The sequence below is a fragment of the Marmota marmota genome, unplaced genomic scaffold (assembly GCF_001458135.2).
Source record: "Marmota marmota marmota unplaced genomic scaffold, marMar, whole genome shotgun sequence".
Taxonomy (NCBI): domain Eukaryota; kingdom Metazoa; phylum Chordata; class Mammalia; order Rodentia; family Sciuridae; genus Marmota; species Marmota marmota.
The window spans coordinates 26,629,405-26,701,493 of NW_026000174.1; the positions used below are offsets into that span (position 1 = coordinate 26,629,405).

The 72,089-nt window shown below is 41.2% G+C and overlaps 1 long non-coding RNA gene across 1 annotated transcript; it reads left to right on the plus strand.

Annotated features, from left to right (window-relative positions):
• The first annotated feature begins 2,722 nt into the window (after positions 1-2,722).
• On the plus strand, positions 2,723-43,409 carry LOC125612067. Its single transcript, XR_007342332.1, has 4 exons — positions 2,723-3,464; positions 37,140-37,245; positions 40,017-40,124; positions 41,747-43,409. It is a non-coding gene; the product is annotated as an uncharacterized LOC125612067 (long non-coding RNA).
• The last annotated feature ends 28,680 nt before the right edge of the window (positions 43,410-72,089 follow it).

Here is a 72,089-nt window from a genome sequence, read left to right on the forward strand (position 1 = left end):
AGCTCTCATGACCTTGGCCAGGCCATGTCTCTCCTGCCACTTCTTGCTCACCTTGAACATTCCAATGTGAAAGAAATGTAAAAGCTGTCAGAATCAAAATGGAATAGTTTGTGTCATCCTTAACAACACAATGCAAATGAAGTCAGGAAGTTATGAAGGAAGGGTTCTTAATGCACATTGTCTGATAGTAGCTATAACAAAAGAGTGTCAGAACTAGAAGCTTGCACAGAGGCCACCAAAGCCTAATACAGAAAGTTCTTTCACAAGGACATCTTCCAGCAATGGTTCAACCTCAGACTGATGCCACTCTTATTAATCACTGTGACTGAGGATTATTGTTTCAAAACATCTGTTGTAGTCCTCCTCATCTTTGTCTTTAAAAAACTTTCCCTTGGGGCAGGGGTTGTGGCTCAATGATAGAGTGCTTACCTATCACATGTGAGGCAGTGGGTTCGACACCATAAAAATACATGAATTAAATAAAGGCATTTTTTTTGTGTGTCTAGCTACAATTAAAAATATTAAAAAAGAAAAACTTTTCCCTTGCTCCAGCCTCTTTGAATAACCCATAGTTTACTATGGCACATGTATTCCCATTGCAGTGCTATTCCCAAATAAATATTGGTGTTTTTTTTGGAGACACTTTCTGAAACATTGTAAAAATTTAGATTAACACTAGCTACACAAAACTCTCTTTTGTTTTCTCCAATGCACAGTTTGAGGAAATGCCTCTTCTTATTTAAAAACTCAACTTGGACTGCATCTCTTCTAGGAAATTTTCCCCTAAAACACCCTAAAAAAGATTAGTTGTTGTCTTTCTGAAGCCAAGAGAACTTGATTATAAAGTCAGTGTCTTAGACCATTTGTGGCTTATAAACAAGACCCAGTTCTGGAGGCTGGGAAGTCCAAGGTCAAGGTGCTGGCAGACCGTCTGGTGAGGGCCCTCTCTGGTTCATTAATGGCACCATCTCACCTCTCACATGGAGGACGGCAGGCAGCCCTCCGGAACCTGTTGCATAAGGCTGCAAATCCCATTTGTGGAAGCTCCACCCTTATGACCTAATCATCAGGAAGGCCCCACCTCCTAATATTATCACACTGGGAATTAAGTTTCAACATATGAATTTTGGAGATCGGGCACACACATTCAGTTACCCTCTATAGGAATTGTCTCAGTTTTTGACACTCCTGTACCATGTGGGGCTCATGTAGAACAGGGGCTCAGCACATGCTTGCTGAACAAATGAGTGCTTTTGGCATATTCCACCCTCAGGTGGGCCCCTTCACCCTCCTTATCCCTTAGTGATCAAGAGAACTAGCCTGTTTCTATGGGGCCCTCCAACCTTGGTTCTTCAAATCTACAGGGTGGTGGATAATCTCAATCAGTAAATCCACCCTCATGGATTTTCTGCACTAATAGCATATATCACCAGGAAAACCAGATTTCTCTGTGGACTTGGTGTTCCAACTTCATCTCCTCCTGTATTTGGAATAACTTCTATGCCTTATGTGGTATCCCAAACCCACATAGCTTTTGGAACTCTAGGAGTGTTTAAGGCTCAAAGGAAGTCAGTCCTCCATAACTTTGGCCAGCCAAAGCCCCTGGAAGGTCAAATACCAAGTGCTGGTAAAATCCTTTGGGTCAGAGGCCAGGATTAACTCAACTATCAGCAGCCAACCATCTCTTGACAAGTTGATTAACCAACCATAATGGCTTTTTTTTTTTAATCACCGACCAGCTGTTTAATTCAGTGGTCTATCACTTCTTTCCCTACTTGAGATACACTGAATCTTTCATACATGCTTACTCTATCTGGCTCAGATTCTCCCCTTAATTCTTTTTTCTTCCTCCTTCTCCTGGACTGAGGCCACCTTCAGAGCTGATCCTATGGGAGAGAGAACCTTAAAACTGTTTATTATACAATAGAGCATCCAAGTCTGTAACAATATTGTCTCACCTATAGTCAAACATACAAGCAATAATGATCATTTTTGGATCAAGGGGTCCAGTACACCCTATACCACAGGTGGTGAGGGTGTCTTCTCTGTTCTGCTCACCTTGCCCTGACCTCTTTGATTGGTGTGGTATCTTGGTACAAGGCTCTCAGGGCTGCCTATGCACATCCCTGTGGTAGAAGAAAGTAGCATTATTGAACCTTCTTTCTTGTATCCTCTTCCTTCATCTCCTTTACATTTTACGTCCTTTTAGTTTTTTGCATTATCTTTACAATTGCTATAATTTGTTTCATCAAATGATTATGACTGCACTTTTGGTCTTTTGTTTATAATTATATGATGTCATTTTTTCTTCACTCCTATATACAACATTTGCTGAATATCTTCAGTAATAGGTTTTAAGAAATTCTTTTGGCTTACTTTCTCTAGGATTAATTTTCAGTCACAGAGTGGCTAGGTTGACGGACCTGAATTCCTCTTCACCCTCTCTCTCGCCCTTGCCTCCTCCGGTGTCTGCACAGGTAGCCTCACCCTAGATCGTGCATCAGCTCTGCCCACGTGAGTTAACTCTAACTCTGCATTTCTTTCCCTAGAAACATGTTTTGACTCTTTGTTCCAAATGCTCAGGATTACGGTTCTATTCCAACTATGCTGTCAGAGCCCAAAATAGTTTGAAAATTTTTGCCTTGGAAATTGCTTTCAAAGTCATTGGCATGTTCTTTTGAATATCCTTATTGGTGAAAAAAGAATAACTTGGTATTTATAAGGTAGATTTTATTTTCTGGAAAGAAATTAGTTTCTTTGACACACTTTCTGTATTAGATGGGGTCTTGATAGGAGGATTATCCTGACGGGGTGATAGAAACTAGGTCCTTATTTGAGCAGAGAGAGTTTAGCATAAAGAAAACTGAAGAGCGTCATGGGGATACTGGGGCATTACAGAGGTAGTGGCTGCCGGAAATAGCTGCTTCCCCTAGAGATGGTGGAGGGAGGTAAGACATCTGGACTACTAAAATTTGGAAATTTGGAGAAGGGGCCTGGGGAGCTGGGGCTCAGCCCTCTAGGGAGGAGGATTGCTCAAATGGCACTGGTGCTCGGAGCTCGGTGCCTGTAGATGGGAACTGCGACTTTGACTTCAGAGCAGGAGCTGGTGGCTGTTGCTGTATTTCTGAGAGGGCACAAGGAAGCTGGCTCTAACCGTGTGGACTGGCTGCTAACTAGGACCATCTGTGCCGCTGGAGCCAATTGCTGTTGCCAGGGTGAGGCAGTGTCACTGGGGCACTGCTGATACAACAGGAAAGAGCAGAGACACCATCTCCCTCCGACCCTCCAACCTTCAAGTCCCCATGGCACTCCTGACAGGCAGAGCCTGAAAGGAAGCCAGTTGTCAAAGGGAAATGTTGTTTGCAGAGGGGAGTCCCAACTTCAGAAAGCGGAGTGTGGCTGAGGGAAAACGGAGCGGACACACAATAGCTCAGAAACCAGCAACGCCTTGCACCAGCCACTAGGTGAGTGTTTTCAAAACTCCATTGATTCTCATGCCATCCTGTGGTGAAGGACTCTGGCTCCATTTTATGGATGAGGAAATGGAGACTCAGGGAGAATAACTAATAGCCATGGCACTTGCATGAGAACGAACATCTGGCTTGATGTTTGCTGCTTGTACCCTGTATCTGCTGTAGCTGGGCTTTCTTCTGGGTAAGAAGGGAGAAGTGTTCTTGTTCTTGGGGATGGGGGGCTGTTGTAGGGGAAATGAGAGGGAGGGAAAGAAATTCAGGGAGATGGTTTCAGGCTGTGCCATATGCAAATGATCCCACTTTGTCATCCATTCTCCAAATTTTTGGAAAATTTTACCCAACTCGCAAAAAATTTGGAGGAGGCAGATTATTTATGGAAACTGTTAGTGGGTTCAAACTTTGCACAAGGAGAGATGTGGGGAAGAACAGAGCAGTGTCGGTAGGAGTTGGGGCAAGCCCTGTGGTTGCAGAAATGGCAGGATGCTTTATGACTTCTCTGATGTAACTGGTCTAGATCTTAAGACTTCAGGAACTGGCATTTAAGTTGTATCCATTTTACACACCAAGCTCAGAAAGATTAGGTAAGAGGACCAAGATCACACAGCTATTATGTTGTAAAACTTGGATTTGAACTCAGTTCTGACTTATTTCTAATAAACTTCCTCTCCAAAATGGGAGGGACAAGAGAAGTAACAAGAATACTGTTACTTACCACTTATTGAAAATGAATCACACACCTGGAGTTGTACTAAGTGCTTGTCTAATTCTCATAAATCCATATTATTTAACCTGTCTTAGCTGAGGCTAAGACAGGTTAAATAATATGCCCTATTCACAGTTAGCAGTAAGTGATGTTGGGATCCCCACCTGAGCCTGTTGGATTCCATCCAAAGTTTGTGCTCCCAGTTAGTACTTCTCAAACTTTACTGTGCCTAAGAATTCCCTAAGGATCTTGTTAAATGCAGATTACTATTCAACAGATCTGGGAGAGAATGGGAGAGATGCCACATTTCTAATGAGCTTCTAGTAATACTGATGCTGCTGGTCCCTGAAGTCCACTTTTGAGTAGCAAGGCTCCCAACAAGGACACCACATTGCTTCCACAATCTGCCAAACCCTACTCATGGTTTTCACAGGGGCTCACCATTGATACCCCAAGAAGCCCCTTGGTCAAGCTCAGTTGTGATGTGCCACCCAAAGCTTGTCTTTCTTTCTCTTTCCTTCCTCTGAAATTTTTCAGAGTGAAGTTAAGTAATCAAACAAATCCATCGTCTGGCAGGTCATTAAGAAAAACATGTTTTTTGCCCCCATGTGACTACGTTCAATTAATGAAGTTGTCATTAAAGCGTACGAAGGTGTCAAGAAAATTAGTTTCAGGTGTTGGATTATTTCAGTTCTAGAATAATTCCTATACTTTTAATAATGAGTACTTGAAATACTCTCACCCTTCCCCTCCACCAGGGGCTTCAGCTCAGGATCCCCAAGAAGCTTGACATGCTGGGGTCCCAGGGATGTCTGTGGGAAGCACTTAACATCTGCTCATTGTTGTCTCTTTCCATTAGCAGGAGATTGCTTATTGAAAATGTGTTCAGAGCCCTGGCATTTCTTTGGGGGAAAGAGAGGTAAATGCAGCTTGAGAAAAGTGCTGACAACTTCAGAAAGGGACCCAGCGAGTGCTAGCCAGGGATGCACACTTATGGTGACTGTCCATAAAAGGAAAGCCCTAAGGAAGATTTATTTTCCCTCCTTAACAAAGAACAGATAGTTTTGTTTTTTTTTAAACTTCTGGCTAAAAGAAACATTTTCTTCCAAGAAGTAAATGAGGTGGGTTAATATTTTAAAATAATAACTGACATTTTCCCTGTGCAATCTCCTCCCGTTTTTTTCCCCCCCGAATCTCTCTCATATTAGACCTCAGCATTCTCAGCCCTTATTGTGAGGTTGTTATAGCAGCAATGCAAAGAACATCAAAATAAGTAATATTGCAGGGCTTTGGGAACTTAAAACGAATCTGGGCTTCAACAATAATTTTGTAAGAATGCAGAGTATGTTGCTTCTCAAATCCCATATGAGCAAGCTTCAAGTGTCTGGGCTGAGTGTTGATGAAGTGACCCAGCAGGGAAAGAAATTTAACTGCTGGTGGGGTGTCTGAACCTCCCTCTGAGGGTTTACACCCTAAAATAGGAGGTGGAAGTAGTAGAAACTGAGGGAATGGCCTTGTATGGCATTCATGTGCTCCCTCTTATGAAAAAGTGTTGAGGACTTCTTAAAAATCTATTTTTTAAAAACTATTACCTTTTATTCTCCATGTTGTGTGTGTCAATAGTTTGTTCATTTTTATTGTTCAGTAGCATGCCATTGTACGAATATGCTGTAGTCTGTTTTCACATTCACTTCCTGATGGGCATTTGGGTTATTTCCATTCTCATCACTTGTTTTGGTACATAGAGTCAATAAGTGGGAGTGTGCTAGTTTCAAGCCCAGGCACAAGAGGCCTTACTACACTCGGTCCCTCTCTACCCTCGGGTTCTGCAACCTTGGATTCAACCAACTGGGAATTGAAAGTATGCAGATAAAAACCAACCGCATCTGTATTGAATAGGTACTACTGTATTTTCTTTTCATTGTTCTACAAACAAAAGAGTTGTAACAAATATTTACATAGCATTTCACTGTATTAGGTATCATAAATAATCTAGAGGTAATTTGTACATGGGAGGATGGGTGTGGGTTGGATGAAAATACTCTGTCACTTTGAATAGGGATTTATGCATTTGCAGGTTTTGGTATCTGTGGAGGATCCTGGAAAAGTATCCCCTGTGGATACTGAGGGACAACTGTATTTCTCATTCTTTCCTGAAGGTTTTGACATCCCTGTAGAAAAAAAAAACATATCAAATTTCTGTTAGCTCAGGAGAGTGACAGACACAGGAGTAGAACTTAGTTTTAATCAGCTAAAGCTTAAATAACCTCCAAATTAATGGTCAAAAATAAATAATTGTTATTTTAACTAAGATTTTTGGGATGGTTTGTTATACAAGAGCTAAATGATACAGCCTCTCTCCGTCATAGTAGATTGAATGAATGCCCCAGGGCTAGCTAGCTGGTCTGTACCTACTCCAGTAGACTTCTTGGTTCTTTTGGGCTGAAGCACTACATGGGCTATGCCCCTCCCTTTCAGCTGCTGCCATTATTTTTCTTTGCTTGGAAAAATGACAACTGATATCAATTAGGGTGTCAGCTTGGTGAGTGTGCTCATGGGATTTCCTTGTGTTGCCTATTAGTCATATGGTAAGTAAGCCTTCATTTTTTAAAATCCTTTTTGATTAATATGTATTAATTGTATATATTAGTGGGGTTCAGTGTGATATTTCCAAATATGCATATAATGTGCACTGATCAAATCCAACTTTCCTTTATTCCCCAGACCCAGTCCCTTACTCAGCTCTAGTGGTCACTATTCTACTTCCAGGTTGACTGTTTTTAGTTTCCACCTATGAGAGAATATGCAGTCTTTCTGTGTCTGGTATATTTCACCTAACATAATGCCCTCCAGTTCCATCCATTTTGCTGCAAGTGACAGGATTTGATACTTTATGGCTGGAAAATTCCATTATGTATATATCTACCACCTAAGCTGGTTCCACATCTTTGCTATTTTGAATAGTGCAACAATAAACATGGGCATGCCGATATCTCTTTGGTATGCTGATTTCATTTCTTTTGGTTATACACCCAGAATCGGGGTAGCTGGATCATGTGGTAGGTCTTTAAGTAAATGGTGATTACCACATTCAGGGGAGATAAAATACAATGTCTAGATTTTTCACAGAGAACTGAAAGCAATTTTTAGAAAGAACTACATGAATATCTTATATATCAAGATTAAAATTAAGGTTTTTAATGAGTGGCTTTAACATCTATAGTAATTAATATTATTAATTCTCTCATTAGTTGTTAATAATGAGAATTATTAATAATGTTAGAAGATTGAAAGAAAATAGTCAGCTGAAACCGAGAAAAACAGAAGTAGGAAAAATAAAAGAGTAGAAGAGAATATTAGAGTTGGAGTTCTCCCAAGAAACATAAACAGTAGGGTATATCTAGATATACAGAAAGAGACTTACTGTGAGGAATTGGCTTACAGGATTTTGGAGATCAAGGAGTCTCCTGGTCTGCCATGTACAAGATGGAGGTTCAGGAAGCCAGTGGTGCATTTCCAGTCAAATTTAAAGGTTGGAGAACCAAAAATGCCAGTATCCACAGGCAGGAGAAAGCAGATATCCTAACTCAAGAAGAGAGCAAATTTGCCCTTCCTCTGCCTTTCTGTTCTAACAGGGTCCTTAGCAGATTAGATTATGTTCACATTACATTGGTGAGGGGGAATGGAATCTTTATTCAGTGTACAGTTTCAAGTATTAATCACTTCTGGAATTACCCTTACCAACACATCCAGAAAAAATGTTTACCAGCTATTTAGGCATCCCCTGGCCCAGTAAGTTGACAAATGAAATTAACTATCACATTCTAGTAGGTAGAGGAGAGACAGGAAGAAAATGAGAAAGAAGTCATTTTTTGAGAGACAGTGGTTGATAGAATGTATTATGGATATTTGCTTCACAGTAGATGCTCATCAATAAGTACTCATTCCAGCTGGTTGAGGTGACTTGCATTTTAATCCCAGTAATTTGAGTGGCTGAGACAGAAGGATTGCATGTTGGATGCCAACCTTAGCAAATCAGAACTTAGTGAGTTACTGTCTCAAAATAAAAAGGGCTGAGGACATAGCTCATTAGCTCAATGGTAAAGCATCCCTGGGTTCAATCCCCAGTATCAAAAAAAAAACCAAAAAAAAAAACAAGGATATTTCAAAATCGATGAAAGAAATGAATCCAGTGTTTTAAGATTCCCTACAAACCTCTTATGGGATAAGTAAAAAGAATTCCACATCTAGGCATATTGTGGTAAGGATGATGTTGAAAACCAAAAATAAGGATATAATCTTAAAAGCAGCCACAGAACAAAGACATATTACTATCAAAGGCACAATAATAAGACCAACCACTGACACATTAAAAGAAAAATGGAAACCAAATGTAGTGGAAGAACACCAAAGAATGAAAGAAAATAACTGTGACTCTTAGAATTTTGTACCCTTTAAAAATTTATAACCTGTAGATCTGAACTACAGGAAATAGTAAAAGGCAGAAGGAAATGATACCAGAGGATAATGTGCATATATATAATATTTACTATTTAAGACTAAGATAAATTTGGAAATAAATTATATAATGACAAAGAGCATGTGTATCAGAAGGAGGTAGAGTTGAAATGTTGTAAGGCCTTTACATTGTACAAAAAGAAGATTAAAATACCACTTAATATTGGATTTTATAAGTTGATAAGCCATGACACAATTTTTGGAGTAAAAATGAAGTATAAAGTAGTATTTGGCTTCTAGCTTGCAGGATTAAAAAAATTGAACAATTAAATATTTTCAAGAGAAAGAAGAAAAAGAAGGAAGATAGATGATGTGGGACCAAAAGAAAGCAAGAAGTAAAATAATAAATTAAAACCCAAATATATGGGGTAACTATAATTAAAAACATAATAGTGTTCTGATTAAAACCCAAAGATTATTTGGCACTATTTGAAAACCTAATTTATGTATTACATGAGCCATAAAACATTAAAATATAGAACACATTACATAAAACATTAAATACATAAAACATTGAAATACAGAAAAAAGAAAAAAATTAAACAAAGATATGTCATGCAAATGTTTACTTCATAAAAATGGTGTAGTCATATTATCAATTAAAGAAGACTTTAAGACATTACAAAAGAGAAAGAGGGACACTTTATAATGATTAAAAATTTAATTCGCTGAAATATCCTAAGTATTTATAGATTGAAATGAATATGTTAATAAAGAAAAAAGACTAAAAACCAATGATCTAGGAATACAACTTAATAAATAGGTAAAAGAACATCATATTAAATCCAAAGTAAAATAGGAGGAAGGAGGGGGAAATAAAGAATAGAGATTAATGAAATAAAATATAAACTAAATTGGAGAAGATCAACACAGCCAAAAGTTGGAGTTCTTTGAAAAGTTTAATATGATTTTATAAAACTTCAGTGAGACTGATAGAAAAAGAAAACAAAGAAAGCACAAGTAATATAAATGAAAAAGAGGTAAACACTAAATATACAGACATTAAAAAGACTATAGAAGTTATTAAAAATAATGCCATTAGGGCTGGAGATGTGGCTTAAGCGGTAATGTGCTCACCTGGCATGCATGGGGCGCTGGGTTCGATCCTCAGCACCACATAAAAATAAAATAAAGATGTTGTCTCCACCGAAACTAAAAAATAAATATTAAAACATTCTCTCTCTCTCTAAAAAATAATGCCATTAATCTCAAAGCAAATAAAATGCTTAAATTATTAGAAATTATATAAGTATTATAGAAGAAAATAGGATATCAAAGTACTTTTATAACTATAAATAAACAATGAATACTTTAAAATATTACATGGGCAAAACTATAGCTCCAGATGGTTTCACAGACAAATTCTACCAAATGTTAAAGGAAAAAATAACATCAATCTTAATCAAACTCTTCTAGAGGATATAACAAGAAAATACCCCATTCCAAACCCATCTTATAAAGTAACTGCAATTTTGATATTTGAATCTGGAAAGGATGTCACAGGAAAGGAAATTAAGGTCAATTTCATTCATGAACATAGATGCAAAAATCTTAAAGAAAAATGTTACCAGATTGAATACAGTGATAAATTAAAAGGCGATAAAACATCACTACCAAAGAGGGTTTAACATAATGTTCAAACAGTGTTACTTTAACATTTAAAATAATCAATGAATATAATTCACCACATGCTATGGTCTGAATGTTTGTGTCCTCCCCCAATTCATGTTGAAACCTAAGTGTCCCATGAATGTAGTTAGCGCCCACATAAAAGAAGCCTCAGCCCTAAGGGGATGCTCTTCTTGCACAGCTGCCTCCCTAGCAATCTGTGCTTTCTGCCATGTGTCCCTTGTCACATCCATAAGAATTAGAATTTTCTGTGTCCTTCCAGGGCTATATGCACCACATTCCTCCTTTTCCAAGTGTCAAATTCCAGTTCATTAAAAATAAAATAAAATTAAAAAAAATCTCAGGTTTCTCAAAATGAATGAATGAATGAATGAATGAGTAAAATAAAACAAAATAAAATAGGCCTCAGAGGGCTCCTGCCCTCACCATGTGAGGTTCAGTGAGCAAAGGCTGTCTACCGGGGAGTGGGCACTCAATAGACATTGAATTTGCCCACACCTTAATCTTGGACTTCCCAGCCTCCGGCACTGTAAAAAAAAATACATTTCTGTTGTTTATAAGCCACCCAGACTATGATATTTTGTTGTAATAGCCTGAAAGAACAAGACATGTTAACAGATTAAAAAAGAAACGAAACCCATGAGATCATGATTTCTGTGGCAGAGCAGACTCATAAAATTCAACTTCCATTTATGATTAAAACTCTAAACAAAATGGGATGAGGAGAAAAATTATTAATCAAATAAGCCCCTAGAAAATGCAACAAACATTCTGGACATGTAATATTGAAAATTTGCCCTGTGAAATCAAGGATATGGAAATCAACTATCATCACTTCTATTTGATATTGAACTAAAAAATCTAGTCAATGAATTAGGGCAAGACAAAAATTAAAATTAAGAGCATAAGAATTGCAAAGGTAGAATTAAAACTGCCATTATTTAGATAATAAAATTATATAACTAGAAAACTGAAAGAAATCTAAACAAAATTATTGAAGTGAGTACTTGAAATTAATGTTATCCTTAGGCCAATATAAATTATCGATTGTAATACACAAATAAAACATTTCTGAATTTTAAGACAATGTTGAAAATTATCTGCTAATTTTAGTTTCAATACAATCCTAATAAAAATCTCAATACATTTTTTAAATATTTTCTTTTAGTTGTAGGTGGACATAATACCTTTATTTTATTTATATGTGGTGCTGAGGATTGAACCCAGGGCCTCACACGTGCTAGGCAAGTGCTCTACTGCTGAGCCACAACCATAGCCCTTAATACATTTTTTATGGGCCTTAACAAACTGATTCTGAAAATTTTATGGAAATCCAAAAGGCCAAGGATAGTCAATAGAGTCTGGAGCAGAAAAAGGTGGGAGGATCTGCTTTACTGGGTATTGAAATTTATGAAGCTACAGCAATTGAGACAGTAAGGTGTTTGACATAAGGATAATTAAATAGGTTACTGGAACACAATACCCAAAACAGATCTATGTACATAGAGGCAATTTATAGTGGCTTTGCATAACGAGGGAAAGACACTCTTTTCAATAAGTGATGTTGTGTCAACTGGTTGTCCCTATGGAAAAATAAATCTCAACTCCTACCTCATACATGGTTCACAAAAAATGAATTCCTAGTGAATTGTAAACATAGATGAGAAAGGCAAAACACAATAGTTTCTTCAAGAAAATATAGAAAAATCTCCATAACTTTGAAGTAGGAAAGATCTTTTCAACAGCATACATAAAGCAAAACTATAAAGGGAAAGATTGATAGGTAGATAAGTTGCATGCATTAAAATTAAGAGTTTCTGTTTATCAAAGGACACTATAAAAAGACTAGAGAATATATTTAGAATGCATACAGTGAGTGAAGTGTTCATATTCTATATACAAATACATATGAATTATAATAAACAAATTATATCTAAACTCAACTTGTATCTCACAATCCTATTACACTAAAAAAAAAAAAAAACCCAAACCTAGACACAGAATACACACTGCATGAATTCATTCATTAAAAGTTCTGAAAGTAAAGGTTTAACTATACTTTGCTATTCAAGAAAAGGATGATCATAAAAGTTAGGACCATGGTTTCTTGGGAGGAAGGGAAGGGGCTGCAGTTGGGAAGAAGGGTGAGAAGGGGTCTGGGAGTGTTGTCAGTGTTCTGTATCTTGACCCAGATGCTGGCTTCGAAGTGTTGACTTTGTGATAACTCATTGAACTGTATATATCTGTTTGCTTTTCTGTATGTGTGTTTTAGTTCTCACCTATGTATACCAAGAAGGGAAGGAGGGAGGAGGGAGGTAAGGAAGGAGGAGACAGGGAGGAGACAGGGAGGAGGGAAGAAGAACAGAGGGAGGGAGGAGTAACTTCAGGCAGTTTGTGGAGTTCGGGCCATCTAGGTTATATTTACAATCAAATGAACTGAACCAAAGCAAGTATGATTGAATTTCTTAGAAAGAGCATATTGTTCTCAATTCTATTTACTAACCTGGATGGGTGTGGCTCTGCCTGTAGTATTTCCTAAATACAATTTTGAAAATGCTGATTTACTCAAAGCTATGACTTGAATATGGTTCGTCCATTCTGAAATTGATGTTGACATTTAGTCCCCATTGAGATACTAAGAGGTGGAAACTTAAATGTGACTATGGTGTGCAGAGGTAGCCCTTAGGAGGTGGTTAGAACTAGATAAGGTCAACATGGTGGAGCTCCTATGACTGAGTATTGATGGTTTTATAAGAAAAGGGAAGAGAGACCAGAGGACGTACACGCGTGTGACTATCTCTTGGGAATTGATGCTCTGTGTCACCTTGGCATCTGCCAGCAAGAAGGTCATCACCAGATACAGCTTTTTATCCTTATGAAATTCAGTGAAGTATTGGTTCTTTGTCTTGGTGGATCAGAAGAATGAGATCCATGGCCAATTGGAGGGTGAGAGCAAAGTAACAGAGTTTATTTTTGAAACAGAAAGGAAGCAGAGCTTGCACAGGGAGGGGTCTTGAGAGAGGGTTGTCACTGAGGTGGTACTATCTAGGGGCTTATATGGTGTTGCTGGAGGTGACTTTTAAAGCTTGGCTAAAGACTTCAAGGAAGCAGAGTTTCTAAATGCAGAGTGAGACACTGGGTGATCATGTGTCCTCTGTCCAATCAGGATGTCCATCACTCACTGATCATGTGCTTGATCACATGCTATCTGGCTCTTCAGATACTTTGTATGTGAAGTTGGGTATGCCAGGATAAGAACCCAGAACTGTGGCTATCAAGGTCCCTGTCCTATCTGTTTATCATATTTCTGGCTCCTGCTCTCACTTGCATCCCCAGAACCATGAGCCCAAATAAACCTCTTTTCTTTATAATGATCCAGTCTGTGGTGGTGTGTTATTAGTAACAGAAGTTGGACTATCACATTCAGTGATAAGTTTTTGAGAACCCACAATGTGCTGCACCCTGGGATGTGTTTTTCCTCTGAGTTCTGTGTGAGGGAATGCTGAGGAAATGTAGACAATTTTGGTTTGAACAACTCTCAAACTTCTGCATGGTGAGAATCTCCTCCCTCACACCACCCCCACCTTTGCCCACACTCTCGTGGGAATGATTAAAACTTGTGAAATACTATGTATTAAAACAGCCAGGATGCACATACTCAAAAAATATCACGGCCATCTGAGAGCAGGGTGAGAAAGGCTGTTGGAAAATCTGTGGCAGCCTGAGCTAGGGAATTGAGGTGTGTGTTGTCTGAACATTTAAGTCTAGATAAAGAGCCTAAATCTTAAGACTTGAAAGCTACTGCAGAGCCCAGCATATCAGTTCCTTTGGATTCCCCCCTTCTCTACGAATACAGATGTCACCAAATTTCAAGAGTTACAGTTCTTAACAGAACATGAGACTGAGAAGAAACTTAAAGAGACACCTACTTTTTTTTAAACTTTTCTCTCTCATGCTGAGCTTGAAATTCATTGCATATGATGTTGCTGTCTTCTTTAATTGTGTGTTTGAGACTAATTCATCTGTAGAACATGTTAAAAGTAAATTCTCAGGAGTCAGGCTTTGCCCAGTCTTAAGTAAATCCATGTTCAAGAAGCAATGTGCCAAGCGAGCTGTCTCCAATTAACTTGTCTTCATAGCATGAGCTTCAGGAGGGCTGGGACCATGTTTCTTCCTTTCATGTGTATGTGCCCAGTACCTATCATGCAGCGTCAAGCATGTAATAAAGATCCAAACTCGTTGATTTGTTAAATGAGGACCAGAATGAGCAAATACTTGACAAAACACACATTTCCCTACCACGAGCAACAATACTCTAGAATGATTCCATCTAGAGTTGTATTTAAATAAACAAAAGGTCTCTGACTTTTAGACTTTCACTCAAGCAACTAATTTTTATTGAGTGCTTATAAGAACCGTAGGGATATTTAATAGACACAGTAGTTTTGATGACGGGAACTAAGGGGACTTGAGGAACAGATTAGGAAATTTTGGGAGAAAAGTTTTCAATAAAGTTATCAAGAAAGTCCAGAAAGATGATGTTTCAGCAGAAGCAAAGGAGGTGAGGGAATCATGAGTTTATCTGACAGAATAGCATTTGAAGCAAAGAAAATAATGTGTAATTGCCCTGTGGCCAGGAGTCCCAGAAAGAGTAAGGCACCTATGTAGCTGGACCAAAGTGAAGAGGAGAAATCAGTAGGGTCCTCGGTGAGGTCAGTCAGGTAACTGGTACAGATTATGTGGGGCCTTACATATGTTTTCTTTGTTTTTTAAGATGAGAGAGATTATAACATGTTTGTTTTCTAATGGAAGGGACACAGTAGAGAGAGAGAGAAAGCACTAGTGTGTGTGTATGAGAGAAATGGCCAGAGAGAGAAAGAGATAGAGAGATAGAGATGAGACAGAGAGAGAGAGAGAGAGAGAGAGAGAGAGAGAGAGAGAATATGAATTGAGGTGGATTTCCAGAGGGATGTCCTTGAGTAGGGGAAAGGAGAGAGGGAACCTGGGGCACAGGTGCAGGTGACGGCCTTCACCACAGCCCAGACAGCTCATCAGTAGTAATGGGGAAAGGCAAAATATACAGGCACAGATGCAGGCGGGTTATGGGAGCTTGTGGAAGTTCTTTTTTATTGCTTCTATTTTCTCTCTGAAATAACCATTTAGGAAACAGGTAGTAGAGATAGCGTATAATTGATGGGCAGCATTAAAAGTCCACTTGAGGTGAGAGACTGGTCAGCAAGGGCAAACATATCACAGAGCTAATGCAACTTAAGCTCAGGGACCCACACTTGCCTGCCTGGAGCCTTTCAAAGAAGAGTCTGACTAGGTAGATCCTAGCAATTTTATCTTTGCAATTTTGTATTATTATTTTTTAAAGAGGGTCCTCAAAATCATAAGCTTTAAGCCTACAAACTTGATTTCTCCTTGCCAGTCAATAAGGTTGTATGATTTTTCTAGCTGTAGGTGGCTGTGAGGGTGCTGGTGTGATGTTGGTGAGGTGTTAGATTTAACCTGAGTTATGGTTTTGTCATATTGTTATTGTCATATTGTCATATTCTTATTTGAAAAAATAAGAATCGAGTAAAGGGCCAAGGAGTTGAGGGAATATATAAAAGAATGATTGTAACTACTGATGATAGACTTTCAACTGGATAAAAAGAGGAATGAGAGAGCATATGGATGGGGAGTGGTAGTTTTTACTAGTAAAAGGTGATAGAATAAATGGATTGTAGGTCTTGGACTGGATTATTGGAGTGTCAGAAAGAATGAGCTTGAGGAATAGGAAGATGGGAAAGGAATGCCTGAATCTGAGTTATAATTCTTGATAATTGAATGGTTCAGGATCAGGACCATGGAGGCTGAGACTGAATATGCAAATGAACCATAAATTACAATAGAATTATGACCCCCAGCTTCTGAATCAATCAGCCAGTAAAGTCAACCACAATCCCTGGAACCATATACCCACATTGGCCGAACTTGGTCAATGGTTGCCAGCTTCCCTATTTCTTATTCCACCTCCAACTCAGGACCAACTAGAGGAAACCAAATATGCCTTCCAAACCAATCACATAAAATGCCCCACATCTGGTTATCCTGCCTTTAGCTTTTCAGGCCAATAACCTCCAAGCAGAACTTACCTGAAGCCTTTCCCTTTTTTTCTCTACAAAGGTGCCTGCCTTTAAGTCTTGGCAGAGGCTCATTGACCCAGTTGCTGACTTCCTTGCTACTGTGGACCAAGAATTGCCGCAGGCTGGCTGGGCACAAAATCACGAGCCACTGAAGCAGGAACAAACTTTATTTCTGAAACTCCCGCCAATGCCACGCAAGCTCCTGGGAAATATGCCAAACCACACACACGGTGCTCTCCTGGGACACACTACCCCAACAGGAAATCCCTCCTCTGGAATTCCCTCCTACCGCACTTCCCCACCAATGGGAACTCTCCGGGAGTCCCGCTAGAGCTCCAAAGTAGCAGACCGAGGCGGACAGCAGGGGTCTAATATCCATTTGAATGCAGATCTTAACATAATCATATCATCTCAATGGCTTGCTGGCGACATCTTTCAACCAAAAATGCCATGCATCATTCCTACTTGGATATGGCTCTCAGCATCTCCCCCCTTCTGTTTAATTAAACAACAAGCAATGTGGCTTAGGGACCGTGCCTGTTAGGTTGTCCAATACAACATATGGTTCTTACCCATCATCAGATGAGCTGACCTCTAGGCACCAGCCTCCTGTCTTAGGTTGGTACCACTGCAATTGGATCATACCCATCACTGACTACCGGTCCAGCATACAGCCATACTTGTGGATAGGCCTATGTACCAGTGAGGGGGTGAGGTTCTTTGCCTCACCTCTGTTGGCCCCCAAATTTGGCCTTGGTGCCAGTGGGGGGGTGAGGTTCTTTGCCTCACCTCTGTTGGCCCCCAAATTTTAGACCATCACTAGTAGAAGGGAGGAGGATACAGAGATGCCACGACACCAAGCCAATTGACGGCTCCTTTGGAAAAATTGTATCACTGGTGACACCATCAGCAAAGATACGCCAGCATTACCACAATTTGCTGCACCAACAGATAGTTCACAATGCATACAAGTGATACATAGTCCAGGCAAGTTCTGCAAGCAGTTCAAAGCAGAGGAATCTATCAATGTGTCCATTTCCTCCCAAAATAAATCGACTCCTTGATTGAGCATTACTTGTTGAGTTATTATTCATTGATGCATCAGTTTATACAGTTTACTGTGATAGCTATCAAAGAAGCTGTAGTTTGGTTTTATCTTTGTCTTCACCGGCACTAGGATGAAGGTAGGAATTCTGACAATGATGGCTAAAAAAAAATTATGTAACATTCCAACAGGCACTAAGAAAACNTAACATGCAAATATTTTAATTTTCCAAATTCTGGCAAGTGTGTGATGTCCAATGGCTTGCTGGCATCACCTTTTTACCACAAGTTTATCTTGGAGTCAATCCTAGAGGATTGATACCTAACCATATTTGGCAGATGGACGTCACCTTTCAACCAAAAATGCCATGCATCATTCCTACTTGGCTATGGCTCTCAGCAAAGAATAAAATCAGTATAGTCAAAAACAGAGAAGCTTCATTAATTTGGAGCTAATTAGGATTTCAGGGTTTACAAAATGGTGGCTGCATTTACAGCTTTAAACTGCAATGGGGGATTAGTCAGGAATTATGATTGATGTTGGTAAATAATCTGTCTTATAAGAAAGGAATTAGGTGCTGTCTCAGTCTCTAGATAGTTTGGATAAGGTGGCCATTATACAGAAGTTCAGCAGAGGCTAACAAACAATGTTTCAGGAAACTGCATTTTGGTCCAGTCCAAAGGTCAGCTCACATCAGTGTAGCCAGCCCAGTTCAAAGATTCAGCTTCAGATAGGTGTGAGATCTGATTAACCATGGCCTCCCAATTCCATTTTAAGTATCCAAATCAATACCATTGCATTTCTATTGTTTTGAACCTACGTAGCAAGCTCTTTACTTATTTCCACAAAGTAAAGATAATTAGAGGGTAGGAGGTCAGGAAACTACAGGTCAGGATTTTAGAATGATTACATATATAGATCTTAAAGTAACCTAAGACTCTGAAGGAGAGTTGGAGGGAGGGACATGGAGAGGAGCCCAAATATGGAAGAAACAAAGTGTGGGGGGTCACCCAGCATTCAGTGTATAGGCCACAATGATGGACAACAGCTGATAAAGTAAAAATATGAGAGTCAAAGCCATAACTTTTAGGGGAGGTGAAAGGAGAATGCCTGTGAAAGAGCAGGAAGGAATAGGGAGGAGCTACCCCACATCAGCTCACTGATGTGGGGAATAAAATGGCCACCCCTTGAGAGGGCTTCAGAGGAACAGCATCTTCAGGGAAGATCCAGGTTCAGTTAGAGCCAGAAGGTGCAGATAGAACTTAGAGAAGGGTCCAGGGTTTAGAAGATATTGCTTATTGTGACCTGTATTCTTGATGGTTTTACGAATCAAAGAGGGTTATGAGATTGGATCAGAATGTACAGAGCATCCTGGGGATTAGATCTGGAGGATTTGGGTAAACTGAGGGACCTGGGTTTCTATCAATGCCTGACAAAAGGGAGACGATGGGCATGCTCCACTTAGATCTGGTGTCCCAAGAGAGATGATTGGGGTGAAGTTGTAGGTATTGAAGGGGAAGAGAGATTGAGGATCTTGTCAAGATTTCTGATTTCTGCTACACAAGTCATTGAGGTATGGAGGATCAGTTGTCCAAGAGTATGTGGGGCTCTGTTTTTGTTACCAGAGTCCTAGGATAGACATTTGATGCTGGAGGTGCCAACAAATTTGGTCTATCCCTTGTCCCAAAAGTCTTATGGAAAAAATAATGATGAAAAGCAGGAAAATGTAACTGAAAGCTTGGTCCTCATCCTCGATGCCAATCCAATAGTGAAGACAAGGTCTTGAGAAAAAAATTTATAGCTTTGCTAGCAAAGGAGAAACACAGAGGACTCTGGTCCCAAAGGCTATGATGCTGCCCATCTGCAGGAACAGGGGCCTTTATAGAGGTGATTCAGAGAAAATGAGATTAGGGAGGAGAGATCGGGAAGAAGATGATCTGGGAAAAGAAGATCAGGGAGGAGAAGTTTAGGGAAGATTGGGAAAAAGAAAAAAAATGCAAGTTTCAAAGCCACAAGGGATATAGTCAAAGCATCAAGTGAACCCCTGTTACAGAAAGAACTTTAATCAATAGGCCAACATGGGGAAAACAAGGGGACCAGTATTTCCAATCCTATCTTCAGGGTACTGATATAAGATCATAGAGACAATGCAGCAGTTTTGGCCAAACTGTGGCCTGGCTGATGGTTATCTCAGGATTCCTCAGGTGAGGTCTTGTCAGAGATAAGAAAGTTGCTGTTGCCTCAGGGGTGGTTTTGACTCTTATCATAAGGTATTGATCAATCATACTTATCCCTGTAATCCAGGGTAACTCAGAGCAAAGGAGAAAGATGAAAATGGTGGCAAAGGTGCTGAAGTTTTAATCCTGAGAAGGTGACCTTACTCCAAATGTGAAGGTTTCCCATGTTGGAATTAAAAAATGCCCTGTGAAGAGTGCCTCAGTTGCCTCAGAAGTATTACCAAGCCTTGACTCACAGCCACTTAAATGGTTGTTGAATGAATGAATGAATGAATTTTTTCTTTACTATATTGAATACTTAGCATTAGCAATCTGAAGAATCTGTGTTAAAATTACTTCTTGGGTGGATACCTGCCAAACTTCTACACAATTAAAAAAAAAAATAACAAAAGCAGAGATTGCTTTAAGGGCAAATTCTAGTCTCATTCCAAGAACGAAGGGAATTCTTACAAATCCTAAAATAATAGATTTTTAAGTCTAATAATTTAAAGATACAAACTGCATAGAGCATAGGGCAATATTATGGAAGAGGGAAGAAAAGACAGACATAAAGCAAGAACAAAAACAAACTAACAAAACAAAACAAAAGCAAAAAAACCTTATGGAGGTGGTAAAGAAAGAAAGATGGTGAATTTTCCTTTTTTAAAAAAATATATATTTATTTATTTATTAGTTGTAGTTGGGCACAGTATTTTTATTTTATTTATTAATTTTTATGTGGTGCTGAGGATCGAAACCCAGGGCCTCACACATGCTAGGCGAGCACTCTATCGCTGAGCCACAACCCCAGCCCAAGATGGTGAATTTTCAACATCAATTTGAAATAATAGCTGAGAGGAAAGTGACCACGACACTCGAGCAACCCAGAGCTCTGTATTGGAGAGATCTTTATTGCAGCAGTGTCTGATCAACCGGAGAAAAAGAGGAGAGGAAATAGTTTTTATAGCCCTTTGTTGTGCTGCTTAAATCGAACAGGGTCTCTGGGTCTGCAAGCTGCCTTGTTGGAGTCCAGTGATTGGGTAACACAGTAGTTGCTAAGGTTGTCATCTTCTGCCTTCAAGCGGATTGGGCATGGGCTAGGCGCAGGTTTCAAATTGAAAAAACAACAAGAGGAAGTAAAGGGAAAAGGCACCAAAGAATCATCCCAAAAGGAAGGCTAACAAAGGGTGGGGGTTGGGTACTCAGTTTACCCTGCAGCTAACATTTATTTAGCCTGTTTTTCAGCTAACAATAGCCAACACTGGATGAGGGGTCAAGTGAGACAGGTATTTCCTCTGTTAAAAAATTTAGACAAATTAAATTTAACAGTATTTATTATTTAAGCAAAGAACCATTCATGAGTTGGGCAGTGCTTAGAACCCAAAGAGGTTCTGAGAGCTCTGCCCCAGCAGCACGAGCAGTGAGCTTGTGCAGTGAAATGTGGAAGTGAAGAAACTTCTTGATTGACTACAGTTAGCCATTTGCCTTATGGGGGTATAATTTTTCTAACTAGGAACTCCCTAGAGTTGGTTGGCAATTTGTGCTGGTGAAGGATAATTTTACTGTTAACACTGAATTAGATTTTGATTTGCTTACATAGGAACCCTAGACCCTAGGGCCATCTCAGCCTGATATCTTCCCTATTATTTTAATACCTTTAATCCATTCCAGTCTGGGCCAAATAGGGTACCAGTAATCAAGCACTTCTAATAATATTAGTTATTTCATTTCCCTTCATTCACCACCCCGTGGAATCACTCATCACTACCTAGGTCTTTCCTTGCAATGGCAGCCAAGAGTAACTCCTTCTGAGATGAGAGCATCCCTGGGAATGTTCTGTTCTAGGCTTCTGTTTGTTCTAGGCTTGTTCCAGATGCACAGCCTTGCAACAATTTCTGAAGAATCTGTATTCTTATTCCTAGTTAGAGTGTTTGCCCCTCATGGCCACATTCATAAAGTGACACATTAAAGGAATTTTAAGGTATTTTTAGTGTAATTCCCTACTTGATGCCTGAGGCCTTTCAGAAATGGCATTCTACTTCAGAGTGACATGACATTTACCACCCCAGAGGCAGCCCATTCCATTTTGGTTCTTTTCAATGAATAGAATGATCAGGGTCATTGGGCAGAAATCCCCATAGCTTCTTTAGAAGCATTCCTGCCAAGATTTGTAATTAGTTTAATAAGTTCAGTGGCTGCCAATTATATACCATAGGCTATATTACTGGTGACCAGAACTCAGAGTCTTTTAGAAACAACTGATTCAACCTCATTCAACCTCATCCAATGGGCTTAGGTTAAGATGGAAATAGTTAAGAGGAAGATATTTTCTAATCAATTTTTTTATATGCATTATTTACAAATGCCCCTCTTTCACATTATTAATTAATTAACTCAATCATTCTTTCATCCTATCCAGCAAGTGTTACCATGTGTCCATCATAGTGGTTATATTAGTAAATGAGTTAGAGAACGTCTCGCTTTCCAAGTCTTTTTGGCTAGAGGGACAAAGAACCTAAGAACAAGCTATAATTCTCAAAGTGAGCCAACTGCTGTCCTATGGGACTTATTAGAGTACATTGGAAATTCATGATTGAGCCACCTAATCTAATTTGAATTATAATACTGGAAATCAGGAGGGTGGTTTTTTAGGTGCATCCAAGATTTGAAAGTAAACCTTACTCACCTTGGATAAATTTGGGTGGATCTCCTGTTTTCATTAACCTTCATTTTTAGACCATGTCCTGTGGATAAATGGATAGATTATTTCTGGTGGGCAAAACCAATGTTGGGCAGTCATAGAAGGGATAAGTGGCTGGTGGGGTGAAGGGAGGAGATGGGCCCTGGGTATTTTTTACTGTTATCAAATGCCCCATTTGCCTGACTCTCTCCAAATAGAGAAACTCACTCTGTTACTTCTCAGAGTAACACAAATTTCTGGGCTTCTGCTGATAAAACAGAAACACATTTTGTTCATTAACCACTCAATGAAGGAGCAAGGTCAGAAACATTAAACACAAATATTTCAAAAATATATATAGGGATTCATTGATTTCTTTTTTCTTTTCTTCTTCTTCTTCTTTTTTTTTTTTTTTTTTTTGAGGGCATACACAGATCCAATGGGCTTAGGTTAAGATGGAAATAGTTAAGGGGAAGATATTTTCTAAGGAAACTATTGCATATTTCAAGACAAAAGTGATTACTAAATATATTTCCCAGATGTCAAATCACATAAGAGCCTCATTTCCCTGATAGCATTCAGAGCCTCAAGCCATGTTCATAATTTTTACATTTTCTTTAACTTAATGAAATCTGCTCTGATTTTAAAAAATCTCCATAATTATATTCTCAGTTACAGCTGAGGGACAGGGACAGGCAGAGAGCAAGCAGGTGAATTTGCTGACCAGAGTCCAGTAGCTTCCCTTAAGGATGCCTGAAGTGGTGGGCTGAGGGGAATCTAAATAATCCCTGACCACTCCTTTCCCCCCAGTTCTGAATTGACCTCTGTTGCCCCCACCAAAGAACTTGAGCATTCAGAGATGGGTGGGGACAGCCACAGTTATGCTTAGTCCCCAGACCCTAGTGGTGGGATTTTGGTCACATTTAGATACTGGACCATCAGAGTATAGTGTGACTGTAAGAATCATGATTACCCCACTCAGTCCCTGTCATGTGAATTGGGGGGAAATCTCTAATTATAGACATTCTATAAGATTGGATGCAGGAAGGGTCTGCAGGGAATAAAATGGGTTTGGCTTTAATCCCACCTCTTCATCTAATATAATATCTAGGAAGTTTTGTAATATCTAGGAAGTTGCTGAACCTCAGGAAAGGGAGATGAAAGGAGTTATACCCACCATGGGATTGGGGAGAGAATCAGCCAGGTAAACAGCAGGCCACACAAATATGTAAGTACTGAGCACCTACTCTGAGGTCCAGATCATCAGGCATTGTTCTGTATGCTTGGGATACAGTGGTAAGAAAGACGTGCAAAGATTCATTCTGCCATAGAACTAAACATGGTACAGGGGATAGTGGTAGATGATAAGCATATTAATAGACATATTACATAGAATATGATAAGTACTATAGAAAAAATGAAAATAGGACCAGTTTAGAGGAAATCAGGAGAGCAGGTTGAGGCTGTGCAGGTCCCAGTGTTAGGGCAGTGAGGCAGGCCTTGTTTAGACTGAGATTTGAGCAGAGCTTTGAAAAAAGTAAAGGAATCGCATAAGTGGTAGCTAGAAGAAGACCCTAATGAGCTGAGGAAACAGCTAATGCTCAGGACCCAAGGTGGCATGTTTGAGGGTAAAGAAGATAGCATAAGAGAATAAGGAAAGGGACTGGAGGTGGTGAGAGTTGGTGTGTCAGGGGATCACCTCTCCCCATCAGGAAGCAAGGGAAGCTAGCTAGGAGGCAGTCATAGAAGTAAGAGATGATGGTGAACCAAGGTAATAGGAAGACATGGTAGACTGGAGGCACAGATGGCACAATTTCCTGTCAGATTGGATTCTGAGCCTGAGCATGTATGTGGAGAAATATCAGGATCTCAAATTTGTTACGTGAGATATCTATTAGATATTAAAGTAGAAAGGTCAACAGTCATTGTACATTTGATCTACAGTTTGAGAAGAACTTTCAGAATAGAGATAGTTTTGGAAGTCATCAGAGAACCACTAACATGTATAGTAATTTGTATTTTGTTGTGATTATATTTTTCCTCAACATCTCTGTCCCTGCAGGACAAAAAAGGGAAGCCAGCCGCCCCCCTGCTTTTTTTCTCATGGGGAGTTGGTTTGGCATTGGAAAGCATCCATTGCTTGAAGGCAACAGTCATTCATCACTTCTGTCTTCAAAAGCCCAGGGTTTCTGGAAAGCTCCTCCAGAGATGTGTGTGACAGGTGATTTGCATGAAGCTAGTTCTCTGTGTTATAGTTCAGGTAATGTAGGGCTTTATCAGTTAACACAGGGTATTCCCCCAATCTCAGGGATTGATTCAGGGGTGGCCCAATTTACCAGAAGTTTAAGGCATTTGCTGGGATTCTGAGATACCTATGAATTCTATCCTCTTGGGCAACATAGTGTTTGCTTGTTGGACTTGGAGCTGATACAGCCATTTTACTCACATAAGGGAATTATACTTGAGAATTAAGTTGCCCTGTGAAGAAAGGCATAATGGGATTTTTTTAAAAAAAGAAAGGAAGAATAAAAGAGAAATAAATAGCAGAGATGGACACATGAATTATCCATTCTTGTATGAAAATTGCCTCCAAACTAAGTAATTTAAAACAATAGACAGTTAATGTTTCACATAGTCTCTTTGGATGAGGAATTTGGGAGTGGTTTACCTGGATGGTTCTGATTTAGGCTGTCTCAGACATTGTAGTGAAGATGTTAGACAGGGCTGCAGCTGTGGTGTTACTCAACTCAAGTCTGTCTGCTCAACACTCAAAACTCCAAATGGGGCAGACAAGAGTGGGTGGGAAGGAAATCGGGTTTATTTAAGGACTAGCACACTGAGAAGATGGGGATGGGTTTATTGTACTCTCCCTCAAGACTATTTTAGGGAACTCAGGTATGTGAAAGGGCTTATATAGGCTTTGTGAGCTAGCTATGTCATTTACATAGACCAAACATGTTTGTGTCTTTCCACAATGTCAGAATTTATTGAGTAAAATATTCACAGCCATACCAGTTTTAGAGGTGGTAATTTACTGAATACTTATAGGTCGCCTGATAGTCATAAGCCAGGCAAACACAAGTTCTTTTATTCCAACACTCAAGTTTGTATATATTGTTAGGTTGGTTTGAGGTGATTAAGTAACAAAGCACCAAGCAACCCAAGCTTGTGCAAGAACCACTAATCAGGTACCATCAGAACCACCTGTCAATCAGCAGGGTCTCCTGACCAATCCTGGATCTCAGCAAGCTTCCCTTACCCAACCCCACTAGGACAAGGGACTCTAAAAACCTCATTTTCCTGTCCCAAGCCCTCCCTTCCTGCCCTAAGCCCAATAAAAATTCTGGTGTGGCTGAGCCCTGCATGATTCCCCTGGACCCGCTCTGTTGGTCTGGAGGGTCTGGCCTGGGAGCGAAACTCAATAAAGCCTGTTCAGCAGCCTTTCAATCTGCCTTCTTGTGGTCACCGGTGCCTGACCTTACATGTGTGGGTGTTATAGAAAGGTTAACAAAGGGTTACAGCAGCAGCATAGGGGGTCTGGAGACTGAACTGAGAGCAAGTGCAGAGAGCAGATATGCAATGCAGCGGGATTCACTGTAGGTGGTGAGATAGGATTACCAGGGAAGAACTTGTTCAGGGCATAGAGCTGTCAAAGTACATGCGCTTATTTAGGCCAAGATCCAGATTAATGGCAATTTCAGAGTGTCAGCTTGAGATGTCATTTCAAGGTGTTAGTTTCGAGTGGTCTGTGTGTGTCATCATGGGCTAGAGAAACAGCATTCTGTTGAAGCCCAAGGACAGAGATTTGGAAGTTTATCACTGTGGTAATTTTCCTGGGCAAGTCTAGTGGCCAGTGACCAGGTGCCATCATGCTGAGTCTTGGAGTGCTCTGCCTGTTTTGGGTCTTGGATGAGGGGGTTACTTCATTCAGTGGTCTGGTGTGTTTAATAAATCACAGGCCTGTTTTTTTTCCTATATAAGTTTGATGCACTCACGCATCCATGTGATTTTGATTAATTCAATAAGTTCTCAGGTGGTCATTTTATTAGCATGATTAATTTATCAGTTTGTGCCAGGCAGATGGTGGTTGTTTACTTGTACAAATAAGTTGTAGAGTCATTCTATCTCAGCACTTAAATTCATAATGGAGTAACTCATGGCAAACTACCACTTTTTAAAATGTAGTTAACACAGGTTTAGGTCAGTCTGAGAACTACTCTCCTATACATCAGGGAGTAATTCAGAGTAGGGCACAGTCTGTTCTCCACAATAGGGAGAGAGAGAGGAGATGCCAGGGGCCAATGGTCAGGAAGACCCTATGCCAGTAGGGTCTTCCTTATCCAGAATGCATGTCTTTCTTCCTTCCTTCCTTTCTCTCTCTCCCTCCCTCCCGCCCTTCCTTCTTTCCTTCCTCTCTTTTCTGGCTGGAACATAGCAATTGACCTAGACCTCTGGGGTCTAGTTCCTGTAATTCTTTTGACAAACATATTACTTTTCTGCAAGTTAAACCTCAGCAATTTACATGCTTTGTGTTAGTTAATAGGCAAAGCTAACAAATAAAGAAAGGCATTACACATTCTGTTGTTATCTAAAGGCCAGTAGATGTTCTAGGTTCTGTAAGTCTAAAGAAAGATTATTTAGCAGTTAACATCTTGATCATTTAGGTACAGCTTTTCTTTAGAATTTAGAATGCCAGGCAAGGGAACAGGAAGTAACTCTACACAGCACAACTCCCAAAGGAGCAGCCCCTGTTACATTTAGGAGGTTTGTCTGGGGCTGGAGGACCTTGCTACAGTGGCAATCACAAAGATGGCAGGTCTGTGATGGCTGTGGATGGTCTTCTCTGTAGGACTGCCTGAGTGTCCTCATGCCGTGATAGCTGGTTTTCCCCAGAGTAAATCACCAAAGAGAAAGGAAGAAGGACATTTCAATGTCTTTTAGTCTCAAAAGTCATTCATTCTGTTCATTAGAAGCGAGGCACTAAGTTGAGTCCCTATTCAAAGAGAGGGGAAATCAGCCTTTACTTTTTGAAAAGAAAAATGACAAAGAATTCATAGGAATGTTTAAAAAACACACACAAAGGGCCAGAACTCTTATATAATGATGCCTGACATGGATTTCATGAAAGAACAACTCCTAAACTCAAGAGGGTGGCTGTCGTAGCATCTAATTCATCTGGGGCGTTTCAGTGATTAGCCATCCGATGAATGTCCTGGTTTTTAAAAATGAAAAAACAAAACAAAACAATGTCTGAAGATTTTCCTACCAGTAAGCGAGTCAATAATATTTTTTAAAGCCAATTTGAGTTGAAATAAAAAAAAAAAAGTACTGTGGGAAGTTATCCTAATGATGTGGAAGTGTTTAAGTTGAAGAAGAATAAATATTCTTAAAGCTGAGAAGGAGATGATTTCTTGGGAAGTGATAGGTTCTCAGAGATGGAAAGACAACGCTTAGGAATCCCAGGCTCCACAAAGGTCCCTGGGCCCAGCCTTAGCACTGTAGTAACGATGTCCTTTATTTTCTATATTCTGATGGTTTGACAACCGGGGATTTGCTGAAGTAAATAGCTAATTTCTAAAGAGTAAATAACACCCATGAGAAAGGTTTTCAAATGCAAACCAATCAATCCAGAGTCCTTATCCTACCACCTTCTTTAATGAGCTTTCACACTCTTGGCCACTATCCATCTGTCTTCCCTGATCACCCCAGGGCCAACCACCAGACAACAAGATACAGTTACTATGCCCCAGAGCCCACGGAAATGATTCAAACTCGCCAGTGCTAAGCCTCCTCACTTAGCCAGCCTTGCCTGTTCTTTCCTGTGGTGATCATGATGAAGGTGCTTACCCATAGCCCCTTCACCTCCTGAGTGAACTTGATTCTTTCCCATGTGGTCCTCTGTGGTGTGGTGTGCACCCTCCTCTTGGCAACTGTGAGTAACAAACTACCTTTTGAATGGCAATCATCTCCTGATTCCTCAGTCTTCTTATGCCTCAAAAATTTTTTTTGACTAAAGTATATTTTCAATCAGGAATATAATCCATGGAACTTCCTACAAGGTGTATGTATATCAGCTATTACTAGTATTGTCCCTTCCAGAATTGCTCTGGATCATGTAACACACCAGGGTAAAGGAGACAAAGGGAGGAAGAGTCAGATTTAATACAATTTTTAAGAAAAAAAGGTAACATGGTGCTTCTTTACCTAAGTGTGGTGATTATAAATTAATAGCTTCTACATAAAAGTTTTATTTTTGAGTAATCTATGAAAATTCTAATAAGCTGATATCAAAGTTAATTTGTTGTTTTCAGTTTTCAAAGTAATTTGCAAAGATTTATTTTAAAAACTTTCTATGCCCTACAATCTCTCTGCCTTAGTGACCTCACAGCACATGAAAATAGTAGGAAGTGTGAAAGCATTTGGTGATAATTTGTGTATGCAGATGGTGCATACCTCACCTCATGTACATTAGCCAAGTACTTTGAATCTTACTACCTAAAAAAAATCATACAACTATTTTTATAGATTTAGTCATAAGTTCACTTCATTGGGTATTTCAATTTGACCTTTCTTGCAAATTACTGATTTCTCTAAAATCTGAATCTACACCATGTCTATTTAGTGGATAAAAGATTTCCATTTATTCTTTTGGATCTATTTCTTTCCTTCTGGATAAGAAGATGATTTTCCTTCTTAGAAGCTCCTTTCAACAACCTTTGCCTGTGACTGATAAGCCCAGAAATGTTTTCTCCTTTGTGTAGTCATTCTTATACCTTTCTTGCAATGGTTTCCCTGGGTACTTTATCTAATTAGGTCCCTATCTAAAACTCATCTTTAATAAATAACTATACATCCTTCATCATTGCTGAGATAGAGTTCCCTCACTCACACTCAGGTTCCAAATTCTCTGTATTTTTATGTAATTATTTTATTTCCTTTCTAATATCAGAGGAAGAGGTTGTGAGAAGAAACCCTTCCCTTAAGCTAAGTCATTCCTTTTGGCCTTTTGCCAGAAAAGGATTTCTATATTCATCACCTTATACTCATTCATCCATCTAGTCAGTTATCTCTCCAACAACTAATGAGTGTGCACCTGATATTTGGGGGGATCAGAGATGTTTAAGACACTGCCCCTTGCTTTTAAGGACTTGGAAAGAATACTAACTAATAAGCGAGCCAACAATTGCAAAAGCATGTACAAAAATACCTAAATACCTCAAATGAGGAGATGAATTACTATGGCATAGGGTAGATGGTGCTTCAGTTATCTATTGCTATGGAATAAACCACCCAAACACTTAGTGACTTAAAACAATAATAACTTATGATTTCTTATGATTCTGTAGGCTGAACTTGGCTTAGCTGGAAGACTTTCCTGCTTTATGTGTTGTCTGCTAGGACAGAAAGTCCAATATGGCTTCTTCAGTTGCCTGCCTGCTGATTCATCTGGAATGACTGGAAGATCTGGGTTCTAGCAGGCAGCTCTCACTGCTGTGTGGAATCTGCACCTGGATTGCTTGGGCTTCCTCATAGTGTGTCTTTCTCAGGGTACTCAGACTTCATTTACAGATAGCTACTCTCAGGGTGGGTATAGAATCTGCAAGTTCTCTTAAGGCCTGGGTTTGGAAATCCTAGAATGTAACTTTTACCACATTCTATTATCAAATTAGGTCACAAGTCCAGACCAGATATAATGAGAGACAACTTAGATTTTACTTCTTGATGAGTAAAGTGCCATGGGTGTATGTGGAGGGAAGGAATTTATGGCAGCTATTTTTGGAGACTACCACAGGAAGAAAGGTTAGGGAAAGCATCATAAAAAAGTGATTGAATTGATCAATGAAAAATTATCCAAGCATAAAGTTACTGTAATGTGCTGAATGTTTGTGTTTCCCTAAAATTCATTTGTTGGAATCCTAATCTCCACCATGATGTTATTAGGAAGTGGGGCTTCTGGGAATCAATTCGGTCCTGAGGGTAGAAAGAGACACCAGAGCACTTTCTCATTCCTTTCCTCAACATTATGATTTGGATCTGGAATGTCTCCCAAAAGCTCATGTGTAGAAGGCTTAATCCCCAAGGTAGCAATGTTCAGTGAATGGAGTTTTGGGGAAATGATTGGATTATGGGCACTCATTAGTCCATTGATGGTTTCATAATTAAATGGACAACTGAGAGGTGTTAGAAACTATAGGAAGCAGGGTATAATTGGAGGAAGTAGGTCACTACTAGAGGTGTGCCCTGGAAGGTATCTTGCCTCTGACCCCTTCCTTTCTCTCTTTTCTTTTTGCTTCCTGGCCACCATGAGGTGAGCAGCTCTGCTCTATCACTTGTTCCCTGCCATGATGTTCTGCCCCAGCAAAGCCCCAAAGCTATGAGATCTAATGACCATGGACATAGACCTTTGAAACCATAAGCAAAAATAAATCTTTACTCTTTAAAGTTGATTTTGTTGGATACTTTGTTACAGTGACAGAAAACTGACTAAAACATCCACCACGTGAAGATACAAGGAGATGTCAATAGTGTACAACTGCAGCCAGGCCTCACAGAACCTGACTTTGCTGCCTGGCACTCTGATCCATTCTCAAGAACCATGATAAATAACTTTCTATAGCTGATAAGTCAACCAGTTTGAAACTTTGTTTTAAAAATCCCAAATAAGATAGTCACCTAATCTTTTGATTTAAAAAAAACACATTTATTTTTTAGCTGTAGTTGGATAACAATACCTTCATTTTATTTATTTATCTTTATGTGGTGCTGAGGATTGAACCCAGGGCCTCACACATGCTAGGCAAGCGCTTTACCACTGAGCCACAGCCTCCGCCCTAATCTTTTGATCTTTATGAATAAGAACTTCCCTTCTCCACTAACTTTTACCATGCCCCCCCCCCCATTGCCAAGAGAACCAAGGATGTTTACTCTGGCATAAAGATAAAATGTGGAGAACAGCTATTGAAGATGTAGCACTGTAGTAATGGTGTCCTTTATTTTCTATATTCTGATGTTTTGACAACTGGGGACTTGCTGAAGTCCCTTCTTTTCATGATCCTGACCCATAATTGGCCTCTCCACCTTTATAGAATTTCTTCCCACCCCCTTGTGATGTACTCCAGCCAATAACAAATCTGTCAATAACCTGGAGAAGAGGTATGTCTTTCAGACAGGAAAGTAGGGCTGAGGGAAGTGTTCACATGGGCTCAGGAAGAGGAACAAACTCTTTCGGTCCCACCTAGAGAGGAAACTGGCAGGAACATAAATATGCCATGACTATTTATATATAATTTATAATAATTTATATAAGAGGAAAAAATGGTGCTTGCTGAAGGAGCCAGGCTGGGAGCTGGGCAGGAAAGCAATATGGCCATTTCAGGGAAGGCTGGCCAGCTCTCTGGGACCTCGAGTTTCCTACAAAGATGGGCTCAGGACAGCTGGCTATCTCTATTCCTATGGAACTAGCATTTTGGTAGCATCAGAAACTCTGAAAACCATGCTATTTCTTATGTTATTTGCACTTTGAAGAATTATTTCTTTACTATTCATTCTCTCTCCCCCATCATCCCTCCATCTCTCCCTCTCCCTCTCTCCGGATTTAGTGACTTTCTTTGCAATGTCATCTTTCACAGCTATGCTAAATGGAGCTAAGGGTTTAGCCCATACTTGTCCTAGAATCATAAAGTGGGAAGCATTCCTGTCCCTGCTGTATGGTGGCAGGAGAGAGTGTTCTAGGTGGAAGATGGGAAACTTTGGTCAGGAACTTTTTGTCCAGTGACCTCTACTTACCTTAGTTTTCTTCTTCTCTTCTCAAATCTGGAAGTTTCTGTTTTTACTTTCATTTCTTCACAGGAGACTGTTGCTGAAGTCCAGGTGGGAGATGGAAGATAAGAACTAAATTAATGTGTTATAAAGGAACAGCTAAGCTTCTCTGCCTATGCCTACACACACACACACACACACACACACACACACACACTGTCATGGGCCAAGGCAACTTGAAATTGCTTTGTTTGTATAGGAGCTCGTATTCCCCACCTGCCAGATCCCTGTACTTTTTCAGGGCACTGACAGCTCTGCCTGTGAGTAACCCTCTCTCTGGGAGCTGCCTGCCTTCATTATCACCATCTGAAACAGTCCCTTCTAAGTCAGATGGAGAAGTGTCTGGGAACACATTGTAACTTCAGAATCCAGATGCCACCTTATCCAGTCTAATGACAAATGGAGTCATACAGTTCTTAATGAAACAGAGGTTGACTTGGAAACCAATAGCATAAACTCTGAGCCCTGAAGGACTCCCCCTCTGTTAGGGCTCTAAGCTGGCCAGGACATCGCTGTTGCTCTTGGAATAGCTTACTCAGGAAGGATAAGGATCAAGCCAACTCTCCATATTTAGGGAATCTAGGTATGACTTGTCTTTTTTTTTCCCGCCAATTATTTTTTGAGATCTCAATATTTCTAAGAAATTTTGATATCAAGGCACGGAGAAAAAAATGAAGAAAAATAATCACCATAATATTAAGAGGTATGAATTATTATCATGCCCATTTTACAAAGGTACAGCCCACATTGCCTAGCCTACGCGATGGCAGAGACTGAGTCTAGGATTCTTTGGCCCCAGATGGCTTCGCTTCCCTGATTAGACCCTGCAAGTTGGCTAGTGATGTCAGGAGCTCTGGGCAGGGCATTTCTGCTGCTCTGCCCCTGGTGCTTTTTTGAGGCTTAGCCAGCTCCTAATCTCTTCTTTCCCTTTTCCTGACCCAAATCCTAGTGGGCCTTCCCACTTTTCTTTCCTGCAGAGCTTTCGCTTGCTCTCCCCTTGGTCTCCTTTCCCCCAAGCTTGGGTGCACCATGGCCTGCAGTCTTCCCAATGGCCTGTTTCCTCCCTGCTCTCAAAGACAAGCACCCAGATCTTTGGTGCTTTAAAGATTCTACCGCAGGTCTCTATAGGGACACATAGAAAAGGTGACAGAAATAAGACCCCTGCAGAGTCTGTATAGTACTAGTCTTGGATCTAGAGTCCCTAACCCTTTATGAAATGGCTGCAAAAAGCCCTGGTAGCCATCGACCTTTTTTATTTCAGAAAGTAGAGTTCACTGGAGCCGTCCTCCCTCGCACTCTCCCCAGTTTAGGAGGAACACAGGGATGCTTTTCTCCTTGAGAAAGCTTCCCCTCAGCCCCAAGGCTCCTGGTTGAGCACTGGAGAGATCTCACCCGGGCAATGGAACTTGGATCAATTTCCTAGCTTCTGCCATTCCCACCTTGTCCTCTGGGGGTGCTGTCTTATCATGACTTGACCCCAGTCCCTTTACCTGAGCAAGTCATGTCCCTGGCTGATGAGGACACCAGTGTCTCTGAAGGCCTCATAGGACACTGCAGATTGAAGAAGTCTCATCAGTCAGTTCACTATCAACAGATTACATATTTTCTCAAAATTAAAGCATTTCTTACTGCCCAAGGAAAGTTTCATAAGAGATTTGTCATGAACAAAGAGGTGTACTCATTTTCCCTTTTTTCTCCCTTTCTCTTCCCTCCCTCTTCCATTAAGAGATGATAAAATTAGTTTGAAAGAGAATAGGTGACTGTGTCACTGATTCTTAGGGGAAAGCAGAGATGGTGTACTTTGAAAATAGTGTGGCATGGGCCACAGCTGTGGAGCAGGAGGAGAGTCAGCATTCTCAGTAGGTGATGAAAGCCAGTTATTCATTACCACCAAGACTTGACAGTGCACTGAACACCCGACATTATATTTATGCTACATAAAATAACGTGATTCAGTTTTTATGACCCAATTTAATCCAGTAGAGGGTATCGGTTTAATAAAGACAAGGTCAATAGAATTAAAATTATCCATAGATCTACATAACAAAAGGCTAATAAAAAAAGAATTGAACTAATTTGACAGGATAGAGGCAGCACTGTCGTAAAAATTTGTAAAATGGAGAGAAAGTACCTCACTCAGAATTTGTGTGAGGTAAGTTGACAGGTGCCAAGATCTGTAAAAGGAAAAAAGCAAACACCACAGTGTAGTCTTTTTAGAATTTCCAGGCCAAGTACAAGGCCCCTTCATTTATTTATCCCACTGATGGCAAAAAAGACTATGTGTGTGTGTGTATGTGTGTGTGTGTGTGTGTGTGTGTGTGTGAAAACGTTAATGTTTTGACAACTATCCAACAAACAAGCAAACATTTTTATGGTTGTATAAGATTTTTTCAAAGTTGAATTTCACTCCATTTGGTACCTTGCATCCCTTCTAGGTATCCATGGCAATTGACTGGGAATGGCTAATGTGAGTATAGAAATGTCAGTACTAGCTACTCCCTAGACCTGTGGAGAGCTGTGGGCTCAGCGCTCAGTGCAACTTTACAGAGGCAGGAAATTGCACATGCTGTGTGGGTGGATTTCAATTCTGTTTTACTCACCACACATTTATGCAGCTTCCCCTAAGTATCCACCTCAGGACTGGGTTCAATGGAAAAATTCAGTGGAAAAGAATGTGACCTGATCTCTATCCACAAAGGACTCACAGCCTTTAGGGGATACTCTGATTTATTGTCAATCCTTTTGAGAATTTGGGGTCAAAGGTAAATTCTAGTGAACTGCCCATAGTTCCTGGTACCAAGTTCCTCATGTTGGCCCCTCAACATTTTCTCCCATTTATCGGTCAACTCCCTTGAACCACTCACTGTTCCTTCCAGCAAGAGCCCAACATTTGAGCAATCCAACCACTGGCTTCATTACCCTCCTCAGGGTTACAAGGTTGGCTTGCGGGCATCAAGTGTCTGTTTTCAGACTGCTGTGAAATCCTGGGCTGTTTGGTCTCTAGAGTGATGTGATAGTTCATTTTCTGTGTCAACTTGTAAAGACCATGATACTGAGCTATTTTATTCTAGATATTTCTGCGAAGGTTTTTTTTTTTTTAGGTTTATATTTACATTCAAATCTATAGACTTTGAATAAAGCAGATTCTTCTTCAGGATATGGGTAGGCTTCATTCAATCAACTGAAGGCCTTGATAGAAAAAGACTGACAACCCCCAGAAGCAGAGTGACTCTGCCAGAAAACCACCTTTGAACTCAAACTGCAACTTTTCCTTAGGTGTTCAACCTGGTGGCCTAACCCACAGACTTTAGATCTGCCAAGCCTCCACATTTTTTTTCTCTCTTTCCATATAGACACAGATATGTACATACATACACACATATGTATGTGGATATATGAACACATGCACATATATATATATATGTGTGTGTGTGTGTGTGTGTGTGTGTGTGTATACATATATATGTGTTGTGTGTGTGTGTGTGTGTGTATATATATATATATATATTTTTTTTCCCCCTCTGGAAAACCTGGCTAATACAAGTGGTATTCAGTTACTGCTCCTCAGAGCTCCAGGGCTTCCCTGAACTTCAGAAAGTCCTGCAGTGAGGGAGAAGAACAAAGAAGACTGACTTAACTGGGTCGGGCCCTCTCCCTGCTAAAATCAGAGTAGTTCCATTTTCATCTGTTTTATATATTAATGCCACGTAGATGCTATCGAGTCAATGTAAGTCACAGGAAGGATGGAAGCTGAGCATGACCACTGGGTTTGACCGTGAAAGAATCTCTTGTAGGTTTAGCTCAGTTTCAGGGGAGGGCTGGGGGCAGAAGCCAGGCTTCAACCAGTTGCTAGAAGTGAGGAAGTGAAAGTGGGAAATACCAACTTCCCTTCTAGGGCTGGGCCTGGGGCTCAGCGGTAGCACACTTGCCTGGCATGTGTGAGGCACTGGGTTCGATTCTCAGAACTGCAAATAGATAAATAAAATAAAGATCCATCAACAACTAATGAAAATATTAATAAATAAAATAAACTTTCCTTTTAGAGTGGGGTATAAGGAAGTAGCATGGATGGAGGTCAAGGCAGGGCACTTCCTTTGAGAATTCATAAGTTTGAGGACAGAGACAAAGCTGTGCTCAAGTTGAGAAGGATCTATTGGGAGGGTGTGAGGGAAGGACAGTAGGTGGTCCATCATCCCTAGGAAGTGGGTGGGCAGAGGTCAAGAGCCCCACCTGGTTGCATAAACTCAGACAAGACACTTACCCTCTGGAACCTCCAAGCCTTCACTTGTGAATTGGAGATCACAGTGCCCTCTTCACCGGCTTATAAGGATTAAATGATGCATTGTGTAGGTAGCAGATAGTAGATGGTAGAGGGGCTGGTACACGGGGGACAGTCAGTTCTTCCTTCCCTCTCAGCTTCCTGATATCACTTTCCACTGTCTCTTGGTTTCCACATCTCAGTCTGTGCCTGTGATTGGAGTTGGGTAGATCCAGGTTTAACCATACTGGCTGTTTAACTTTAGGTAGGGTATCCAATTTACCTAGACCTCAATACTGACATCTGTAAAAGGAGGATACTACTTCTATTTTAGGATTATTTGGAAAGGTTAAGTGAGATCATATGTAAAACCCCTAATGAAATGCCCAACTTTGGGAAGATACAGAGAAAGAATAGTTTAAGTGGCTCATTAGTGGTCAAAGTCTCCATCCAACTGATGTGCACCAGGGAGCTCCTGCCATTTTATGGGACAAAGAGAAGAGAGGAACAGGTGTCTTTGTGGTTTGGCTCATGTGTCCATTTCTTTCCTAAATGCCTTAAACCTGAGCTTGGCATTGTGTCTCTTGTCTCATTGTGTCTTCGGGATCATTGATACAACCCTAGAATGGTTCTTTCAAGAGCTGTTTTTTTTTTTTTTTTTTTCCAGTTTCTCAAACAGTCAAGCTTCAGGGAGGAGGAAGTGGCAAAAAAAAAAAAAAAAAAGGAAGGAAAAAAATAAAAGAAAACAGAGAAGAAGCAAGAAGAGAGACAAGGTTTGAGGCAAAGAAACCCTGGGGGATCTCTATCATGCCTGTTTTTTTTTTTTAATTTAAAATTTTTTTTTAATTAGCTACACATGACATTACAATGATCTTGGCAATTCATACATTTAAATCAATTGGGGTATAATTTCTCATTTTTCTGATTGTACAGATTGCAGAATCACACTGGTCATAGAGTCACCTGTATACATACTCTATCATGTCTGTTTTAATCATCTTACAATATCATGTAAATGTGCTAAATGAATGAATTAACGCATGTCTTCTCCACAGTACATTTAAGTGAGATATAGGGCTATTCAAATACAAATTCCTCTAGCCCATGCTTGTTTTTAAAATGAGACTTTAAAAATATGCATGACTCAAACTCTTCACCTTCCAGTTACCCTTTTTAAAAATACCCAACCAAGACTATGGTTCAAGATTTCCTCCCTGGTGATTTCAGAAATTCTGGTCTTTCATGGGGTTTTTCTCCAAAAGTTTTTTTGAGATATTCTCCAAAGATGTTTGTATGAGCCGGAAATGAGTTTTGGCCATTGCTTGTCACTCCAGCTTGCTCTAAAAGGCTGTCTCCTGACCTTTGGGTCATCCTTTCCAACCTAATATAGCCTTTATCTAGGTTCTGTGTTCTGTAAGTGGGCAGAGATCTTTTCCTTTGATCAGGTCATAAATTTTAGCAAAACTTAGTAGTGGATTTAGTGCCAATAGTTTCAACATATAGAGAATTAATCCTGAGTGAGTTCTGGGCATCTTAAGCCCTAGCCCCCATAAGGCATGGCTCCTGTAACCAAGGCCAGAACTTTCCTTGGCTCCATGCTATTACCTATTGTAGGCCCCCATACAAACAGAAATGCCTACAGTCATCCCTTCTGTCCAAAAATTTCAGGCCTCCAATACCTTCGGGGGCCCATCAGGAGGGTGTGTAAGAAACTCTGTACCTGCCTCAGCTCTGTTATCCTCTCTGTCCTCCCCACCCCTTTTCCTCCACTGGGACAGCTATTTAAATAAAAAGTGGCTTGACTCCCTCTTGTGTCAACATTCAAAAATAGAAGAGACTTTATCTTTGTTAAGCAAACTGCTGCCTCAAAGTGTTTTCCTTTTCAAACAAAAAATTAGTCTTGCCTCAGAGATGATGTATTAGTTTCCTATTGCTGCCATAACAAATGACCACAAATGTGGTAGTTTCAAATAGCATGCATCTATTGTCTCATAGTTCTAGAGATCAAAAGTCTTAAATGTGTCTCATTGGTCTAAATTTAAGATAATGACAGATCTGTGTTCCTTTTCGGAGTCTTTAAAAGATATTTGTCTCCTTGAGTTTTCCAGCTTCTAGAAGCCTCCTATATTCCTTGGCTTGTGGAATGACCTCCTTCCATTCTTAAAACCAGCAATGACCCATTGAGTCTTTCTTGCCTCTGACTGTCCTTCCCTTTTCCCTTAAAAGAACTCATGATTATACTGAGTCCCTCAGAAAATCCAAAATGATCTCCCTATCCCAAGATCTTAAGCACATCTACAAAGTTGCTTTTGCCATAGAGGGTATTGTATTCACAGGTGATGGGCCTTAGGAGTTGAATTCTTTGGGGTATGTGTATGCATAAGTGATATTATTATGAAGTCTTTTCATAATTTAAACTTTTCATAATTTGATAACTTTAAAATAGTGGTTGTTCTGGGTATATGCATAAATAACTTATCATAAATGGAGATGTTTTTGTCGCTGAAATTCTTTGTGAAAAGAGCCCTATATTTGAAACAAATAAGTCAACCAAGGATGTTGTGGTATGAGTGGGAAGAATGGAGGTGGATAGGGAAGTGAGTCTTTAGACATTTTAAAGAAGCAAAAGATGATCACTGTAGTGTGCTCTAAGGATGGCGGAACTACAGGACTCTTTGCTTCCACAAAAGGGAAACAGAGTTAGTACATAAACTTTATAATAGGAGTGAGGATTGAGCTGCTTAACAGGAAAAAGAAAAAGCTGAGATTCTCAAAGGGAAATTTAAAATGAAAGAACCCAGGAACTGAGTACTAGTGGAAAAGGGGGAGAGAAAGAAATAAAACATCCCAACTAAACCAAGCAAAAGAAACAGCAACAAAACATAAAACTGATGGTCGGAATGGACAACGGACATGTGGGATGTGGGGAGCACCTTATTATATGGGGGGATCTTCATGCAAAGTCACATTGCTCGCTGATGCCTTGGGGCAGGTTGAGGTGGGAAAAGATGAGAAAAGATGTTGAGCTCTACAGCAGGGACGGCACAGGGAAAGGAAGAGGTCCCCGCAGGATCAGAGAAGATACTGCCACTAGTTGGGTTGCAAGTGACAAGAAGGTAACTGTTTCCTTCCATTATTCTTATCCTCTAACTACTTGTCTGGTCTAAGTGAGTGACCCTGCATTGTCTAGCAGCTGTCACCTCTCCACTCCTTTAAATACTCTCTTTCATCCCTACATCTTCTCCAAATTCCTTAAAGATCCTAAGAATTTTAATTTTTTAACATTTATTTTTTACATCTACAGTTCTAATTAGTCTGTAAACTCAACAATGGCATACATGTTTGTTTTTTTCATTACTATGTAGTCAGTTCCTGACACTGAACCTGGTATATAGAGAGGTGCATGGTAGTCCTTGAATGAATGAATGAATGAATGAATCATCTCAGGCTCATTCTCCTTCATTTCAGTTTTCAGCTTATTTCTAAGTCCCAGTTAGTGCCTCTTTCATTCAATTCTGACATGACCTCTTCTTGTCTATTCCAGTTACTTTTGACCTTAAGGGGGTACAGAAGATAAATAAGATGAAATAGACCATGGCGAACAGACCTGCATACAGGGTGGAGCAGGTCCTGGCAATAAGCCCCACATCAGGTAAGAGGAAACACGAGGTACCAGGCAGACAGATGGAGTTCAGTGCCCCAATCTCATGGTCCAGGCAGGTAATGTGGCCATATGCTCCTGTAAAGATGGAACAGGTAGGTGTTTTGACAGATGTTAGAATCAATTAGATATTAGGTAGTTGTCTGGGAAACTTGAGGTTTGGGACTGAAACTGAAGCATGTGTTTCCCTTTTTCTGTGTGGACATATGCACGGTCACATTCACCTATGTAGGAAGAAAAAATGGGATCCAGTGGAGAGAGGGTGGTGGTCACACACACAAAGAGGATAGTAGGATTGGTACTAAAAGTGGCTCTGCAAATTGCTAACTCTTCTAAGAACAAGATGGGCCTTTAAGTTTGCAGATAGGTATCAAGTAGTTTCAACTATGGAAGAGGCATGTTTGCTGGGAAGGTGTTATGGTTTGAATGCAAGGTATCCCCCAAAAGCTTAAGCGTGAGACAATGCAAGAAGATTCAGAGGAGAAATGATTGGGTTGTGAGAGTCTTAACCCAATCAGAGAATTAAACCCCTAATAAGGATTAACTGAGTGATAATTGAGGTGGTAGGGTGTGACTGGAGGAGGTAGGCATTTAGGGCATGGGTTTGGGGTATACATTTATATCTGGCCAGTGGAATCTCTCTCTCTGCTTTTTGGTCATCATGTGAGCTCCTTCCCTCTGCCACATTCTTTTGCCATGAAGTCCTGTCTCACCTTGAGCCCTAAGGAATGGAGCTGGCCTTCTATAGAGTAAGACCTCTGAAATGTGAGCCCCTAAATAAACCTTTTCTCCTTTACAGTTTCTGGTTCAGGTCTGTAAGTCACAGCAGCAGAGTAGCTGACTAAAACAGAATAAGTCAGACAGATTCATCCTTCACCAGAGGTTCATACTTCCTCAACTCCAGGCCTCTTCCTATTCTCATCTCAGTTACACAATGTATCTAGATTCACTCACCAAGCACTGATCCAACCATGTCATTTTTATTAAACTTTCCAGGGCACTCTACTGCCAGCAAAAGTAGAAACTTCTCACCCTGGCATTGAAGGTCACATAAATGCCCACTTTTCTTGCCATTTTAACCAGATTGCTGTCTATTATATGTGTTTTCCTTTCCTTCTTTGTACCTTTTCTTTTCCTGTTTCTTTGAAGACCTTTCCCATTTTTACTGCTGGAAAAGTCAGCTTGATGCTGTGGGGAAAGACATATCTGAGCTTCAACTTTTGGTTCTATCAGTTATGGTTTTGGGGGCCTGCTGCCTAACCTCCTAGAGCCGCACCCTACCTATCAATTAGATGGGGACAGAAATGCTTGTTTGGTAGGATTGTTGGGAGAATTAAATGTGATAGCACATGCTAGCATCTGGCACATAATTGATGCTCAAAATTGTTGGCCACCCATTCTTCAAATCCATCTCAGTTGATATCTCCTGCAGGCACCCCTCAATGACGTGCAGGCTCCTTGTTTGCCCTCAACCCCACAGACACTTGTTGGGACCTTTCTCTTGGCATTCGTCATCTTTGCATTTTACTAAGAATGTTGGTGTACTTGTTCCAGCTCCCTCTTTAGGTTTGAAGTTCTCGAGGGCAAAACCTGAATTGTCTTTATCTTTGCAGCCTCTGCAGAAGGTGGTACCAAACTGGCACAGGGACTTGGCAGCTGTGCTCAAAGTATTTAATAAACATTTGTTGAATTTAATGGAAATGTCTAAAGCAACCTGCTCCCATTGTCATTCTGAGAAATTCCAGTCTTAAGTGCTGCAACCATCCTCAGCAATCATGTATTATTCATGAAAATGTCATTTTCAGCGCTCCCGTTTCCTGGTCTACCATCAGAGGGAGGTGACAGGTCAGCGGCGTGGGCTGGACACACTCACATTTCAGAAGCTCTGACTTTTCTCACCCTCAGCATGTCCCAGCCCCAGTGAGGTGAGCTCAGCATTGCCAACCACAGAGCCAAAGTCATTGTATTCTCTCTCACAGAAGCTCTGGCAGGAATATTGGTCTTTCAATGCAATGCCAGTTCAAAATATATTATCGGTTCTTTTCACATTTCTAATATTTCAAAAAAGTAAAACTCTAACATTAAGTTAAGGCCCAGAGGGGATAAATTGTTTAATGAAAGAAGACATATATTTGGCATTTACAAAATGGGAAAGGAGGCACAGAAAATCTGGATATGGCAGGTGGATCCTCCATGAGAAGATGCACACAGAGTCTTCCTTTATTTTTATTTCCTAACTTGATAAAAAACTGGAGCTTTCTGCTGCCACCGAGCAGGGAGGCCTATGATGTTTGTGCGGTTGATTTCATGCATGTTGACAGGTGCATCACAATTCTGACAGTTAAAAAATCTATCCCCTGCCTCCCATCACACTGGGATGTTGATGTCATGTTGGTGTACTCTGGAAGCATCCTGAAGCTACATGCAGAGAACACAGGATTCTTGGTCCTTTTTAGAATTTAAAGCACACTTATTTTGAATTGATCTACTTACAGAATGATGTATTTCTGGAAGGACTGAACCATCAATGAGAGATCACTTCAAGTTGAGTCTTTTTGCTCAGATACATGTCAGGCAGGCCTCTGCAGTGGAGGCACCCCATCTTTGAGGATGCTGATCCCTCTGTTTGGGATACTTTCTGGGGGATACAAGTTCCTCTTCAGTGATGATCAAATATTGTCTTTCCAGTGTCAGGTGGAGTGCTTTGCTCCCTCTTTTTGTTCCCACATAATATTTACATCTCTCTCTAGGGCTGTTTTTTTTTTTTTAAATTGCTGCAATTATTTGTTTATATGCCTCTTTTTTTCTGGATTGCAAATCCTTTAGTGACAGAAATGATTTTCTTTTCTGAGACCATTTTCCTGCCTCTCTTTGTATCCCCTGACCTGCATGAAAATTAAAACAAAACAAAACCCATGAGCCAGTCTCAAAGAACTGGCAGTTATGAATACCAACAGAACCGCTGAAAATTCTGCTCTACAATAATTCAAATCATAGAAGACTGTAAAAAAAAGAAAAATGGGTACTATAGAATATGATACCGTGAAAAAACAAGACAGATATGATTAAGATACACATGATACCTGAAAATAAGGCGTAAGGGGATTCAGGGTGTCTCCTACCCCCACCATCCATCCAGCTGGACTTCATGTAAACAAGAAATAAACATCCAGGATTAAGTGACTCCCTTCCCTTCTACTCCTCCAATATTTACTTTCTGTTCTTTTAGTAACTGCCCTTTTCCATTTTTAGGTTATTTTTACTTATATTAAAAATGGGTACTTGAAATAAAAATCATATTTTATATGGAATTGTTGATTTCGGTGTTCATTATTTACGCATTTATGTAGCTAAATTTTCTCCTTTTAATTTTCTTTGTTATTCTAGATAATGCCTCCCAAAGATTTTAACAGAAATATCTGAGTTGTATAGTTTCTGAAGAAAGCTGGTCTCATTACCTTTATGAAAAAATAGTTTCAATGAACACAGTCATCTCATATTACTCATTTTCCCTTCAAAAGTTCTGAAAACACAATTCACTGTCTTCTGACACTGTGTGTTGCAGTAGAAGAATGTGGACCTATTCTGATTTGGTCCTGTTGGAATTGTTTCTAGCTAATACACCTTGAGAAGATTAATGCATAGCTGGAGACATAATAGACAGACATTGCAAGATACCTATGTCCCCACCAGTTCTATTCCCTATCCAGCTGGTTCCACCCCAATATTACTATATCTAGCAAATAGATATAGTCACTGGGAAAAGTTTCTTATGTATGAACAAGTAAACATAAATAGGTATTCTTACAAATAGGCAGGAATGGAAAGAGTGGAAGTAGTTATTATTATCTGCTTGTAATAAAAGCTGAGTACAGATGATACAAAAAGAAGTAGATTATCTCTTAGGTTAGACCAATGACTAATGAGGAAGCATGGGGAAAGTAAGAAAATCCAAAAAGTTCCTAACTCCTTATCAGCCATAAAAGAAATTCTACAGTGATGCTGGAATGGATACATATAAATTGAAAGTTATGGTACATATGCTTTTTATGGAAGGTCTGAAGTTAATGATGAGTAATGTTAAGACAGAGTATTTACCTCCTAAATCATACTAGAACAAAAAAATAAAAAAAAGAAAAAGAAAAGAATGCTGTGTACATATATCAAAAAAGCCATAATAGAAAAGACACCTCAAGGAAAAATAATGTTTAAAAGCATAAACTAGAATGACAGTTCTAGTATTTTGATGATCATCATACTCCCCATGAAATAGTGGATTGATAAATTACAGTTTATTGGTCCTTTGGAAGATGGTGAAGATACAGAAAATAATCTTTTTAAAGACTGGGTGATGGGAAACCACATTTCAGATGTGAAGTTAAGTAAAAGAGAATGTGTTCACTAGGATTGCAGCTATAAAATAAATCTGTGGACAGGCAGAGGACCGACCATGGGGCAGACTGGAGGTGTTGCAATTACAGGATTTATTTTTGTTACTATTTTTCTTAAATTAAAATTTCCTTCAGTTTAGTTTTGTATAGACTTTTTCTTTATTAAATTAAAATGATAATATCAGTAATTATAACCAATGAAATTGTCCTAAGGCATATTTTTAGAAGTTTAAAAATCTCTTCCTACTGCCCTCCATTCTAATCCTCCTGAAACTGTCAATGTGGACAACTTGCTGCACATCTTTTCACGGTTTCCTTCATTCTCAAGCTAAAAGCACATATTTAGGACTCTTTTTGTTGGTATTGGCATTTGTTTTCATGGAATTGGAATTGTGCCATAAGTATAACTCTACAGATTATTTCCCCATTTGACAAAATAAATTTCTATATTTTAAAAAAATTTAGTTCATACTGTGGATGATTACAATTGAGTTAACAATATCCCTTGTTGCTTGATATTGAGATTCTTTTGATTTTATAAGCAACAATACAATAAATTTCCTGGTTCATATACACTTATATATTAGATTGGTTGGTCATATTGCCAACCAGAAAAAAAAGGTCTTGGACAAAAACACGAGTTTGTTTATAAATCCACACATATTTACTATTGCACTAATTTTTGAGATGATCACTCTTTGTAAGATCAAGGATAAAAGTTTCAAGTTGTTTTTTTTTTTCCTAGGCCCCATTGTGGTACACAGTATGTGGGGGGCCACATACATGTTGAGAGAGAAAAGAATAATAAAAGACTCAGAGATGGTCAGCAGAAATGCTTGGACGGAAGCAAAGGAAAAGCATCCATTTTATGGATGAGAAAAATGGCCGTTCACAGAATCTCCATGTCTTTCTCCCTGGCAAAGGGAAAGATGGCACCTCTTCCATTCCTTTGATGCTAGACATGGCCATGTGGCTTGTCTTTAGTGTATGGAGCATGCACAGAAGCAGCGCATGTTTTGTGAGGTCAGAGATTTAAGAGCTGGTGCTCAGGTTTCTCTACCTCTTTCTCCCTATCACCATGACTTTGACATTCCAGATAATGGAGGTTCCATAAGGCAGAATCCCTGAGTGAGTCATAGGACAGAGCTCCCTACCTTCCAGCCAGTGTGGGATGGACATATGAGCATAAGTGAGATATTAATCTTGTTTGAAGTCACTAGGATTTTAGGGTCATTTGTTAGGATAGCATAACTTAGTCCATCCTTACTGATTAGAGTCACCTAGAAAATAGATTTCACTGAGAGATACTGGAGTTGGATCTCAGGGGAGAAGACAGAATGTAGTTCAGGAGTCGAACAGTATGTGTATGAGGAAGTGGAAGTAGCAAGTGCTGCATTTCTTTCAAGGTTGCTTAGGGGAACCCAGTTCTGCCAATTAGTTAAATAAATGTTTTTTGGGGGAATCTAGGGATAATTCTGGAACACTTTTAAAATAAACTTAGAAAAAAATTAACTGCATAAATAATGACAAAACCAAGACATACATTATAAAATTCTTTGTATATAAAGATGCAGCAGCTTTTATGTGTCTCCATGTGTGCTGGAGATGTAATATCACACAATAAATTCCTCTGTGTACTTCTAGGAAAAATTGCGTTTCTCCTGATGAAATGTATTTCTTTTTATTATTTTATGAGAATTATGCCAACATTCTTACAAGCCCTTATTCTCTGTTCTCCTCTTTGTCTTGACTGCCAGGGAATTCAGAACTGTGTTCAAGTGAAAAAATACCCTCTACCGAGATGGTTTGTGAACCTCTCTTGTGTTTGGGTCTAGAAAAGGAGCAAAAGGCTTTTGGTCTCTGATGGAAGATCTGGAGAGCCTGGGCAACCCGTGTGACTGAAGACAGGAAAGACTGTGACTGATTGTCACCAAGACAAGTTGGGATATGTTAAAAGTGGGAAAGATGCATTGGAAATACCATGGGAGCCAAAGAGTAGAGGAAGAGAGAGATTTTATGTTTATTCAAGATGACCCTAAAACCTGTAGTCACATAACTAGCCAAATCCAGCAGCACCTTGAGAACCGTTCGGCAATAGTTGGACTATTGGTAGAAAAGAAGGTAGGTGGGCTGTGGGTATAGACGGGTGGCAGAGTTCTTGTCTAGAATGTGCCAGGCTCTGGGTTTCATCCCCAGCACCACAAAAACAGGCAAACAATAACAGCAACAACAACAAAAAATGTAAATAAAGGCCTGGTTCCCAGTGAGATAAGATCAAAACTATGTACCACTCGACATCAGAGTTTATAAAACTGGGCCATAAGCTTTTAGTGGATTGTGAATTGACTCAGAGCATCTTAATCAAAGTTGTAAAAAAAAATAGAAGAAAATGGAATAGAAAATATCAATATGGATTCCATGTAGTAAGGGTTGGTTTGTTTCTGTAATGAAGCCTTTGTTTCTGTGTGTGTGTGTGTGTGTGTGTGTGTGTGTGTGTGCGCGCGCGCACACGCGCTTTGCTGTGATTAGGAATATATTTCTTACTGTGGATTCTGGGTACAGAAAGAAAGAAAAGAAAAGAAAGCCACAGGTTTAGAGCCTGTAGGGAGATTGAGTTTATTTTGTGAAGACAGGGGCAGATCAGCAACTTCAAGTGACCAAGATACCACAAGACAGGCAAAATCTGGCTATTGCTAAGGAAAGAACACCTTATGATGCTAAAGTCGGTGGTGGTGCTGCTGATTTTGAGTGAGACAGAACTGCCCAAGTGTGCAGACAATAGGCAGTGGTTTAAATGAGCATGCAGCCTTGGCACAGCTGAACATTGTTGGTTAGAGTCAATAAATGTTTAAATTGGTATACGACGTCAGTAGCAATTTGTATTAAATCTCTCTCCTTGATCTTGGATCAATTTCCTCCTGCATAATAAGCTAGAGAGAGAAACTGAAGGTCAACACCAAAAGAATGGTGCTGAGCAGAAGGGCCTCAGAGGTGAGATGAGCAGGACTTGAGCTTGAGTTTGAAAACCTGGAGAATCAGGAGCAGGTCGAGTGCTGTGACTTCCCGCCAAGACCTGGAACAATGTGAAGGTGTTGCAGACCCATTTTAAATTGTTCTACTGCACAGGGGGAGTGCAAACCTGAGACATTAAAGTCCCCAGGAAGGGCCAAAATGCCTTTCCCTTTGTTATATACTTCTTGGGGGGAGCTCTTTTGCTTTAATTTAGAATGAGACTGTTTTTGACTCTTTCATTAAAAGCCACTTCAAATCCTTTTCCTAAACCCAGAGTATACAAATGGTAAATAAGGAAATGGAGATTGATAAGACTGTAGCTCATTTTATTTGATGTCATATCCTCTTATTTATGTTACTCTTTGGCAAATTTCTAGGCTGTAGTTGTTTTTCCTATCAATGGAAGTTTTACAGAGCATCCAACATGCCAAAAGTGATTACTGCATTTGGGATGCACAGATATTTCAACCTGCCACCTTGGTTTCTCTGATATCATTACTTCCTATATCCTTTTAAATTTTCCTTGCAGCCATAATTATCTGACTTCTGAAGATGGTTCTAGCCATAGAAACAGAATTATAACAGTATAGAGGTTCCCCCTGCCGTCCCCGCTCTATTTCCAACATTGGCTGTGCCTGGCGTGCTGCAAATACCATATCGTCATTCAGACTAAAATTGTAATTCTGGGCGTGCACAATGTCACTGCGGTTAAGTTGCTGATAGAGAAGAATTCTGTTCAGGTTATTGTCAGTGATAGAGAGCAGAGCTTGTGGTTGTTTGAACGTTTATCTTTCTCTCTTTGTTTTCAGGAAGATTATAAGGAGGAAAAGATCTTCATTAGGATAGTGGCATATTTTATTTAACCTAACGCTGTTTAATAAACAGGAACACATTTAAGGCAAGATACAACATAGAGAAAGATTTATGCTTTTTCACTAGGTTTGATTTTTTTAGAGCAATTTTTTTTCCTCAGAAAAACTGAAAGGAAGAATATTTTTTAAAAATACAAATCTTTTTTAATAATTAACCTTTATTAGTGCTTAACTACACTCTAGTTTTTGTTTATTTATTATTTATTTACTTATCTATTTATCTACGTATAACTTGCAGAGAACGCTGGCCTATATACGTCTTTGCCCCACCTCTGACAATCTGGCTCCCATTTCTGGATCCAGTTTGTATCCTGATCACTGGTCTCGTACCTGATTAATTCTAAAACTCTACCCCCCCATTATACCACATTGCTAATTTCATAAAATATGTAGATTTTCAATAGTCTTATAAACATTTAAAACCTACAGGAAAAATCAAAACAAAATAAAATTTACAACCCAAACCACCCAACCCCATCTCAAGGTCTACCTTTCTGTTTTTAGAAAAAAAATATCTATTTTAATAAAAAGATACAAAATATCTAGGAAAAGAAGTACCTGCCTATCCATGTCCCTACTTTCTGTCCCCACTCTCTCCCCCATAACAATAGCCTACTTTATGCTTTGAATGTAGCCTTGTTGCTCTGCCACTGAGACTTATTTTTAAATGGACATGTTTCTTTCTCTTCCTCTCCACTTCACCTTCGCTAACCTTCCCTTCCCTAATCTGGGGGTCGGGGAGGGGAACCGATTACCTTTCTTCCCCATCCTAGGCAATTACACCCACCATAGGAACAGAAGGAAATAATTCAGACTTGGGGATGGCACCATATTATCTAAGAAATGACTATCTCCCGAATTAACAAGCGAATTACAACTCCAGACAGAGAACACCTGTAATGTAGACTTGGAATCACCTTGTTAAAAATCCTCTGTTCCCTGTGATAGGCAGAATCACAGCCTCTGAAACCAGAGTCCCCTGTGTTTCTCCTTTGCTCGAAAAGTAATAAAACTTATTTTTCCTTTTTCTCAAAACTGGTCCTTGTTATTGGACTGGCATCAAGGACGAGGACCAAGCTTTTGGTAACACCCCTACAAACAAGGTTTTTTTTTTTTTTTTTCCTTAAAAGAAGATTAAATTTGGAGGTTCTAGGCTTGCTGAGATTTCTCATCATCCCTTCTTTGGCTGAATTAAAAAATTAAACATGCCGAGTGCCCTGTGTACAACCAGATGTACATGACTCCTCATTGCTTTGAACAGTTCCAGATCCTTAGTAATTTGAGTTTATCTCAAAAATTACTGAACTGCATGGCAAGAAATTAAACTAAAAATTACGTTCATCCATCACCTTTTATGAGCCATGAAAAACTACACAGGGAATAAATCTTTGCAAGCAAGACAGTTTCTGTTCTAAGTGGTTCTTCTCACTTCACATGTATTAATATTCAAAACTATAACCTGTCTCGTGCTCAGCTTTGCGTGAGAAGGAGAACAAATCAATCCCCTCCTTCTGTTTATGTGTTGATTAACACTGTTCTTGTCTGTGCCGGGGGTATGGAGAGGTATGCTGCTTCTCCATTAAAGGAATAGGGGCTCTGGAAACCAAAACCCAGGGACTGGGTGCTTTCTGTGAGCCTGCTGTGGGTCACACCCAATCCTCCAGCAGTTCAAAGAAGATTTTCTTGTCCCCACTTTCCAAGGGAGGAAAATAAAGCCCAGAGAGCCTGTGGAAGGCTGGCTAGCTCACACAGCTTGGAAGTGTGAGCTAGGTCCAAACCCAGCCCCAGTAACTCCAAACACTTCTTGAATTCCTCCATGATACCCTTCAAAAAGCAATCAAAGGAAGTGAGAAAAAGGAAGCCCCCCACCCCCAGTAGCCACAGCCCTTCCCATGTCCACACAGCCAGGAGTGGAGCATTCTGCCTAATCCCCATTCCTAAGGATAGCTCTTTCCCTCTGCTCCCAATTTGCCCAGAAGTCACAGCAGGCTGCTCACCCTCTTGGGAGTGATCGTTGGAGTGTGAGTGGGAAGCTGCCCTGAGTGACTCATGCCATGTGCCCCCACACAGCCCTCACGAGGGTACAGAATTCTCCCCCCTGGATTGCATCTGAAGGAATTCATTCCTGTCTGCGTGGCACAGTCGTTTCCTGGGTATCTATCTGGTGGTTGATCCCCTCCTCAGCCTGCAAATAACTGTCAGAGTCAGAATCAGTGTCTTTCAAGCAGAAACCCACTCTTTCCCTTTTGCAGAAGGTTGAGTTGTAGCCTCCTTGGTGGGGACTGGAGACAGGACACTGTGGCCTTATGAGCTCTAAACCAGGGAGCAGCTCCTCCCCTACAGTGTCCTGACACAGCTGCATGTGCAGCTGCTTCGGTTGGCACATGTACTTTCATGGCAGGGGGAAGAAAAAAGTTTCTTCATGATCCAGATGTCCTCTTTGTGAACAACTCAAACTGTAACTGACTTCCTGGCCCATCACTGAGAAACCGGATGCCTGCACACCCATGCCCTAGCAATCCAGCTGATCTTGCCCTCTGATGCCTCGTGAAGCTTATGTAGACAGCAGAATACTGTGAGTGGCATTTGATCTCTGTCCACAGCCCAGCACCTCCTGCTGGGGTCACAGCCTTCACCCTGTGATCTCTTCATGTCCTTGTGTCTTCAGTCTCTGTGTGTCCACCGCATTCATCTTGCCAACCAGCTTCCTGGCACTGCCCATCAGCAGCCAACCCTTCCTGAAGAAAAATGGAAACAAGCAGGCCCAATGGTGACCCAGGTGGCACATTAGCACTTTGAGCAGGGCTCTCCACACGGCTTGGTCTTGTTCAGAGTCCATCCGAGGACACCCATCACATTTGCACCTTCAGAGCCTGACCTGCCCCTTTTACTGTCCCTGGGAGTACATCTCCCTCCCGGTCTCCCACCTCTTATTTCAGTAGGAAGCTTCCAAGCTGATGATTCTGAGCCCCTCAAGGGCCAGCGCCATGTTCGTTTGCATTTGTGGCAATAATGTGTTGAATAAATGATTGAGATGAGGAAACAGTATAAAGCTATTTAACCTGAATCTCCCCAAATTCAGTCCTCTCTTCCATGCATCTTAATTAAGAGGAAGGGAGGGATGCTAATTTAAATGGAGCACTTAACTATTTTTAAGCCTGGTGCTCAGCAGCACTTTCTCCTATATTATCCCATGGAATCCTTCCCCCAGTCTGTGAGGTAGGTTATGCTATTTCCATTTTAGATGCACAAAAAAGTAAGTGATCCAGATCCGTCTAAGTCCACAGTCACGTACTTTCCAATGCATTTGTCATCTGCCTCTCCACCTGCTTTCCCATATTTATCTCTTCTAATTCTTTAATAACCAAGAGAATTTACTAACAGTTGGCGCAAAAGGAGGCAGCATTTGAGGTGGTTCTATAGATACTAAGAGAGAGAGGTCTCCCAAACTTTAACACTCACTGGTAATACTTGGCAAAGGAGTCAGGAAGGAACAGAGCCCATGCATTGGTTTGAATGTTTGATTTTGTTTGCAAGTGACAATAGCCCAACTTGAAATGGAGAGGGAAGGAAAGGAAATTGTTATATCAAGTACCTAGGAAATCCTGGGCACATTTGTCATATGTTTGGGAAGAGAGTTCCTGCAATGCCATGGGCAGGTTGTCATTCTCCTCTCTCTGTCTAGGTTTTGCTCCCCACTGCATTGGCTTTATCATGAAGCAGGGTACTGTATGTGGTGCCAAGGCAGCCTTATCATTGCTGGGCTGGGAAGCCCATATCCACTGGTGCAGAATCTTATCATCAAGAGGAGAGAAAGAGCTGGGTGTGGTGGCACATACTATAATCCCAGCGGCTCAGGAGGCTGAGGCAGGAGGATCACAAGTTCAAAGCCAGCCTCTGCAACTTAGTGAGGTCCTAAGTAACTTAGCAAGACTGTGTCTCAAAATAAAAAATAAAAAGGTCTGGGTATGTGGCTCAGTGGATAAGCACCACAGAGAAAATTCCCTAGTACCTCCCCACCCCATACACACACAAAGATGAGGGTGGTAACAGTGGCCTGTGTCACATAGGGTGGGTGTGAGAGTTAAAGGAAATAGAACGTACAAAATGCTTCCTGGCATATCATCAAGTTGTCAGCAGCTGTATCTTATTATTGTTGCAATTATTATTAATTTCATTATTTAGAAACCTTGTATAAGAGTAACACTGGTGCTGTAGAATTGGCAAAAACTAATGTTACACTAGATAAAATTACAAAGATCAATAACTTGTGTACTCTCTATAGCAATAACCAAATGTATATTTTTATGGGAATTGAAGATTACATACACAACTTTTAGAAAGAGCCTGTCTCATGTTTAAGACACTTTCAAGAATGTTGGGGTTAAGATATTCCCAGAAAAGGTGGATGATGGCAACCTGGACTATCAGGAAGTAAACTACCTGGGGACATTTATGAAAGATGCTGCAGGTGCTTTCCTTTGGTAACAAACCTCTACTGAGCACCAACTGATTCCAATGGATTCCCTGGAGACCCCCACTTTTGAAAGTCCCCAGCTGAGAATTGTACCTTCTTTCCTGTAGTCCCCCCTAGCCCCTGGACCTGTGCCCAGAAGGAACTCCTGAATGTGTGTATCAATCTATTCTGTTTCTGATGCTAGATTTGGTATGCCCAGAGAGTATTTCTCTGGAATAAGACACCGCCATATGTTCTAGTCACTAAGACCTTTATTTACACGAGTTTTTCACCCTGGTGGTAATGATTAGGGATGAAAATGCCCTGGAAATTAACAAATTTCACAAAGAAAGAAGCGAATTAAGTCAGTGCAGGCAAGAGGCCTCGATTAGATGGGAACAGCACTACGAAAACATTCGCCTGGTCTGCTGAGGAAGGTACACTCCCTGCTCTCAAATTAATGCCATCTGGTCACCCCCTGCGAGACAAAGGCCCCTCCCCAGGAATGCCAAGTGCCCGCATGAGGACATGTAATCTAATTCTCCACGACACTTCCATCTCCATGTTAATATGAAAAATCTCGATGAAATGGATTCTGCAAGAACAGATTTTCATTATTGAAAAGCCATGTCAGAATAAATTAGCATAAAGAAGAAGCAGGAAAACACTGGATTGGATTATTCAGAACAATTTGATTATTCACCTATTGGCAAAGTTGTTTCGTATGCATTTAGTAGGCGTTAGAGACACTAAGTATTGTTCTTTCTGCTAGCAAAAAAAGAAAGGTTGAATTATCTGTCCTGTCTGAATTTCTGCATTGTTAACTTGAACACTTTCCCTGCTATTTCTTTGTCACTTGGTTATCTTGTGCCTTAGGTCAATAATGATAGTAGCAGAGCAGTGGTTGGAAGAGGAGACCTACCATCCATTTGTAGATTCAGCTCAGGTAGCATATCAGATTAGGTATCATAACTGAGCACACACTTAGCAAGAATCTGCCTGGATACTATTGTAAAAGAGAGGGAAAAGCAAAATGGAGGCAGACTGGCAAATTTGGGGCCTCTAGAACAAGGCTTGAGCTGCTCTTTCCTAACTGACCGTCTGTGGGTAGAGGTAAACTTCCTCTCCATTCTGGCTCATGCTACGTAATTACTAATCAATGGCAGTAACTTTTCCCTCCTGGAACCTAGACAGAGAAATGAAAGTGTTCTCAATGCTGTCTTCCAGGCACCCACTGCAAATGAGCAGGATTGGCACCCGAGAGCAAATCTGTTGGCTGTCCTGATTGTAAGCATGCCCTCCATTTCCTAGAGTGGGGAGAGGAGATCCTGTCATCAAAGTAACCCCAGTTGACCTTTCCTTTCTCTCCCTCTCCTGGTACAGGGAATCCACATACAGATAACCCTCCAGTGGTTACTCATGAGTCCTCCACCCCTATTATTCCATCTTGCCCAAAGAGCAAACCTCCCCGGTTCCCTCCCAATAAAAACAGCACCTGTGGGTTTCTCAGCTGGTGTAGTCGTGAACCTTTGGGTCAGAGACAAGCTTTGATGCTAAGCTCTCTCAGTCTTTCACTAGTCAAGGGTCTGATTTTGCTTCCTTCACCAATCTCGAGGGCTAGCACCCGGTTTCTAAGGTTGCATCCAGGTAGCAGGAAGCCACTGGGGATTCTGCAGCCATTAATCAGAACAGCTTGTCACTAACAAAAGCTTCAAATTCTGTCCAAAGTTCCAACTGGGATTCCTTGGTTCAGAGAAGGCTCTCATCACAGAGCTTCTCCCAGGACTTGCAGAGCTCCAGAGGCCATGTGGGGTCGGTGGCTTCCCTCTTTCTGGGGCACTGGCCTGCATGACTAGGATTCTGTTACAAATCAGAGCCAATGCAGACTGTTGTCACCCATGAGCAGAGGCTGATGTGTGAGGAATTTTAAAGTGCAGTTTATTCAGCCCCAATTAAATCCCATTTTACAAATTCTATCCAACTCCTCCACAGGAGAAAGCTCATTAATTTTTCTCCCCCTGCCCTAAGCCAGACTTGGTGGCAGTGCTGGGCTGTTGCTGGTGGAAGGCTGTCAGCAGAGTTCTGTGATTTCTTAGAAATGGCAAAAGGATTTATGTGGTATAACTAAGTACCAGAAAGACAAGGTTATTTCTAAGCAGGTATCAGAAAATAAAGCGACGGGCATGAAATGGGGAAAATAATCTTTGAAGAGAAGCATTCAAGCAACTCAGGGCTCACAAATCAAGAGAAAAGGTTTCTTTTTCTTTGTCTTTACTCCTTTAAAGAAGGCCAATTCTCTCCAGTCAGGGATATCCAGTAGGCATTATGGGCTTTATAACAGCTCGTGATTAAATCAATTTTTAGAAGAGCATCACAGATAAAGCCTCCTGGGTTGTCTTTTAGCTACTGAATGGGTCATCAGAGGATCACCCTATTAGTCAATCAACACACATCCAGGAACTGGAATCCTTAAGATATCTTAATGTCAGGATTACCTCCCTTCCAGTCTCCTTTTTACCCTTTTAGGTACCTGGCAAATCCAAACTAGGGAACACAGAACCAAATCCTTGCTCTTTATTCCCTACTTTGAGTCAGCCTCAAAACCACTCCCCACCGCAGTCCTGTTCTTCCCCTGTCTGTGTGTTAAGGGCCCCTCTGCACTCCTATTAAGGTCTAGGGCTGCAGCCATCTCCTGTTCCTCTTCCTTGGGTCTTGTTTGACCTCATCAGCTCTTCAGAGTCAAAGGGACCTCACATGCCAGACCCAGATCCGGCCACCAGCACGGCACCAGGTGAGGCAGAGGGTAGACGGTGGGCCAAGGCATGCAGGGAGTGGTTCTCATTCTTGCACCTGAGGTTCGTCTCTGGGGGAGGTCCCAGGGATAGGCTTTGGCAGCCAGGGTGAGGGTTGACCATCTGCTCTCTTACTCCCTCCCTTCTTTCCTTCCTTCCGACTTCCTTTTTAAAAGTCTAATTAGGTGAGAGTGAAATAAATGAAAGATCCTGGGCCTCCACCCCACTTCAGAAACAACCTTGCTTTGATTAGTCATTCAGTTTCCACAGATTTACTATTGGTGAAAGGAGACTTTAATTATGAAGAAAGGAAATGGAAAACTGTCCTTTCTGCAATGTTTCCTTTGGAACCAATGAGGCCCTCTGTAGAACGGAGTGCAGCAGCCTTTCATCCTGTGCAGACTAAAAGACAAGAGAGTGAAATGTGCGTCTGTTAGAGAGAGGTGGAGCGTGTCTTCTCCACCCTTGCATTTTGTGCTCAAGCAGGAGATCTGGGCTCCATCAGCTGCAGACTTCTCCGTGACCTTCCAGGCCAGGTACTTGAATATGAGAAGACGAAACAGGACTGAGAAGGATGGTTGGAATTCAGGAGCTGGTCCAGGTGGAGGCAGGCAGGGATGAGCCCTTCCAGGGTCAATGGCAGAAATGAACCGTTCAAGAGAAGAATGGAAGTCAGGGAGTGTTATTGGTAGGCCTGCAGAGGAAGGTCACACAGTCAAATGCCTGTGAAGGTCCAGTAACTGAAATAAGCACAGTGGGCAGGGTGTCAATCAATAGGGAGTGGTGGGGACTGTGTTCAACTAGGAGAGCAAGGTTCTCAACACAACCTTTCCACGCTGCCACGGGGCTTGTGCCGCCTGCCCTTGCTCTGCTTTACTCTTTGAAGATGGAAATTTGAGCAACTGCAGAGAGAATAGTTGATTCTGGTACCAAGATGTTGCTGGCGTCATAGGAAGAGGTGTATATTAGCATGGGGTCCATGAACAGGACAAGGAGAAGTAACAAAGAAAGAGGATCTAGACCCGAACCAGGAAATATCATAATTCCTAGATTCTAAGACATCTTCCATTATAAAATACCATTAATGTGGAAATAGGCTATAGGAAAAATAGACACGATGTTAAAGAACCCTTTTCATGATTATTTTACACAATTATATCTATACACTACTTCTTTTTTTTTTCAGTAATACAATCAAATCTTTTGTCCAAGCTTTTTACAAACAATGAAACTGACTGTTTTTTTCTGAGTTATTTTTGGACAGTAGCAGTGATGTTTACCATCACATGATATATTGATTTTTAATAAACAGTGCTTTAGACTGTTATTGTTATTAACATTTGGATTGAATACAATTTTTGAGTCATATAAAAAATAGAAAGACCTGTCTGAATTTCCTATTTGGCTACTGTTATCTAAATGACTAGACATTAACTGGATTCTAATAACCAGTGAAGAGTACATAGGCTTAAACTAGGTGCACCAAAAGGCATTTCCTTGATACTCATGGGGCACAGCTTAAGTAAAAGACTCATGTGGCTGAGTAGTGAAGGAAAAAACCCTTTCTCTGTGTATGTGTGTATGTGAAATGCCACTGAGAGGTGCCCACCACATGCATTTTTCTTTATTCAAGACAAAGCAGGATCTTAAATCTGATGTTGGAAAAATCTTCAATCTTAAAATCTAATTTCTATAGGCCACTTTACTGTGGCTTATACTTTACACTTTACAGCAGTAGGGAATTTTTGTGCACCTGCTGAGTGCCAGGTGCCCTCATTGGGCTAATACCTTCTGCTATGGTGTGAATGTGTCCCCTCCAAAACTCAAGCCAGTGTGATGGTATTAAGAGGTGGGGCCCTTCATAGGTGTTCAGGCCACAAGAGCCTATCCCTCGTCAACAGAATGAAAGCCCTTTTAACAGAGGTTGCGTGAAACACTGGGCTCCTTTACTTACCCTTTTGCCTTCTGCTACGTGAGGATGCAGACCAAATGCCTGCACCTCTCTTGGGCTTTCCAGCTTCCACAGTAGTGAAAAATAAATTTCTGTGCTTTATAAATGACCCAGTCTCAGGTATTCTGTTATAACAGCACAAAATGGACTGAGATACCTTCTAACCATCAATTTTATAGACTCTTTACAATGATTCTGAAAGGTTTTATGATACTTGTTCTGTAGTTGGAGAAATGGAGAGGCAAGAAGTTAGATAATTTGTTTTAAGTCACACAGTAAGAGCTCAAACACAGACTTGATTCTGAAATCCATAAGGTTGAAGAAGACTTCAGTTGTGGTGGCCATCCTCTGCCATGGAATGAAAAATGGGGACCTGGGGGCTTTTCCGAGTAGAACCATGCCACGAACACACCATACTGTCCTATGCTGACCATCTGCCATTTCCTGTCTTGATCATTGAACTCTAGCTGGTGCACCAGTGCAGGAACTGTCTAATCCATGCCTCTTCCCTACGCTTTTCTTTGACTTCAGGGTTCTATATTTCCATCTTTGAAGACCCTTGAATTCTTTCCTGATTACATCCCTCCTCCAATTATCTCTTATTACTTTCTTCTGTATACATATATTTGTTTGTTTTGTTTTGTACTAGAGATCGGACCCAGGGGCACTTAATCCTCAATCACATTCCCAGCCCTCTTTATATTTTATTTTGAGACAGGGTCTCTCTAAGTTACTTGGGCCTTGCTAAGTTGCTAAGGCTGGCTTTTTTTTTTTTTTTTTTTTTTTTTTTTTTTTTTNTTTTTTTTTTTTTTTTTAAGAGAGAGAGAGAGAGAGAGAGAGAGAGATAATTTTTCTTAATATTTATTTTTCAGTTTTTCAGCGGACACAACATCTTTGTTTGTATGTGGTGCTGAGGATCGAACCCAGGCCGCACACATGCCAGGCGAGCTCGCTACCACTTGAGCCACATCCCCAGCCCTGGCTTTTTGTTTTATTGGTTCTTTTTTAGTCATATATGACAGCAGAATCCATTTTGATATAATTATACAACAAAGAATACATCTAATTCTAGTTCAAGTACCATTCTTATGGATGTACATGGTGGTAGGATTTACCATTTTGTTTTCATATATGTACCTCGGAAAACTATGGTAGATTCATTCCACTGTCTTTCCTTGGCTTACCCCAACTCCTTTTCCTCCATTCCTAACTTTCTACTCTACTGCACTTTTATTCTTTCTTTCTCCCAATCCCCTTATTGTGTGTTAGCTTCCACCTATCAGAGAAAACATTTGTCCTTTGTTTTTTTGGGACTGGCTTATTTCACTTAGCATGATAGTCTCCAGATCCATTAATTGGCTAGCAAATGTCATAAAGTCATTCTTATTTATGGCTGAGTAATAATCCATTGTGTATATGTACCACATTTTCTTTATCCATTGCATCTGCTGAAGGGCACCTAGTTTGGTTCCATAGCTTAGCTACTGTGAATTGAGCTGCTATAAACACTGATGTGGCTGTGTCACTGTGGTACGCTGATTTTAAATCCTTCGGATGTATACTGAGGAGTGGGATAACTGGGCCAAATGGTGGTTTCATTCCTAGTTTTCTGAGAAATCTCCATACTGCCTTAAGAAATGGTCACACCATTTTGCAGTCTTAGCATCAATGTGTAAGTGTACCTTTTTCCCCATATCTGAGGCTGACTTTGAACTTGCTATCCTCCTGCCTCACACTCCTAAACCACTGGGATTACAGGCATATGCCACTGTGCATGGCAACCACATGTATTTTTGATCCTCTCTTATGAAAATTATATTCTACCTTACATTATACAATTGTCTACTTTAAGCCCATAGTATATTGGGAGGCAATGAGATCTGTGTTCCACTGAGACCAGCTTCCACGGTTTTGTAGACCCTTCAAAGAGGGCCTGTCAGATGGGCCTGCAGCATGATGGTGGTCTCTCTCTGGAGGCAGCAAGAGTGGCTGGTTGCCTAATCCACCCACAACACCTTCCCCCAGAGCTGCTGCGGCTTTTTCCCCTGCTGAACTTCCAGCCCATGGCTACTTCAGTCGGTCCCAGAACACGGGCCATTCAAAAGCATAATTTTAGGAAATCCTTCAATGTAACTAAAGACAATACAAGATATATTTCACATGTTTATTGTAACTTATATTTTATAAAACCAAGCTGGTGCTTACCCCTGTTTCTCAGAAAAATCTCAGCTCTAGAATTGCATGAAAGAAAAGAGAAAGGATCTTTTCTCCCTAAATTTATGCTAATCAAAAGAGAAGCGATAATAGGCTTCAAATCAAATAGAATACAAAAAAAAAAAAAAAAAGACTCCAGACTTTAGATAAGGAAATGCTTCTGTCAGAGTTGGCTTTTAGCCAAATGAATTAAATGGAGCAGAGGAAGGCTTTGCAGCCTTTGTCGAGTGGCTTGGCACAGCTAACGTGAATTCTGCTTAAAATCCCAACACTTCCCACCTTTCCACCTCAAGTATTGCAGCCTGTGCCCTTCAGGGTAGCAGATCCTCAAAGTGGTGTCTTTGCTATTTACTTTCCCTCTTCTATGTATATTGCCTCATTTTTTAATCCCTTCTTCAACCCACTACTCAGCCTTGATGGCTCTAGCATATGGAAGCCAGTTTATCATCAAAGAATCATACAACTACCACTGACACCCTGACCTATGTAGGTGTTTCTTTGGAAAGTATTGAGATCCAAAGGGTGGATATGGTGGTTCACCTCCTGCTCAGAAAAATCTCCAAATGCACGCAAACCCTGCAGTCAAGAAGCCCGTCTAAGTTAATTTAATAACTACATGACCAGATTTATTTTTACAGAATGCCACCCTCTCCCACACCCACCCAGCTTTTGTTGCTTGTTGTTCTAGCTCAGGGACTCTATCTAGCCTTCTTTGGAACACAATTTGAAAAATGTTAATATCCCCTTTCTGGTTGCGGGCTCTAACCCTTCCCACATTCTCCATTTTATCAGGGGCTTTCCAGGTGCTCTCACCTCACTCAACTCCCCTAAAGAAGTTCTATTTTGGGAAATAGAGTTTTACAACCAAGACAGTCCAGGGTATGGACTCTCGTGGTCTTTGCCAAATGCCGAGTCATCTGATTATACTTCAATAGTGCCTGACAATTTGGCACTCTAAAATTTCCATTTAAAATTAAAACTCCCAAAAATATTTTAGGTAAGAGCAGGTGGCGTTTTGTTCTGTGCAGCAGCTTCTATGGAAACCTATTTATAAGTGCACCGTTGTTTGCTGTATTTTATTTACTTAGATTTATTTTATTAAATTTGTTGTTTGGGAAACTACCTTTTTAATATGCTTTCTTTCATAAGTGAGGCTTTGTCTTTTGGAAATGCTGTATAATATACAGGATGATTTATATTAGAAGGAAATATCTTGTTTGAAGAACCTTGAGTGACTTCTTTTGTCAAAATATGTCAACCTGTCTACTGCTAAAGGTTCAAAGGAACCTGACCATATCTCTATCCAGAGCCTACAGAGGCTGTTGCAACTTGAAATATTCATTTATTCAGTTCTCAGTCAGTAAATATTTATGGCACACCTATTTGTGGCAGACCCAGTTCTGGTTGCTGGAGATAACACGGTGAGCAAAGACAGAAAAAGGGCCATGACCTCTTGGAGCCCACACTCTTGTTAGAAAGAAATAAGTAAATGAGAGAGTCTCAGAGAGTAATCGATACAGTGAAGGAAATAAGGCAGGGTCAAGGGAAAGGAGGCGGGAGAGAAAGGGCCTCTCCAGGCAGTGCCACGTGAACTGAAGCCTGGATGAACTGAAGGACCAGCCGTGACAGGGAAGGAGATTGCAGACAGAAGGAACAGTAGGCGCCAAAGTCCCGAGATGGGGTAAGCTTGAGGTTTCCCAGGCGCAGAAAGGATGCTTATGTGCTTGGAGGTGGATTGAGAGCCGGGGAGCCTGGTATGGACTTAGCTGGTCAGGACCAGACCAGGTGGGGTCTGCAAAGCCAGAGTAAGAAACTACATTTTATTCCAAGAACAAACAGGAAGTCATTGCTGAGGTGCACCTGGGGGGGTGACATTATTTAATTTAGACATCACCAGTGCTAAACCAACAAAGTAGCAGTTTATTTAGAAACCTGGACACCACCTAGCCCCACAGTGCCACATTCCTATCAACCATGTCCCCAATTCAAGCCTCTGCAGTCAGTCCTCTTCTGCAGGCTCCTCTCCCTCTACCTCCTTTTCCCCTCAACTTTCTCTACTCTGCTTTCTAGAACTCCATACTCAAGAATCAGCACACCTCGCTTTCTTCTCGGCATCTCACTATTTATTCCCTTCTCTGTCTTGCCTTAACTGGAATCTTGTTCTCCCTTGAAGGTGCTGCCTGTCTTTGCTCCCCTGAGCCTCACTGCCTTGTTCTGCTAAGAAGGTGAGGTGGAAGGTGGGCATCCTTTTCCCTTCACCCAGCTGCCTTCCTCTTGCCTTCTGCACAGAGGCTCCAGTCTGCTTTACAACTTCTCTCTCTGGTACTTTCTTCCAAGTCATCTTGCTAGTTCATTTTCCTCACCTGCCCCTTAAGCTTTGGCATGCGTGGGACTCTTTCCTGGACTCCCTTTCTTTTGTCCTTTACACACCTTTCCTGGGTTATTGAACCCCCTCCACCCAGATTCAATTTCTATCTATGACTTGAAGACACCTGAATCCATATTTCTGGTTCAGACTTCTTTGTTGAGTTCCAGACTCTTCGATTTGACTGCCTTTGGAAAACCTCCACTTGTATGTGCTCTAGATATTTTAAATTCATGAGGCTCAGGTTAGATTTATTAATCTCAACCACCACCCAAACTGCCTTTCTTCCAATAGTCTCTGTCTGTTGAATGATTCAACCCAATTGTTGAAGCTCAAACCTAGGAGTTTTTTTTTTTTTAATTTTTTTTAGTTGTTGATGGACCTTTATTTTACTTACTTAATTTTTATGTGGTGCTGAGAATCAAACCCATTGCCTCACACATGTTAGGCAAGTGCTCTACCAAGGAGCTACAATCCCAACCTGGGAAGTCAACTTTGACTCCTCTTGATGCCCACCCATCCTCCAAATTCTATGGCTTTTACCCCCAAATCACTCACATTTCCACTGCCTTAGTTCAGGTCATCATCACCTTTTATATGACTAGACTAACAAACAAATTGCTTTTCTACAGAGTTATACCAACAGTGATCTTTCTTAAAGCTATAGAACACATTTATTCTTACCTAATCAATATCCATTTATCCTTTTCTGGTGACAGTGCCCTTGTGTGGAGGGAATGGCGTCCCTTTTTTCCTTCTGTGGAGTTTGAATGGGGTACCCTTCCCATTTATGGAGTGGAGCACAGAATCAGGTTGACCAATCAGCACACTGAGCTCCCTGCCACTGTGATTGGTTCAGATAGGTCACGTGACCAAGTTTGGTCTAATCAGAAAGACTCCTAGGACTTGAGCCAAAACTGGCAAGAAGAAAAACTTTCTTTCTACTGGATTCAACTCTAGGCAGATACAGGCCCAGATCTGCCATCTTAAGGAGCAAGAACAGAACCCAGCATTCAGGAGAGCAGAACCAAGAGACGGAGAAGCCCTGTCCTGATAAAATAATTTAAGCTGTCTATCAATATTTGATAGAAATCAGCTTTACCCTTTGTACTTTTTAGTGATGTGACCAATAAATTCATGTTTTTGCTTAAGGTAGTTTGAGCTGAGTTTCTTGTTTCTTTGTTTTCATCATTTGCTACTAATAATCCAGGCTCATATCATCCCTCTGCTGATTTCTTGTATTCTACAGGATCATCCAAAGGCCCTTAATTGTCCTGAAAACATTCATAACCTAGTACCTGCTCACCTTCCAGTTTCCTCTCCTGCCACCACTCCCTGAATCTCCCCCTGGGCTCCCAACACACAGAGCTCCTTATAGGTCTCAGAATCTGTCACCCTTCTGCCTGCCATCATGTGCTGTACTCACCAGAAACAATTGCACTCCGCCAAGTGCGCAACTGGTGTGCAACTTTGCCAAGAACAACCTGTAGTCTGTCTTTCACCCGTTGCTTCTATTTTTCCTTCAAAATGGGATCAGACATATTTTTTTCCACCACATCTTTTTTGATCTTCTTTCCTCAGTCTCAGGTTATCTCCTCTTGCCCCCTTGATGTTGTGAGTGCCTGGGATTATTCAATCTCCATTCACCATATAATAGTCCCATTTATCTTTTTGTGTTGTTGCTGATCTCTCCCCTTATATCATAAACTTCTTGAAGGCAGAGTCCATGAGTCTCATATCCTTTTTTTTTTTAAACTTAAAAAAGTTTTTTTTTTTGTAGTTGTAGATGAAGAGCATGCCTTTATTTTATTTACTTTTGTATGCGGTGCTAAGGATCAAACCCGGTGCTCATGCATGGTAGGCAAGCGCTCATGCCACTGAGCCCCAGCCCCAGCCTGAGTCTTGTATTCTTAAGAGCCTAGCATTATGCTAGGATCATCAATGAGGCTTGAATCTATAAAGGCCTTTTGATGTTACTTATGTTTATAGGCAGCAAATTGTAAGTCCTTTAAAAAGGGACAATATTTTACTCTTATTTATATGATTCATAGTGTGCATTGGGCTTCATATATAGCACATGCTCTGTCAATATTTGTTGAAGAAAATGGATGGGAGACACATGCCATCACACCCTGTTGCTACTTCTCCTGGTTGTTGCCATCTCCTGGTCTTCCTGTTTCATCCTTCACAGATGCCCTCTGCTCTCCACACGTGTCCTGACATCAGCAACCATTTTGTTAATATCCATATCTATGGAGAAGACACAACCAACAAGTGGCCTCAGACATTCAGCTTCTCACCTCCCCTGGTGAATTTCTCTACTCCACTCCAGCTTACAACTCACATGCTATGCCTCTATCCAGATCTTCTTGTTACCAATAGCTACACCTCCTCTTAAAATCTCAGTGCTTCTAATCACCTCTGCCAATATTCTAGAACGCATCCTATAATCATTCTTCATCCCTATTTGGATTTCAGTCTATGGATCCTGTTGTTGTTTTCAGTCCCCTCAGGTCCACATCTCCCTCTCTTCCCACCATGCCATCCATCATTCTCATCAATCCTTCTGAGTTTAGATTATGTCCGAGGAAGTGTCAGATTCTAGGGATAGAGCAGAAAAAAAAAGGCCACCCTGTTCTGCACTCCCAAAATTTATAGTCTAGTGGAGGATGAGATATTAAACACATGAGGAAACTTACAGCTGCTATAATTAAACATTATGAGGAGTTCTTTGAAGGGAGAGTACAGGAGGCCATGAATTTGCATAACAGTCTCATCTAAGTCAATCTCAGGGGACAGGGGAGTATTTCCTGAAGAATGTTAAAAGAATTTCCTTGGATAAAAAAAAAAAAGAAGTATTTTAGTGGTTTAAATAATAATTTTAATTATTTCAAAAACCCACACAACTTTCACCTAAAGAAAGCACTAACAGTTTCCTTCTAATGAATCTCAGTATTTCTGATCTTTTTCCACACCCATCTGTGCCTATTCTTCTAGACATTTCCTGTGGTTTGTATTTTCTGCTTGCCTCTCCTCCTGCCTCAGGATGCTTCTGGAGCTAAATGATCAAAATGGAGAGGAAGTCCATTGAAGACTCTGACAAAATGGTTACTTTTCCTGCCATGTGCAGCAGAGAGACATTATGTGCTGTTTGCAAACCACAAGAAAGGTGAACACCTTGGATTTTGCAATTACGAAAGGTATATTAGCTCCCTGGCTTTCTCCCTCCATGCCTATCTCTGGAAGCTGTCTTACTCATTTTTTTTTTTTTTTTTTTTTCACCAGAAGGCAGCTCATGCCTTCCCCACAATCTGGGAACCTGGCTTGACAACAGGGTTTCTCTTCCTTCAACCTGTCTTCAGTCATAATGTGACAGTTTAATGCCTGAGTCACTGAGCTTTCCTTCCTCCAGGGCAAGGGCGTCTGTCGGGTTTATTACAACATGCTCTGGTTCCTCTTTCATATCTATGAAGCCCATCCTACTGCTCCAGGGAATACATCATCCCCACACCATCCCCTTGTGGCTGGTTGGATCAAACTGTAACTGCTCTCAGCTGGCCAGGACAGATGCCTCACTGTGGCCCCCACTCGGTGTCGCCAAGTAAAAAAGTTCCAAGTCCTGTGATCTGCTCGCTTCTCTTCCACTGGCCAATCATTATCTAAATTCCATCTTGAGCTTTTCTTTGGAGACAGGAACAAACTGACCAGAAAAGAAAATGAAGTGATTGGAGAACAAGATAAAAATGAACTTTCCTCGATTTCAGAGCTTGAAGAATAAAGGTCTTTGAACTGGTTACTCCACATGCTTGAGTGGGGGTGCTATAAAGGATCTTTAGGAGATGAGTTAGCAAGGTGCTCAAGACGGAGGGGAGAGGACAGTGCGAGGAACAGGGAGAAGTAGAGCCCTGTGTGGAATACTAACCACTGGGAGACCAAAAAGCTATGATTTGCCTGGAGCTATCTCAGACAGCTCTTTTACTATTTGATGAATTCCTTCTTTCTGTGTTGAGGCTCTTGGGGCCTGTAATTCTTGACATAAGCCTTCCCGGGATCACTCTTGTGATGAGTGTGATGGGTGGATGTCGAGCTGGGTGGATAGAGCTCAAGTCAGATAGACCTGTTAGAAGGACGCTGAGCACAACAAGGTGAGAGATGAGCTAGACAAAGGCTGTGTAGACAGGAGAGGGAGGATGGTTGAAAAGGTTGTGAGAAGGTAAAACTGGAAGGATTTGTGAGCTATCCATATCTAGAGGGAAATGAGGAAAGAGAAATCCGTGATAAGTTTTCTAGCTTGAGATTTCTAGGATTATGGAAGTGGCATGGGATGGGGATGGCAGAGAGGGTCCCACATGCAGACAAGCCCCCAGCCCTTCTCAGTCAGACCTCATGGCAGATCTCATTAATCAATGGTATCAGTCTCTCCCACTCTCTGAGCTTGAACCCAGTGTCACAATACCACAATACAATGGCTCCTGGTAGCCATTATCAATTAATCACGTTAGTTCTAAGAATGAAAGCTATTCACTTCCTCTCACAGTCCTAAAGGTTTAGAAATACACTTCTGGGTAATAAGACTGTGTTCCTCACTCAGTGCCTTCTTGGCAAACTCCCCACACCCAGGCTGCCTTTCACACATCTGCCCTGCACCTCTCAGGACACAGGGAGTCCCAGCAGCCGCTGTCTAAAGGTGAGCTTGCGTGTGGTCAGACCTGCAGTCTCCATCGGTGTGCAGTCTTCACACAACCTGCGTAGCATTGAGACTCCCCTCATATATGTGTGCCCCTTTGCCTTTCGTCCCCTCACACAACTGTGTGGATGCCAGTCTGCCTCATCCTGAAATCTGGAGCCTGCATCTTGGGAGGGTGAGTGACAGGCATTCCCCATCGAGGGAGACAATGGCAGTATTGACCCCAGACGGGAAGCAGGCCTGACCACATGCTCTGAGGACAGCTTGCAGACAGGCCTCTCCTCCCACACAATTGCTGGCTGTTTCCCATGTTCCACAAGAGAAGGGGTGCACATTCCAGACAAGGCCACTATTTATTTTCCCACCGAAGGTGACACGTGGCATCCGGAGGTCAGACCCAGGCCGGGGCCATGTTTTCTGGGCTAAGCCTAGCCTTTTCCCAGAGGCCTGGGTTGGTCTGACAACCTCCCCAGCTGTGCCCCCTGGGCTGGGAATGTTTCCTCAACTGCTCTGTACAAACACCCATACTGGCTACCCAGTCTTTCAGGTTTGTTTATAGACCAAAGTCAAGTAATGAGTACTGGTTCTCCAGACAGGGCTCTGCCACAAATAGGTGGGTGAGGGGCAGAGTTGGGACCCACAGGCAGCTCTTTCCCCACAGTCTGAGCAAGATAAGCAGAATTTCAACTATCAAGAGGTCTTCACAGACAATTTGACCCCATTCAAAAGAAACTCCGGTGACTGTGCCTCTGTCTAGCAGGAAAGAATTGAAATGGCTGCCTTCCTAATTTCCTTTTCCAGTGACATAAAAATTCCTTAGTACCCCCTCCAGTAGTTTACTAACAATGATGAATTTTATTTGAAAAGCATCGGACATTTTAAGGGGCACTTTTATAAATATTATTTAAATTCCCTAAGAGATCAGTGTGAATAACCCCATGTGTTTCAGGCATGTGTTGAGATGGGCACGTGCTAGGTAAAAGAGTGAAGGGGAGACGAAGATGAGTGAGAGCCCCTGAGCTGTGGGCACTCACTGTCACGTGTATGAACAAGGAAGAGGGAGCAGCAGGATCTTTTGAGCCTGTCTCCAGCTCAAAGGGGCTCTCAAATTTTGGCTGCCCTCTATGGGAAAATTTGTTGAGAGGATTAGGATGATACTTCAGCATAACCATTGAACCTGACCCAAATCCACTAGTCCCAGGTAGCAACCAAATCTAAATAGACTGTCTCAAAATCTGGCTACACTTCACTTGAAGGATATGCTCATTGTAATGCAGAAACAGCATCCAGCTTCATCCCAAGGGGCTGTTCTGATGGATTTTGTTGCTTTATAACTTGTGCAATCTTGGGAAAGTCGTTCAAGCACGTGGGTCAGTGCATGTTGGCTTCTTCATCTTTAAAGTGAGGTTGCCTTTATTATTTATTTCATTTGTTGGCAGGGAGAATTAAATAAATGAATTAATATTAGTGAAGTGTTTTGAATTGTACCTGTCACATAATACATGGTTAATGCATACTAGTTATTAATGTTATTCTAGTGGATTATACCATATGAATGATGAACTGGCTACTTCTTAGAAGTAACAATACAAGTCCAGGCACTGGTGGAAAAAGTCCAGAGAAGAATGGAGGGGTGGTGTAAACTTACTCTCTTTTCTCTGCTTCTTTCTTTTCTTCCTCTATTCCTGCCACTTGCCCTCCCTTATTCCTTCCTTCTTCCCCTTTCTTGGTGGAAAGAATGTGAAGAGAAAACTGGAAGAATTTGGGCAAATTGGGTGATCTTATTTGGAACTAGGGCAGAGGCAGACTCCAAACTTTGGGAAGATCCAAAAGGACTCATATAGGACTACCACCAGGGTGGAGCATCCACAAGTCAAATACTAGGAAACCAAACATAAAAATCCATATGCAAGGGGCAGAGGCAAGATTGGAATCTGAAGGCTGGATGCAGAGTCCCAAGATCACAACTGGGGGAATCAGGTCAGGGCAAGAGTAGGATGGAAACAATCACAAATATCCAAAGGAATTGCCACTTACAGACTCAACGGGTTTGGGTAGCTGTGTTTGGTGGTCTTAAAAGATCAGAGATAGGAAGCATAGAGTCACTACCACCACCAATAGCAACAGCAAAAATGGCCAACATCTGTCTATCCCTTCTTCCATTATGGCAATATGCTAATTCCTTTATGTGTGTTTCTCATGTCATTCTTCCACCATATCTAGTGGGTGATATCTATTATTTTTCTCATTTTGGAGACTAAGTTTCAGAAAAGTGAGCTTCTTGCTGAAGGTTCTAGTGATGAATGTGATGGAGGATAATCAGACCTGGGACTGTTTGACTGCCATACCCATGCTCTATGCCCTTTATTCAAAAACATCAAGTGGAAGTTTCTGGTGCCCTGGTGTCTGGATAAAGCATCCTGAAGGCAACAGAGGGAGACCAGACATGGTCTCTGTTCTCCCAGATGGCAGTGCATCAGTGGAAGCAGATAGAGATAAATATATCTTCTGGCAGAAAGTGACCTAAGTTCTCAACCTGCAAAACCAGGTTAACCGATTGTGAATTAAGGTAGGGGACCAAAAGAGGTGGCCAACTAGTAGGGCTCCATGGAGATGGGAGGGAATAGGAGAAGGGACTGGCCAGATGATCCTAGCTGCATGAGAAGCAGCCCAGGGAGCTGAAAGAGTGTTGGCTTTGGGATAAAAATAAACTACTTCTCACTGGCTCTGGAGGCTCCAATAAGCAAATCTCTCAACTCATGTAGAGTGGGGATACTGATATCTCTCTCAGAGAGTGGTGATGAGGATTACTGGAAGTAAGTTTTATACAGAGCCTATTACAGTGTCTGACATTGTAGAATACTAATAAATGATGAATTGGTGGAGGAGGAGAGGGAGGAAGAAAGGAAGAAGATGGAAAAGAGAGGGCAAAAGGGAGTGGGACTATTTCTAAGTAGCCCCTGAAGGAACAACTGTGTTCACCATAGTGGAACAGAGTGAATTCCTGGTCCCCACATTCCTGCAAAACTATAGAACAAGGTAATTGTTCTCATGCCATCTCAGCAACACATTGATGATGACCCAGTTCTCCCATATTGGAAAATTTTACTTGTATACTTAAATATTAGTAAGTGAAACTGCAGTGGACATACTTTTTAAAGGAAAGGAAACTACTTAGCCAGGAAATGTAGATGGAGGCAGTGAGAAAAAGGGTTTGCCTCGTACCCCCAAACTATCCCCTTAATAAGCTTTTGTGAAGCACCTGCTGGCATGTGCCCAACCCTTGAAGGGAACTCAGAGACCCAATCCAAGGAAAAGACAGAGCACCAGGCTCCCAGGAGCACAGGCCCATGAGGAGAGGGCAGACAGGAGTATTGGGGGACAAGGAGGAAAGGAGCTATTTGGGATATAGAACTTGCAGGACTCTGTGACTCACTGGGGGTGAGGATGAGGGAAGGACATTGTTACCCGTGTTTCCATCTGCAGTAGTTTTCCCAAGGATCTGGGGGCCCCTGCAAGGCAGAACATAGTCAGGCAGAGCTCCCTGGGTATTTGTTCCCTCAGTACCACAGGAGCAAAGATAACTCCATGTTGGCTCCTCCCCAAGGTCAAGTGCAGAGAAGCTGGCTGCACATACCCACCATGGCTCTCTTCCTCCCTCTTGCCTTGGCACCTTGGGCATAGTCATCCCAGCGGCCTCCCTGACCCACTTCCCTAACCCAGACACAGCACCATCCTCCTGCACAAATCTTCCGTCTACGCCTGTAGCCTTGCCGTGTTGGCTTAGTTCACTGTCTGGATTTCCGGGAACTTTCTTTCTATTCTATTTTGCCTAAGGCTTGTTCAGGCCAGTGCCAGCAACAACTCCCTCTCCAGCCCCTCTATGGCCACAGACTCCTAATTTTAAAAAAAATCCCCTCCAGGCTTCACTTCCCTCAATTGCTCCTTGTTCCAAACTTCTTGTTCTGGTCAGTAATCTCATGCAGTTGTCAGCCACCAGGAGTCCCAAGCCCTCCAACCTAAAGGGGCATTTCCCTCCTTTTAATGGATGCAGAAAAGTAACTCAAAAGCCATCAGGAGGAGGAGGGGAACCCAGCATCCTCCTAGTCTCTCTAGTTTCCCACCTTTCCTGTATCCTTCAACCCGACTCTGTAACCGCCTCTTTGCTCATTTCATGCACCACCCCAATTTTCTTCATTTCTCTCTTAGTTACTGCTAACATAAGGCCGCCCATACAGTAAATTTTCTGGAAGGTTCTGGGGGTACCAGATAGATTTGAGCACACCACATTCACGGTCACAGCCTACAATCCTGTCTGACTTGTCAGCACCTAGAGAGTGAATGCACTTTCCCTGCCCTGGGAAACCTCTCACTGACCTGGCTTCTCATTAAGTCCTGATGTCTCTTCTCTCAGCCTTATGAATCTCCTTCTCCCCTCCCCACCATGGCTCCCATGCTGCCAGCTTCCCACCCTAGCCACCAAATTCCTTCACACTGAGAATACCTCAACTACCTACCCTCCACCTACAAACTCTCGACTCCTTTGCTTATCCAAAGCTCATTAAGGGATTCTATTGAAATAGATTAGCTTTTCAGAAACTTCCTCCAAAGGCACTCCGAGGGTCTCTGAGATAAGTTTTCCCTTTATACTCCAGACTTCCAGGAACAAGCTCCTCCTTTGTCAGAGGCCTCCCTTCCAGGGCTGCTGCATTTCATGGGTTAGTTTTTCCTTCTGCATCTGGTTCCGGCTTCTTTCTCAAAGTCTTAGCCAGATTCCTCCACTCTACTTAACCCCTGGGTTGACCACGAGGCCATCAGGATTTGATTTCATCTTCTTCCTCACTGCTGTGACCACACAAGCTGCCACCCAGGCCCGGCACCCCACTCCAGCTGCACCATGTGCCACACACTTGTCCTCCAGAGGGAGGGGCTGTGCAGACCTTCGTGAGGCCTCTTCCCGGCCACTAGGTTCATGTCATCCTGTGCACAGGGGCCTGAAGCAGGGGCTTGGGGCCACCCTCTAATGTTGGCACGTCAACATGAAGGGGACACATGGAGGACCAGGAAATGCATAACAGAGAGAGTGGGTGGAGGGGACTTCTGGCTTGGGGACTGGCTGCTTGAAGGTGACTTACTGGAAACACCGGCAAAGCAGGTTTGAGAAGGAAAGTTCCTTCTTTCGGGCCCGTGAGGGCTGAGGAGCTGTGGAGAGGATG